Source organism: Pan troglodytes, chromosome 4, assembly GCF_028858775.2.
Source record: "Pan troglodytes isolate AG18354 chromosome 4, NHGRI_mPanTro3-v2.0_pri, whole genome shotgun sequence".
In the NCBI taxonomy this organism is placed as follows: Eukaryota; Metazoa; Chordata; class Mammalia; order Primates; family Hominidae; genus Pan; species Pan troglodytes.
This window is the reverse complement of record NC_072402.2, coordinates 65092155-65164243: the sequence shown is the minus strand read 5'-3', so window position 1 is coordinate 65164243 and position 72089 is coordinate 65092155.

Below are 72089 nucleotides of genomic sequence, written 5' to 3'. Positions count from 1 at the left end.
TCTACTTCCGATAGAGCAGTTTTGAAACAGTCTTTCTGTAGAATCTGCAAGTGTTCATTTGGAGCGCTTTGAAGCCTACGGTGGAGAAGGAAATATCTTCACTTAAAAACTGGACAGAAGCATTCCGAGCAAATTCTTTGAGATGTGCGCACTCAACTAACAGAGTTGAATCTGTGTTTTGATAGAGCAGTATTGAAACACTCGTTTTGTAGGATCTGCTTGTGGATATATGTAACACTTTGAGGAATTCGTTGGAAACGGGATTTATCATATAAAACTAGACAGAAGTATTCTGAGAAAGCTCCTTGTGATGTGGGCAATCATCTCACAGAGTTGAAGCTTTCTTTTGATAGAGCAGTTTTGAAACAAACTTTTTGTGGAATCTGCAAGTGTTCATTTGGAGCGCTTTGACGCCTACAGCGGAATAGGAAACGTCTTATGATAAAAACTAGACAGAAGCATTCTCAGAAGCTTTGTAGTGATGTGTGCATTCAACGGCCAGAGTTGAACCGTGCTTTTGATAGAGCAGTTTTGAAACACTTCTTTTGCACCGTCTACTTTTGGATATTTGGAGCTCTTGGAGGAATTCGTTGTAAATGGGAAACCTTCACATGCAAACTAAACAGAAGCGTTCTCAGGAACTGCTTTGGGATGTGTGCATTCAAATCACAGAGTTGAGCCTTCCTTTTGACAGAGTAGTTTTGAAACAGTCTTTGTAGAATCTGCAAGTGGATATTTGGAGACATTTGACGCCTGTGATGGAGATGGAAATATCTTCCCATAGGAACTAGACAGAAGCTTTCTCAGAAACTGCTTTGTGATGTGTGTATTCATATCACAGACTGGAACTCTACTTCCAATAGAGCAGTTTTGAAACAGTGTTTCTGTAGAATCTGCAAGTGTTCATTTGGAGCGCTTTGAAGCCTACGGTGGAGAAGGAAATATCTTCACTTAAAAACTGGACAGAAGCATTCCGAGCAAATTCTTTGAGATGTGCGCACTCAACTAACAGAGTTGAATCTGTGTTTTGATAGAGCAGTATTGAAACACTCGTTTTGTAGGATCTGCTTGTGGATATATGTAACACTTTCAGGAATTCATTGGAAACGGGATTTTTCATATAAATCTAGACAGAAGTTTTCTGAGAATGTTCCTTGTGATGTGGACAATCATCTAACAGAGTTGAAGTTTTCTTTTGATAGAGCAGTTTTGAAACACACTTTTCGTGGAATCTGCAAGTGTTCATTTGGAGCGCTTTGACGCCTACAGCGGAATAGGAAACATCTTATGATAAAAACTAGACAGAAGCATTCTCAGAAGCTTTGTAGTGATGTGTGCATTCAACGGCCAGAGTTGAACCGTGCTTTTGATAGAGCAGTTTTGAAACACTCCTTTTTTACCGTCTGCTTTTGGATATTTGGAGCTCTTGGAGGAATTCGTTGTAAATGGGAAATCTTCACATACAAACTAAACAGAAGCGTTCTCAGGAACTGCTTTGGGATGTGTGCATTCAAATCACAGAGTTGAGCCTTCCTTTTGACAGAGTAGTTTTGAAAGAGTCTTTTTGTAGAATCTGCAAGTGGATATTTGGAGACATTTGACGCCTGTGATGGAGATGGAAATATCTTCCCGTAGGAACTAGACAGAAGCTTTCTCAGAAACTGCTTTGTGATGTGTGTATTCACATCACAGACTGGAACTCTACTTCCGATAGAACAGTTTTGAAACAGTCTGTCTGTAGAATCTGCAAGTGTTCATTTGGAGCGCTTTGAAGCCTACGGTGGAGAAGGAAATATCTTCACTTAAAAACTGGACAGAAGCATTCCGAGCAAATTCTTTGAGATGTGCGCACTCAACTAACAGAGTTGAATCTGTGTTTTGATGGAGCAGTATTGAAACACTCGTTTTGTAGGATCTGCTTGTGGATATATGTAACACTTTGAGGAATTCGTTGGAAACGGGATTTTTCATATAAATCTAGACAGAAGTTTTCTGAGAATGTTCCTTGTGATGTGGACAATCATCTAACAGAGTTGAAGTTTTCTTTTGATAGAGCAGTTTTGAAACACACTTTTCGTGGAATCTGCAAGTGTTCATTTGTAGCGCTTTGACGCCTACAGCGGAATAGGAAACATCTTATGATAAAAACTAGACAGAAGCATTCTCAGAAGCATTGTAGTCATGTGTGCATTCAACGGCCAGAGTTGCACCGTGCTTTTGATAGAGCAGTTTTGAAACACTCCTTTTGTACCGTCTGCTTTTGGATATTTGGAGCTCTTGGAGGAATTCGTTGTAAACGGGAAATCTTCACATACAAACTAAACAGAAGCGTTCTCAGGAACTGCTTTGGGATGTGTGCATTCAACTCACAGAGTTGAGCCTTCCTATTGACAGAGTAGTTTTGAAAGAGTCTTTTTGCAGAATCTGCAAGTGGATATTTGGAGACATTTGACGCCTGTGATGGAGATGGAAATATCTTCCCATAGGAACTAGACAGAAGCTTTCTCGGAAACTGCTTTGTGATGTGTGTATTCATATCACAGACTGGAACTCTACTTCCAATAGAGCAGTTTTGAAACAGTGTTTCTGTAGAATCTGCAAGTGTTCATTTGGAGCGCTTTGAAGCCTACGGTGGAGAAGGAAATATCTTCACTTAAAAACTGGACAGAAGCATTCCGAGCAAATTCTTTGAGATGTGCGCACTCAACTAACAGAGTTGAATCTGTGTTTTGATAGAGCAGTATTGAAACACTCGTTTTGTAGGATCTGCTTGTGGATATATGTAACACTTTCAGGAATTCATTGGAAACGGGATTTTTCATATAAATCTAGACAGAAGTTTTCTGAGAATGTTCCTTGTGATGTGGACAATCATCTAACAGAGTTGAAGTTTTCTTTTGATAGAGCAGTTTTGAAACACACTTTTCGTGGAATCTGCAAGTGTTCATTTGGAGCGCTTTGACGCCTACAGCGGAATAGGAAACATCTTATGATAAAAACTAGACAGAAGCATTCTCAGAAGCTTTGTAGTGATGTGTGCATTCAACGGCCAGAGTTGAACCGTGCTTTTGATAGAGCAGTTTTGAAACACTCCTTTTTTACCGTCTGCTTTTGGATATTTGGAGCTCTTGGAGGAATTCGTTGTAAATGGGAAATCTTCACATACAAACTAAACAGAAGCGTTCTCAGGAACTGCTTTGGGATGTGTGCATTCAAATCACAGAGTTGAGCCTTCCTTTTGACAGAGTAGTTTTGAAAGAGTCTTTTTGTAGAATCTGCAAGTGGATATTTGGAGACATTTGACGCCTGTGATGGAGATGGAAATATCTTCCCGTAGGAACTAGACAGAAGCTTTCTCAGAAACTGCTTTGTGATGTGTGTATTCACATCACAGACTGGAACTCTACTTCCGATAGAACAGTTTTGAAACAGTCTGTCTGTAGAATCTGCAAGTGTTCATTTGGAGCGCTTTGAAGCCTACGGTGGAGAAGGAAATATCTTCACTTAAAAACTGGACAGAAGCATTCCGAGCAAATTCTTTGAGATGTGCGCACTCAACTAACAGAGTTGAATCTGTGTTTTGATGGAGCAGTATTGAAACACTCGTTTTGTAGGATCTGCTTGTGGATATATGTAACACTTTGAGGAATTCGTTGGAAACGGGATTTTTCATATAAATCTAGACAGAAGTTTTCTGAGAATGTTCCTTGTGATGTGGACAATCATCTAACAGAGTTGAAGTTTTCTTTTGATAGAGCAGTTTTGAAACACACTTTTCGTGGAATCTGCAAGTGTTCATTTGTAGCGCTTTGACGCCTACAGCGGAATAGGAAACATCTTATGATAAAAACTAGACAGAAGCATTCTCAGAAGCATTGTAGTCATGTGTGCATTCAACGGCCAGAGTTGCACCGTGCTTTTGATAGAGCAGTTTTGAAACACTCCTTTTGTACCGTCTGCTTTTGGATATTTGGAGCTCTTGGAGGAATTCGTTGTAAACGGGAAATCTTCACATACAAACTAAACAGAAGCGTTCTCAGGAACTGCTTTGGGATGTGTGCATTCAACTCACAGAGTTGAGCCTTCCTATTGACAGAGTAGTTTTGAAAGAGTCTTTTTGCAGAATCTGCAAGTGGATATTTGGAGACATTTGACGCCTGTGATGGAGATGGAAATATCTTCCCATAGGAACTAGACAGAAGCTTTCTCGGAAACTGCTTTGTGATGTGTGTATTCACATCACAGACTGGAACTCTACTTCCAATAGAGCAGTTTTGAAACAGTCTTTCTGTAGAATCTGCAAGTGTTCATTTGGAGCGCTTTGAAGCCTACGGTGGAGAAGGAAATATCTTCACTTAAAAACTGGACAGAAGCAATCCGAGCAAAATCTTTGAGATGTGCGCACTCAACTAACAGAGTTGAATCTGTGTTTTGATGGAGCAGTATTGAAACACTCGTTTTGTAGGATCTGCTTGTGGATATATGTAACACTTTGAGGAATTCGTTGGAAACGGGATTTTTCATATAAATCTAGACAGAAGTATTCTGAGAAAGTTCCTTGTGATGTGGGCAATCATCTCACAGAGTTGAAGCTTTCTTTTGATAGAGCAGTTGTGAAACACACTTTTTGTGGAATCTGCAATTGTTCATTTGTAGCGCTTTGACGCCTACAGCGGAATAGGAAACATCTTATGATAAAAACTAGACAGAAGCATTCTCAGAAGCTTTGTAGTGATGTGTGCATTCAACGGCCAGAGTTGAACCGTGCTTTTGATAGAGCAGTTTTGAAACACTCCTTTTGTACCGTCTGCTTTTGGATATTTGGAGCTCTTGGAGGAATTCGTTGTAAACGGGAAATCTTCACATACAAACTAAACAGAAGCGTTCTCAGGAACTGCTTTGGGATGTGTGCATTCAAATCACAGAGTTGAGCCTTCCTTTTCACAGAGTAGTTTTGAAACAGTCTTTTTGTAGAATCTGCAAGTGGATATTTGGAGACATTTGACGCCTGTGATGGAGATGGAAATATCTTCCCATAGGAACTAGACAGAAGCTTTCTCAGAAACTGCTTTGTGATGTGTGTATTCACATCACAGACTGGAACTCTACTTCTGATAGAGCAGTTTTGAAACAGTCTTTCTGTAGAATCTGCAAGTGTTCATTTGGAGCGCTTTGAAGCCTACGGTGGAGAAGGAAATATCTTCACTTAAAAACTGGACAGAAGCATTCCGAGCAAATTCTTTTAGATGTGCGCACTCAACTAACAGAGTTGAATCTGTGTTTTGATAGAGCAGTATTGAAACACTCGTTTTGTAGGATCTGCTTGTGGATATATGTAACACTTTGAGGAATTCGTTGGAAACGGGATTTTTCATATAAAACTAGACAGAAGTATTCTGAGAAAGTTCCTTGTGATGTGGGCAATCATCTCACAGAGTTGAAGCTTTCTTTTGATAGTGCAGTTTTGAAACACACTTTTTGTGGAATCTGCAAGTGTTCATTTGGAGCGCTTTGACGCCTACAGCGGAATAGGAAACATCTTATGATAAAAACCAGACAGAAGCATTCTCAGAAGCTTTGTAGTGATGTGTGCATTCAATGACCAGAGTTGAACCGTGCTTTTGATAGAGCAGTTTTGAAACACTCCTTTTTTACCGTCTGCTTTTGGATATTTGGAGCTCTTGGAGGAATTCGTTGTAAATGGGAAATCTTCACATACAAACTAAACAGAAGCGTTCTCAGGAACTGCTTTGGGATGTGTGCATTCAAATCACAGAGTTGAGCCTTCCTTTTGACAGAGTAGTTTTGAAACAGTCTTTTTGTAGAATCTGCAAGTGGATATTTGGAGACATTTGACGCCTGTGATGGAGATGGAAATATCTTCCCGTAGGAACTAGACAGAAGCTTTCTCAGAAACTGCTTTGTGATGTGTGTATTCACATCACAGACTGGAACTCTACTTCCGATAGAACAGTTTTGAAACAAAACAGTCTGTCTGTAGAATCTGCAAGTGTTCATTTGGAGCGCTTTGAAGCCTACGGTGGAGAAGGAAATATCTTCACTTAAAAACTGGACAGAAGCATTCCGAGCAAATTCTTTGAGATGTGCGCACTCAACTAACAGAGTTGAATCTGTGTTTTGATAGAGCAGTATTGAAACACTCTTTTTGTAGGATCTGCTTGTGGATATATGTAACACTTTGAGGAAATCGTTGGAAACGGGATTTTTCATATAAAACTAGACAGAAGTATTCTGAGAAAGTTCTTTGTGATGTGGGCAATCATCTCACAGAGTTGAAGCTTTCTTTTGATAGAGCAGTTTTGAAACACACTTTTTGTGGAATCTGCAAGTGTTCATTTGGAGCGCTTTGACGCCTACAGCGGAATAGGAAACATCTTATGATAAAAACTAGACAGAAGCATTCTCAGAAGCTTTGTAGTGATGTGTGCATTCAACGGCCAGAGTTGAACCGTGCTTTTGATAGAGCAGTTTTGAAACACTTCTTTTGCACCGTCTGCTTTTGGATATTTGGAGCTCTTGGAGGAATTCGTTGTAAATGGGAAAACTTCACATACAAACTAAACAGAAGCGTTCTCAGGAACTGCTTTGGGATGTGTGCATTCAAATCACAGAGTTGAGCCTTCCTTTTCACAGAGTAGTTTTGAAACAGTCTTTTTGTAGAATCTGCAAGTGGATATTTGGAGACATTTGACGCCTGTGATGGAGATGGAAATATCTTCCCATAGGAACTAGACAGAAGCTTTCTCAGAAACTGCTTTGTGATGTGTGTATTCACATCACAAGACTGGAACTCTACTTCCGATAGAGCAGTTTTGAAACAGTCTTTCTGTAGAATCTGCAAGTGTTCATTTGGAGCGCTTTGAAGCCTACGGTGGAGAAGGAAATGTCTTCACTTAAAAACTGGACAGAAGCATTCCGAGCAAATTCTTTGAGATGTGCGCACTCAACTAACAGAGTTGAATCTGTGTTTTGATGGAGCAGTATTGAAACACTCGTTTTGTAGGATCTGCTTGTGGATATATGTAACACTTTGAGGAATTCGTTGGAAACGGGATTTTTCATATAAATCTAGACAGAAGTATTCTGAGAAAGTTCCTTGTGATGTGGGCAATCATCTCACAGAGTTGAAGCTTTCTTTTGATAGAGCAGTTGTGAAACACACTTTTTGTGGAATCTGCAAGTGTTCATTTGGAGCGCTTTGACGCCTACAGCGGAATAGGAAACATCTTATGATAAAAACTAGACAGAAGCATTCTCAGAAGCTTTGTAGTGATGTGTGCATTCAAAGGCCAGAGTTGAACCGTGCTTTTGATAGAGCAGTTTTGAAACACTCCTTTTGTACCGTCTGCTTTTGGATATTTGGAGCTCTTGGAGGAATTCGTTGTAAACGGGAAATCTTCACATACAAACTAAACAGAAGCGTTCTCAGGAACTGCTTTGGGATGTGTGCATTCAAATCACAGAGTTGAGCCTTCCTTTTCACAGAGTAGTTTTGAAACAGTCTTTTTGTAGAATCTGCAAGTGGATATTTGGAGACATTTGACGCCTGTGATGGAGATGGAAATATCTTCCCGTAGGAACTAGACAGAAGCTTTCTCAGAAACTGCTTTGTGATGTGTGTATTCACATCACAGACTGGAACTCTACTTCTGATAGAGCAGTTTTGAAACAGTCTTTCTGTAGAATCTGCAAGTGTTCATTTGGAGCGCTTTGAAGCCTACGGTGGAGAAGGAAATATCTTCACTTAAAAACTGGACAGAAGCATTCCGAGCAAATTCTTTGAGATGTGCGCACTCAACTAACAGAGTTGAATCTGTGTTTTGGTAGAGCAGTATTGAAACACTCGTTTTGTAGGATCTGCTTGTGGATATATGTAACACTTTGAGGAATTCGTTGGAAACGGGATTTTTCATATAAATCTAGACAGAAGTATTCTGAGAAAGTTCCTTGTGATGTGGGCAATCATCTCACAGAGTTGAAGCTTTCTTTTGATAGAGCAGTTTTGAAACACACTTTTTGTGGAATCTGCAAGTGTTCATTTGGAGCGCTTTGACGCCTACAGCGGAATAGGAAACATCTTATGATAAAAACTAGACAGAAGCATTCTCAAAAGCTTTGTAGTGATGTGTGCATTCAACGGCCAGAGTTGAACCGTGCTTTTGATAGAGCAGTTTTGAAACACTCCTTTTGTACCGTCTGCTTTTGGATATTTGGTGCTTTTGGAGGAATTCGTTGTAAACGGGAAATCTTCACATACAAACTAAACAGAAGCGTTCTCAGGAACTGCTTTTGGATGCGTGCATTCAAATCACAGAGTTGAGCCTTCCTATTGACAGAGTAGTTTTGAAACAGTCTTTTTGTAGAATCTGCAAGTGGATATTTGGAGACATTTGACGCCTGTGATGGAGATGGAAATATCTTCCCATAGGAACTAGACAGAAGCTTTCTCAGAAACTGCTTTGTGATGTGTGTATTCACATCACAGACTGGAACTCTACTTCCGATAGAGCAGTTTTGAAACAGTGTTTCTGTAGAATCTGCAAGTGTTCATTTGGAGCGCTTTGAAGCCTACGGTGGAGAAGGAAATATCTTCACTTAAAAACTGGACAGAAGCATTCCGAGCAAATTCTTTGAGATGTGCGCACTCAACTAACAGAGTTGAATCTGTGTTTTGATAGAGCAGTATTGAAACACTCGTTTTGTAGGATCTGCTTGTGGATATATGTAACACTTTGAGGAATTCGTTGGAAACGGGATTTTTCATATAAATCTAGACAGAAGTTTTCTGAGAAAGTTCCTTGTGATGTGGACAATCATCTCACAGAGTTGAAGCTTTCTTTTGATAGAGCAGTTTTGAAACACACTTTTTGTGGAATCTGCAAGTGTTCATTTGGAGCGCTTTGACGCCTACAGTGGAATAGGAAACATCTTATGATAAAAACTAGACAGAAGCATTCTCAGAAGCTTTGCAGTGATGTGTGCATTCAACGGGCAGAGTTGAACCGTGCTTTTGATAGAGCAGTTTTGAAACACTTCTTTTGCACCGTCTACTTTTGGATATTTGGAGCTCTTGGAGGAATTCGTTGTAAACGGGAAATCTTCACATACAAACTAAACAGAAGCGTTCTCAGGAACTGCTTTGGGATGTGTGCATTCAACTCACAGAGTTGAGCCTTCCTATTGACAGAGTAGTTTTGAAACAGTCTTTTTGTAGAATCTGCAAGTGGATATTTGGAGACATTTGACGCCTGTGATGGAGATGGAAATATCTTCCCATAGGAACTAGACAGAAGCTTTCTCAGAAACTGCTTTGTGATGTGTGTATTCACATCACAGACTGGAACTCTACTTCCGATAGAGCAGTTTTGAAACAGTCTTTCTGTAGAATCTGCAAGTGTTCATTTGGAGCGCTTTGAAGCCTACGGTGGAGAAGGAAATATCTTCACTTAAAAACTGGACAGAAGCATTCCGAGCAAATTCTTTGAGATGTGCGCACTCAACTAACAGAGTTGAATCTGTGTTTTGATAGAGCAGTATTGAAACACTCGTTTTGTAGGATCTGCTTGTGGATATATGTAACACTTTCAGGAATTCGTTGGAAACGGGATTTTTCATATAAATCTAGACAGAAGTATTCTGAGAAAGTTCCTTGTGATGTGGGCAATCATCTCACAGAGTTGAAGCTTTCTTTTGATACAGCAGTTTTGAAACACACTTTTTGTGGAATCTGCAAGTGTTCATTTGGAGCGCTTTGACGCCTAGAGCGGAATAGGAAACATCTTATGATAAAAACTAGACAGAAGCATTCTCAGAAGCTTTGTAGTGATGTGTGCATTCAACGGCCAGAGTTGAACCGTGCTTTTGATAGAGCAGTTTTGAAACACTCCTTTTGTACCGTCTGCTTTTGGATATTTGGTGCTTTTGGAGGAATTCGTTGTAAACGGGAAATCTTCACATACAAACTAAACAGAAGCGTTCTCAGGAACTGCTTTTGGATGTGTGCATTCAAATCACAGAGTTGAGCCTTCCTATTGACAGAGTAGTTTTGAAACAGTCTTTTTGTAGAATCTGCAAGTGGATATTTGGAGACATTTGACGCCTCTGATGGAGATGGAAATATCTTCCCATAGGAACTAGACAGAAGCTTTCTCAGAAACTGCTTTGTGATGTGTGTATTCACATCACCGACTGGAACTCTACTTCCGATAGAGCAGTTTTGAAACAGTGTTTCTGTAGAATCTGCAAGTATTCATTTGGAGCGCTTTGAAGCCTACGGTGGAGAAGGAAATATCTTCACTTAAAAACTGGACAGAAGCATTCCGAGCAAATTCTTTGAGATGTGCGCACTCAACTAACAGAGTTGAATCTGTGTTTTGATAGAGCAGTATTGAAACACTCGTTTTGTAGGATCTGCTTGTGGATATATGTAACACTTTGAGGAATTCGTTGGAAACGGGATTTTTCATATAAATCTAGACAGAAGTTTTCTGAGAATGTTCCTTGTGATGTGGACAATCATCTAACAGAGTTGAAGTTTTCTTTTGATAGAGCAGTTTTGAAACACACTTTTCGTGGAATCTGCAAGTGTTCATTTGGAGCGCTTTGACGCCTACAGCGGAATAGGAAACATCTTATGATAAAAACTAGACAGAAGCATTCTCAGAAGCATTGTAGTGATGTGTGCATTCAACGGCCAGAGTTGAACCGTGCTTTTGATAGAGCAGTTTTGAAACACTCCTTTTGTACCGTCTGCTTTTGGATATTTGGAGCTCTTGGAGGAATTCGTTGTAAACGGGAAATCTTCACATACAAACTAAACAGAAGCGTTCTCAGGAACTGCTTTGGGATGTGTGCATTCAACTCACAGAGTTGAGCCTTCCTATTGACAGAGTAGTTTTGAAAGAGTCTTTTTGTAGAATCTGCAAGTGGATATTTGGAGACATTTGACGCCTGTGATGGAGATGGAAATATCTTCCCATAGGAACTAGACAGAAGCTTTCTCGGAAACTGCTTTGTGATGTGTGTATTCACATCACAGACTGGAACTCTACTTCCGATAGAGCATTTTTGAAACAGTCTTTCTGTAGAATCTGCAAGTGTTCATTTGGAGCGCTTTGAAGCCTACGGTGGAGAAGGAAATATCTTCACTTAAAAACTGGACAGAAGCATTCCGAGCAAATTCTTTGAGATGTGCGCACTCAACTAACAGAGTTGAATCTGTGTTTTGATAGAGCAGTATTGAAACACTCGTTTTGTAGGATCTGCTTGTGGATATATGTAACACTTTCAGGAATTCATTGGAAACGGGATTTTTCATATAAATCTAGACAGAAGTTTTCTGAGAATGTTCCTTGTGATGTGGACAATCATCTAACAGAGTTGAAGTTTTCTTTTGATAGAGCAGTTTTGAAACACACTTTTCGTGGAATCTGCAAGTGTTCATTTGGAGCGCTTTGACGCCTACAGCGGAATAGGAAACATCTTATGATAAAAACTAGACAGAAGCATTCTCAGAAGCTTTGTAGTGATGTGTGCATTCAACGGCCAGAGTTGAACCGTGCTTTTGATAGAGCAGTTTTGAAACACTCCTTTTTTACCGTCTGCTTTTGGATATTTGGAGCTCTTGGAGGAATTCGTTGTAAATGGGAAATCTTCACATACAAACTAAACAGAAGCGTTCTCAGGAACTGCTTTGGGATGTGTGCATTCAAATCACAGAGTTGAGCCTTCCTTTTGACAGAGTAGTTTTGAAAGAGTCTTTTTGTAGAATCTGCAAGTGGATATTTGGAGACATTTGACGCCTGTGATGGAGATGGAAATATCTTCCCGTAGGAACTAGACAGAAGCTTTCTCAGAAACTGCTTTGTGATGTGTGTATTCACATCACAGACTGGAACTCTACTTCCGATAGAACAGTTTTGAAACAGTCTGTCTGTAGAATCTGCAAGTGTTCATTTGGAGCGCTTTGAAGCCTACGGTGGAGAAGGAAATATCTTCACTTAAAAACTGGACAGAAGCATTCCGAGCAAATTCTTTGAGATGTGCGCACTCAACTAACAGAGTTGAATCTGTGTTTTGATGGAGCAGTATTGAAACACTCGTTTTGTAGGATCTGCTTGTGGATATATGTAACACTTTGAGGAATTCGTTGGAAACGGGATTTTTCATATAAATCTAGACAGAAGTTTTCTGAGAATGTTCCTTGTGATGTGGACAATCATCTAACAGAGTTGAAGTTTTCTTTTGATAGAGCAGTTTTGAAACACACTTTTCGTGGAATCTGCAAGTGTTCATTTGGAGCGCTTTGACGCCTACAGCGGAATAGGAAACATCTTATGATAAAAACTAGACAGAAGCATTCTCAGAAGCATTGTAGTCATGTGTGCATTCAACGGCCAGAGTTGCACCGTGCTTTTGATAGAGCAGTTTTGAAACACTCCTTTTGTACCGTCTGCTTTTGGATATTTGGAGCTCTTGGAGGAATTCGTTGTAAACGGGAAATCTTCACATACAAACTAAACAGAAGCGTTCTCAGGAACTGCTTTGGGATGTGTGCATTCAACTCACAGAGTTGAGCCTTCCTATTGACAGAGTAGTTTTGAAAGAGTCTTTTTGCAGAATCTGCAAGTGGATATTTGGAGACATTTGACGCCTGTGATGGAGATGGAAATATCTTCCCATAGGAACTAGACAGAAGCTTTCTCGGAAACTGCTTTGTGATGTGTGTATTCACATCACAGACTGGAACTCTACTTCCAATAGAGCAGTTTTGAAACAGTCTTTCTGTAGAATCTGCAAGTGTTCATTTGGAGCGCTTTGAAGCCTACGGTGGAGAAGGAAATATCTTCACTTAAAAACTGGACAGAAGCAATCCGAGCAAAATCTTTGAGATGTGCGCACTCAACTAACAGAGTTGAATCTGTGTTTTGATGGAGCAGTATTGAAACACTCGTTTTGTAGGATCTGCTTGTGGATATATGTAACACTTTGAGGAATTCGTTGGAAACGGGATTTTTCATATAAATCTAGACAGAAGTATTCTGAGAAAGTTCCTTGTGATGTGGGCAATCATCTCACAGAGTTGAAGCTTTCTTTTGATAGAGCAGTTGTGAAACACACTTTTTGTGGAATCTGCAATTGTTCATTTGTAGCGCTTTGACGCCTACAGCGGAATAGGAAACATCTTATGATAAAAACTAGACAGAAGCATTCTCAGAAGCTTTGTAGTGATGTGTGCATTCAACGGCCAGAGTTGAACCGTGCTTTTGATAGAGCAGTTTTGAAACACTCCTTTTGTACCGTCTGCTTTTGGATATTTGGAGCTCTTGGAGGAATTCGTTGTAAACGGGAAATCTTCACATACAAACTAAACAGAAGCGTTCTCAGGAACTGCTTTGGGATGTGTGCATTCAAATCACAGAGTTGAGCCTTCCTTTTCACAGAGTAGTTTTGAAACAGTCTTTTTGTAGAATCTGCAAGTGGATATTTGGAGACATTTGACGCCTGTGATGGAGATGGAAATATCTTCCCATAGGAACTAGACAGAAGCTTTCTCAGAAACTGCTTTGTGATGTGTGTATTCACATCACAGACTGGAACTCTACTTCTGATAGAGCAGTTTTGAAACAGTCTTTCTGTAGAATCTGCAAGTGTTCATTTGGAGCGCTTTGAAGCCTACGGTGGAGAAGGAAATATCTTCACTTAAAAACTGGACAGAAGCATTCCGAGCAAATTCTTTTAGATGTGCGCACTCAACTAACAGAGTTGAATCTGTGTTTTGATAGAGCAGTATTGAAACACTCGTTTTGTAGGATCTGCTTGTGGATATATGTAACACTTTGAGGAATTCGTTGGAAACGGGATTTTTCATATAAAACTAGACAGAAGTATTCTGAGAAAGTTCCTTGTGATGTGGGCAATCATCTCACAGAGTTGAAGCTTTCTTTTGATAGTGCAGTTTTGAAACACACTTTTTGTGGAATCTGCAAGTGTTCATTTGGAGCGCTTTGACGCCTACAGCGGAATAGGAAACATCTTATGATAAAAACCAGACAGAAGCATTCTCAGAAGCTTTGTAGTGATGTGTGCATTCAATGACCAGAGTTGAACCGTGCTTTTGATAGAGCAGTTTTGAAACACTCCTTTTTTACCGTCTGCTTTTGGATATTTGGAGCTCTTGGAGGAATTCGTTGTAAATGGGAAATCTTCACATACAAACTAAACAGAAGCGTTCTCAGGAACTGCTTTGGGATGTGTGCATTCAAATCACAGAGTTGAGCCTTCCTTTTGACAGAGTAGTTTTGAAACAGTCTTTTTGTAGAATCTGCAAGTGGATATTTGGAGACATTTGACGCCTGTGATGGAGATGGAAATATCTTCCCGTAGGAACTAGACAGAAGCTTTCTCAGAAACTGCTTTGTGATGTGTGTATTCACATCACAGACTGGAACTCTACTTCCGATAGAACAGTTTTGAAACAAAACAGTCTGTCTGTAGAATCTGCAAGTGTTCATTTGGAGCGCTTTGAAGCCTACGGTGGAGAAGGAAATATCTTCACTTAAAAACTGGACAGAAGCATTCCGAGCAAATTCTTTGAGATGTGCGCACTCAACTAACAGAGTTGAATCTGTGTTTTGATAGAGCAGTATTGAAACACTCTTTTTGTAGGATCTGCTTGTGGATATATGTAACACTTTGAGGAAATCGTTGGAAACGGGATTTTTCATATAAAACTAGACAGAAGTATTCTGAGAAAGTTCTTTGTGATGTGGGCAATCATCTCACAGAGTTGAAGCTTTCTTTTGATAGAGCAGTTTTGAAACACACTTTTTGTGGAATCTGCAAGTGTTCATTTGGAGCGCTTTGACGCCTACAGCGGAATAGGAAACATCTTATGATAAAAACTAGACAGAAGCATTCTCAGAAGCTTTGTAGTGATGTGTGCATTCAACGGCCAGAGTTGAACCGTGCTTTTGATAGAGCAGTTTTGAAACACTTCTTTTGCACCGTCTGCTTTTGGATATTTGGAGCTCTTGGAGGAATTCGTTGTAAATGGGAAAACTTCACATACAAACTAAACAGAAGCGTTCTCAGGAACTGCTTTGGGATGTGTGCATTCAAATCACAGAGTTGAGCCTTCCTTTTCACAGAGTAGTTTTGAAACAGTCTTTTTGTAGAATCTGCAAGTGGATATTTGGAGACATTTGACGCCTGTGATGGAGATGGAAATATCTTCCCATAGGAACTAGACAGAAGCTTTCTCAGAAACTGCTTTGTGATGTGTGTATTCACATCACAAGACTGGAACTCTACTTCCGATAGAGCAGTTTTGAAACAGTCTTTCTGTAGAATCTGCAAGTGTTCATTTGGAGCGCTTTGAAGCCTACGGTGGAGAAGGAAATGTCTTCACTTAAAAACTGGACAGAAGCATTCCGAGCAAATTCTTTGAGATGTGCGCACTCAACTAACAGAGTTGAATCTGTGTTTTGATGGAGCAGTATTGAAACACTCGTTTTGTAGGATCTGCTTGTGGATATATGTAACACTTTGAGGAATTCGTTGGAAACGGGATTTTTCATATAAATCTAGACAGAAGTATTCTGAGAAAGTTCCTTGTGATGTGGGCAATCATCTCACAGAGTTGAAGCTTTCTTTTGATAGAGCAGTTGTGAAACACACTTTTTGTGGAATCTGCAAGTGTTCATTTGGAGCGCTTTGACGCCTACAGCGGAATAGGAAACATCTTATGATAAAAACTAGACAGAAGCATTCTCAGAAGCTTTGTAGTGATGTGTGCATTCAAAGGCCAGAGTTGAACCGTGCTTTTGATAGAGCAGTTTTGAAACACTCCTTTTGTACCGTCTGCTTTTGGATATTTGGAGCTCTTGGAGGAATTCGTTGTAAACGGGAAATCTTCACATACAAACTAAACAGAAGCGTTCTCAGGAACTGCTTTGGGATGTGTGCATTCAAATCACAGAGTTGAGCCTTCCTTTTCACAGAGTAGTTTTGAAACAGTCTTTTTGTAGAATCTGCAAGTGGATATTTGGAGACATTTGACGCCTGTGATGGAGATGGAAATATCTTCCCGTAGGAACTAGACAGAAGCTTTCTCAGAAACTGCTTTGTGATGTGTGTATTCACATCACAGACTGGAACTCTACTTCTGATAGAGCAGTTTTGAAACAGTCTTTCTGTAGAATCTGCAAGTGTTCATTTGGAGCGCTTTGAAGCCTACGGTGGAGAAGGAAATATCTTCACTTAAAAACTGGACAGAAGCATTCCGAGCAAATTCTTTGAGATGTGCGCACTCAACTAACAGAGTTGAATCTGTGTTTTGGTAGAGCAGTATTGAAACACTCGTTTTGTAGGATCTGCTTGTGGATATATGTAACACTTTGAGGAATTCGTTGGAAACGGGATTTTTCATATAAATCTAGACAGAAGTATTCTGAGAAAGTTCCTTGTGATGTGGGCAATCATCTCACAGAGTTGAAGCTTTCTTTTGATAGAGCAGTTTTGAAACACACTTTTTGTGGAATCTGCAAGTGTTCATTTGGAGCGCTTTGACGCCTACAGCGGAATAGGAAACATCTTATGATAAAAACTAGACAGAAGCATTCTCAAAAGCTTTGTAGTGATGTGTGCATTCAACGGCCAGAGTTGAACCGTGCTTTTGATAGAGCAGTTTTGAAACACTCCTTTTGTACCGTCTGCTTTTGGATATTTGGTGCTTTTGGAGGAATTCGTTGTAAACGGGAAATCTTCACATACAAACTAAACAGAAGCGTTCTCAGGAACTGCTTTTGGATGCGTGCATTCAAATCACAGAGTTGAGCCTTCCTATTGACAGAGTAGTTTTGAAACAGTCTTTTTGTAGAATCTGCAAGTGGATATTTGGAGACATTTGACGCCTGTGATGGAGATGGAAATATCTTCCCATAGGAACTAGACAGAAGCTTTCTCAGAAACTGCTTTGTGATGTGTGTATTCACATCACAGACTGGAACTCTACTTCCGATAGAGCAGTTTTGAAACAGTGTTTCTGTAGAATCTGCAAGTGTTCATTTGGAGCGCTTTGAAGCCTACGGTGGAGAAGGAAATATCTTCACTTAAAAACTGGACAGAAGCATTCCGAGCAAATTCTTTGAGATGTGCGCACTCAACTAACAGAGTTGAATCTGTGTTTTGATAGAGCAGTATTGAAACACTCGTTTTGTAGGATCTGCTTGTGGATATATGTAACACTTTGAGGAATTCGTTGGAAACGGGATTTTTCATATAAATCTAGACAGAAGTTTTCTGAGAAAGTTCCTTGTGATGTGGACAATCATCTCACAGAGTTGAAGCTTTCTTTTGATAGAGCAGTTTTGAAACACACTTTTTGTGGAATCTGCAAGTGTTCATTTGGAGCGCTTTGACGCCTACAGTGGAATAGGAAACATCTTATGATAAAAACTAGACAGAAGCATTCTCAGAAGCTTTGCAGTGATGTGTGCATTCAACGGGCAGAGTTGAACCGTGCTTTTGATAGAGCAGTTTTGAAACACTTCTTTTGCACCGTCTACTTTTGGATATTTGGAGCTCTTGGAGGAATTCGTTGTAAACGGGAAATCTTCACATACAAACTAAACAGAAGCGTTCTCAGGAACTGCTTTGGGATGTGTGCATTCAACTCACAGAGTTGAGCCTTCCTATTGACAGAGTAGTTTTGAAACAGTCTTTTTGTAGAATCTGCAAGTGGATATTTGGAGACATTTGACGCCTGTGATGGAGATGGAAATATCTTCCCATAGGAACTAGACAGAAGCTTTCTCAGAAACTGCTTTGTGATGTGTGTATTCACATCACAGACTGGAACTCTACTTCCGATAGAGCAGTTTTGAAACAGTCTTTCTGTAGAATCTGCAAGTGTTCATTTGGAGCGCTTTGAAGCCTACGGTGGAGAAGGAAATATCTTCACTTAAAAACTGGACAGAAGCATTCCGAGCAAATTCTTTGAGATGTGCGCACTCAACTAACAGAGTTGAATCTGTGTTTTGATAGAGCAGTATTGAAACACTCGTTTTGTAGGATCTGCTTGTGGATATATGTAACACTTTCAGGAATTCGTTGGAAACGGGATTTTTCATATAAATCTAGACAGAAGTATTCTGAGAAAGTTCCTTGTGATGTGGGCAATCATCTCACAGAGTTGAAGCTTTCTTTTGATACAGCAGTTTTGAAACACACTTTTTGTGGAATCTGCAAGTGTTCATTTGGAGCGCTTTGACGCCTAGAGCGGAATAGGAAACATCTTATGATAAAAACTAGACAGAAGCATTCTCAGAAGCTTTGTAGTGATGTGTGCATTCAACGGCCAGAGTTGAACCGTGCTTTTGATAGAGCAGTTTTGAAACACTCCTTTTGTACCGTCTGCTTTTGGATATTTGGTGCTTTTGGAGGAATTCGTTGTAAACGGGAAATCTTCACATACAAACTAAACAGAAGCGTTCTCAGGAACTGCTTTTGGATGTGTGCATTCAAATCACAGAGTTGAGCCTTCCTATTGACAGAGTAGTTTTGAAACAGTCTTTTTGTAGAATCTGCAAGTGGATATTTGGAGACATTTGACGCCTCTGATGGAGATGGAAATATCTTCCCATAGGAACTAGACAGAAGCTTTCTCAGAAACTGCTTTGTGATGTGTGTATTCACATCACCGACTGGAACTCTACTTCCGATAGAGCAGTTTTGAAACAGTGTTTCTGTAGAATCTGCAAGTATTCATTTGGAGCGCTTTGAAGCCTACGGTGGAGAAGGAAATATCTTCACTTAAAAACTGGACAGAAGCATTCCGAGCAAATTCTTTGAGATGTGCGCACTCAACTAACAGAGTTGAATCTGTGTTTTGATAGAGCAGTATTGAAACACTCGTTTTGTAGGATCTGCTTGTGGATATATGTAACACTTTGAGGAATTCGTTGGAAACGGGATTTTTCATATAAATCTAGACAGAAGTTTTCTGAGAATGTTCCTTGTGATGTGGACAATCATCTAACAGAGTTGAAGTTTTCTTTTGATAGAGCAGTTTTGAAACACACTTTTCGTGGAATCTGCAAGTGTTCATTTGGAGCGCTTTGACGCCTACAGCGGAATAGGAAACATCTTATGATAAAAACTAGACAGAAGCATTCTCAGAAGCATTGTAGTGATGTGTGCATTCAACGGCCAGAGTTGAACCGTGCTTTTGATAGAGCAGTTTTGAAACACTCCTTTTGTACCGTCTGCTTTTGGATATTTGGAGCTCTTGGAGGAATTCGTTGTAAACGGGAAATCTTCACATACAAACTAAACAGAAGCGTTCTCAGGAACTGCTTTGGGATGTGTGCATTCAACTCACAGAGTTGAGCCTTCCTATTGACAGAGTAGTTTTGAAAGAGTCTTTTTGTAGAATCTGCAAGTGGATATTTGGAGACATTTGACGCCTGTGATGGAGATGGAAATATCTTCCCATAGGAACTAGACAGAAGCTTTCTCGGAAACTGCTTTGTGATGTGTGTATTCACATCACAGACTGGAACTCTACTTCCGATAGAGCATTTTTGAAACAGTCTTTCTGTAGAATCTGCAAGTGTTCATTTGGAGCGCTTTGAAGCCTACGGTGGAGAAGGAAATATCTTCACTTAAAAACTGGACAGAAGCATTCCGAGCAAATTCTTTGAGATGTGCGCACTCAACTAACAGAGTTGAATCTGTGTTTTGATAGAGCAGTATTGAAACACTCGTTTTGTAGGATCTGCTTGTGGATATATGTAACACTTTCAGGAATTCATTGGAAACGGGATTTTTCATATAAATCTAGACAGAAGTTTTCTGAGAATGTTCCTTGTGATGTGGACAATCATCTAACAGAGTTGAAGTTTTCTTTTGATAGAGCAGTTTTGAAACACACTTTTCGTGGAATCTGCAAGTGTTCATTTGGAGCGCTTTGACGCCTACAGCGGAATAGGAAACATCTTATGATAAAAACTAGACAGAAGCATTCTCAGAAGCTTTGTAGTGATGTGTGCATTCAACGGCCAGAGTTGAACCGTGCTTTTGATAGAGCAGTTTTGAAACACTCCTTTTTTACCGTCTGCTTTTGGATATTTGGAGCTCTTGGAGGAATTCGTTGTAAATGGGAAATCTTCACATACAAACTAAACAGAAGCGTTCTCAGGAACTGCTTTGGGATGTGTGCATTCAAATCACAGAGTTGAGCCTTCCTTTTGACAGAGTAGTTTTGAAAGAGTCTTTTTGTAGAATCTGCAAGTGGATATTTGGAGACATTTGACGCCTGTGATGGAGATGGAAATATCTTCCCGTAGGAACTAGACAGAAGCTTTCTCAGAAACTGCTTTGTGATGTGTGTATTCACATCACAGACTGGAACTCTACTTCCGATAGAACAGTTTTGAAACAGTCTGTCTGTAGAATCTGCAAGTGTTCATTTGGAGCGCTTTGAAGCCTACGGTGGAGAAGGAAATATCTTCACTTAAAAACTGGACAGAAGCATTCCGAGCAAATTCTTTGAGATGTGCGCACTCAACTAACAGAGTTGAATCTGTGTTTTGATGGAGCAGTATTGAAACACTCGTTTTGTAGGATCTGCTTGTGGATATATGTAACACTTTGAGGAATTCGTTGGAAACGGGATTTTTCATATAAATCTAGACAGAAGTTTTCTGAGAATGTTCCTTGTGATGTGGACAATCATCTAACAGAGTTGAAGTTTTCTTTTGATAGAGCAGTTTTGAAACACACTTTTCGTGGAATCTGCAAGTGTTCATTTGGAGCGCTTTGACGCCTACAGCGGAATAGGAAACATCTTATGATAAAAACTAGACAGAAGCATTCTCAGAAGCATTGTAGTCATGTGTGCATTCAACGGCCAGAGTTGCACCGTGCTTTTGATAGAGCAGTTTTGAAACACTCCTTTTGTACCGTCTGCTTTTGGATATTTGGAGCTCTTGGAGGAATTCGTTGTAAACGGGAAATCTTCACATACAAACTAAACAGAAGCGTTCTCAGGAACTGCTTTGGGATGTGTGCATTCAACTCACAGAGTTGAGCCTTCCTATTGACAGAGTAGTTTTGAAAGAGTCTTTTTGCAGAATCTGCAAGTGGATATTTGGAGACATTTGACGCCTGTGATGGAGATGGAAATATCTTCCCATAGGAACTAGACAGAAGCTTTCTCGGAAACTGCTTTGTGATGTGTGTATTCACATCACAGACTGGAACTCTACTTCCAATAGAGCAGTTTTGAAACAGTCTTTCTGTAGAATCTGCAAGTGTTCATTTGGAGCGCTTTGAAGCCTACGGTGGAGAAGGAAATATCTTCACTTAAAAACTGGACAGAAGCAATCCGAGCAAAATCTTTGAGATGTGCGCACTCAACTAACAGAGTTGAATCTGTGTTTTGATGGAGCAGTATTGAAACACTCGTTTTGTAGGATCTGCTTGTGGATATATGTAACACTTTGAGGAATTCGTTGGAAACGGGATTTTTCATATAAATCTAGACAGAAGTATTCTGAGAAAGTTCCTTGTGATGTGGGCAATCATCTCACAGAGTTGAAGCTTTCTTTTGATAGAGCAGTTGTGAAACACACTTTTTGTGGAATCTGCAATTGTTCATTTGTAGCGCTTTGACGCCTACAGCGGAATAGGAAACATCTTATGATAAAAACTAGACAGAAGCATTCTCAGAAGCTTTGTAGTGATGTGTGCATTCAACGGCCAGAGTTGAACCGTGCTTTTGATAGAGCAGTTTTGAAACACTCCTTTTGTACCGTCTGCTTTTGGATATTTGGAGCTCTTGGAGGAATTCGTTGTAAACGGGAAATCTTCACATACAAACTAAACAGAAGCGTTCTCAGGAACTGCTTTGGGATGTGTGCATTCAAATCACAGAGTTGAGCCTTCCTTTTCACAGAGTAGTTTTGAAACAGTCTTTTTGTAGAATCTGCAAGTGGATATTTGGAGACATTTGACGCCTGTGATGGAGATGGAAATATCTTCCCATAGGAACTAGACAGAAGCTTTCTCAGAAACTGCTTTGTGATGTGTGTATTCACATCACAGACTGGAACTCTACTTCTGATAGAGCAGTTTTGAAACAGTCTTTCTGTAGAATCTGCAAGTGTTCATTTGGAGCGCTTTGAAGCCTACGGTGGAGAAGGAAATATCTTCACTTAAAAACTGGACAGAAGCATTCCGAGCAAATTCTTTTAGATGTGCGCACTCAACTAACAGAGTTGAATCTGTGTTTTGATAGAGCAGTATTGAAACACTCGTTTTGTAGGATCTGCTTGTGGATATATGTAACACTTTGAGGAATTCGTTGGAAACGGGATTTTTCATATAAAACTAGACAGAAGTATTCTGAGAAAGTTCCTTGTGATGTGGGCAATCATCTCACAGAGTTGAAGCTTTCTTTTGATAGTGCAGTTTTGAAACACACTTTTTGTGGAATCTGCAAGTGTTCATTTGGAGCGCTTTGACGCCTACAGCGGAATAGGAAACATCTTATGATAAAAACCAGACAGAAGCATTCTCAGAAGCTTTGTAGTGATGTGTGCATTCAATGACCAGAGTTGAACCGTGCTTTTGATAGAGCAGTTTTGAAACACTCCTTTTTTACCGTCTGCTTTTGGATATTTGGAGCTCTTGGAGGAATTCGTTGTAAATGGGAAATCTTCACATACAAACTAAACAGAAGCGTTCTCAGGAACTGCTTTGGGATGTGTGCATTCAAATCACAGAGTTGAGCCTTCCTTTTGACAGAGTAGTTTTGAAACAGTCTTTTTGTAGAATCTGCAAGTGGATATTTGGAGACATTTGACGCCTGTGATGGAGATGGAAATATCTTCCCGTAGGAACTAGACAGAAGCTTTCTCAGAAACTGCTTTGTGATGTGTGTATTCACATCACAGACTGGAACTCTACTTCCGATAGAACAGTTTTGAAACAAAACAGTCTGTCTGTAGAATCTGCAAGTGTTCATTTGGAGCGCTTTGAAGCCTACGGTGGAGAAGGAAATATCTTCACTTAAAAACTGGACAGAAGCATTCCGAGCAAATTCTTTGAGATGTGCGCACTCAACTAACAGAGTTGAATCTGTGTTTTGATAGAGCAGTATTGAAACACTCTTTTTGTAGGATCTGCTTGTGGATATATGTAACACTTTGAGGAAATCGTTGGAAACGGGATTTTTCATATAAAACTAGACAGAAGTATTCTGAGAAAGTTCTTTGTGATGTGGGCAATCATCTCACAGAGTTGAAGCTTTCTTTTGATAGAGCAGTTTTGAAACACACTTTTTGTGGAATCTGCAAGTGTTCATTTGGAGCGCTTTGACGCCTACAGCGGAATAGGAAACATCTTATGATAAAAACTAGACAGAAGCATTCTCAGAAGCTTTGTAGTGATGTGTGCATTCAACGGCCAGAGTTGAACCGTGCTTTTGATAGAGCAGTTTTGAAACACTTCTTTTGCACCGTCTGCTTTTGGATATTTGGAGCTCTTGGAGGAATTCGTTGTAAATGGGAAAACTTCACATACAAACTAAACAGAAGCGTTCTCAGGAACTGCTTTGGGATGTGTGCATTCAAATCACAGAGTTGAGCCTTCCTATTGACAGAGTAGTTTTGAAACAGTCTTTTTGTAGAATCTGCAAGTGGATATTTGGAGACATTTGACGCCTGTGATGGAGATGGAAATATCTTCCCATAGGAACTAGACAGAAGCTTTCTCAGAAACTGCTTTGTGATGTGTGTATTCACATCACAAGACTGGAACTCTACTTCCGATAGAGCAGTTTTGAAACAGTCTTTCTGTAGAATCTGCAAGTGTTCATTTGGAGCGCTTTGAAGCCTACGGTGGAGAAGGAAATGTCTTCACTTAAAAACTGGACAGAAGCATTCCGAGCAAATTCTTTGAGATGTGCGCACTCAACTAACAGAGTTGAATCTGTGTTTTGATGGAGCAGTATTGAAACACTCGTTTTGTAGGATCTGCTTGTGGATATATGTAACACTTTGAGGAATTCGTTGGAAACGGGATTTTTCATATAAATCTAGACAGAAGTATTCTGAGAAAGTTCCTTGTGATGTGGGCAATCATCTCACAGAGTTGAAGCTTTCTTTTGATAGAGCAGTTGTGAAACACACTTTTTGTGGAATCTGCAAGTGTTCATTTGGAGCGCTTTGACGCCTACAGCGGAATAGGAAACATCTTATGATAAAAACTAGACAGAAGCATTCTCAGAAGCTTTGTAGTGATGTGTGCATTCAAAGGCCAGAGTTGAACCGTGCTTTTGATAGAGCAGTTTTGAAACACTCCTTTTGTACCGTCTGCTTTTGGATATTTGGAGCTCTTGGAGGAATTCGTTGTAAACGGGAAATCTTCACATACAAACTAAACAGAAGCGTTCTCAGGAACTGCTTTGGGATGTGTGCATTCAAATCACAGAGTTGAGCCTTCCTTTTCACAGAGTAGTTTTGAAACAGTCTTTTTGTAGAATCTGCAAGTGGATATTTGGAGACATTTGACGCCTGTGATGGAGATGGAAATATCTTCCCGTAGGAACTAGACAGAAGCTTTCTCAGAAACTGCTTTGTGATGTGTGTATTCACATCACAGACTGGAACTCTACTTCTGATAGAGCAGTTTTGAAACAGTCTTTCTGTAGAATCTGCAAGTGTTCATTTGGAGCGCTTTGAAGCCTACGGTGGAGAAGGAAATATCTTCACTTAAAAACTGGACAGAAGCATTCCGAGCAAATTCTTTGAGATGTGCGCACTCAACTAACAGAGTTGAATCTGTGTTTTGGTAGAGCAGTATTGAAACACTCGTTTTGTAGGATCTGCTTGTGGATATATGTAACACTTTGAGGAATTCGTTGGAAACGGGATTTTTCATATAAATCTAGACAGAAGTATTCTGAGAAAGTTCCTTGTGATGTGGGCAATCATCTCACAGAGTTGAAGCTTTCTTTTGATAGAGCAGTTTTGAAACACACTTTTTGTGGAATCTGCAAGTGTTCATTTGGAGCGCTTTGACGCCTAGAGCGGAATAGGAAACATCTTATGATAAAAACTAGACAGAAGCATTCTCAAAAGCTTTGTAGTGATGTGTGCATTCAACGGCCAGAGTTGAACCGTGCTTTTGATAGAGCAGTTTTGAAACACTCCTTTTGTACCGTCTGCTTTTGGATATTTGGTGCTTTTGGAGGAATTCGTTGTAAACGGGAAATCTTCACATACAAACTAAACAGAAGCGTTCTCAGGAACTGCTTTTGGATGCGTGCATTCAAATCACAGAGTTGAGCCTTCCTATTGACAGAGTAGTTTTGAAACAGTCTTTTTGTAGAATCTGCAAGTGGATATTTGGAGACATTTGACGCCTGTGATGGAGATGGAAATATCTTCCCATAGGAACTAGACAGAAGCTTTCTCAGAAACTGCTTTGTGATGTGTGTATTCACATCACAGACTGGAACTCTACTTCCGATAGAGCAGTTTTGAAACAGTGTTTCTGTAGAATCTGCAAGTGTTCATTTGGAGCGCTTTGAAGCCTACGGTGGAGAAGGAAATATCTTCACTTAAAAACTGGACAGAAGCATTCCGAGCAAATTCTTTGAGATGTGCGCACTCAACTAACAGAGTTGAATCTGTGTTTTGATAGAGCAGTATTGAAACACTCGTTTTGTAGGATCTGCTTGTGGATATATGTAACACTTTGAGGAATTCGTTGGAAACGGGATTTTTCATATAAATCTAGACAGAAGTTTTCTGAGAAAGTTCCTTGTGATGTGGACAATCATCTCACAGAGTTGAAGCTTTCTTTTGATAGAGCAGTTTTGAAACACACTTTTTGTGGAATCTGCAAGTGTTCATTTGGAGCGCTTTGACGCCTACAGTGGAATAGGAAACATCTTATGATAAAAACTAGACAGAAGCATTCTCAGAAGCTTTGCAGTGATGTGTGCATTCAACGGGCAGAGTTGAACCGTGCTTTTGATAGAGCAGTTTTGAAACACTTCTTTTGCACCGTCTACTTTTGGATATTTGGAGCTCTTGGAGGAATTCGTTGTAAACGGGAAATCTTCACATACAAACTAAACAGAAGCGTTCTCAGGAACTGCTTTGGGATGTGTGCATTCAACTCACAGAGTTGAGCCTTCCTATTGACAGAGTAGTTTTGAAACAGTCTTTTTGTAGAATCTGCAAGTGGATATTTGGAGACATTTGACGCCTGTGATGGAGATGGAAATATCTTCCCATAGGAACTAGACAGAAGCTTTCTCAGAAACTGCTTTGTGATGTGTGTATTCACATCACAGACTGGAACTCTACTTCCGATAGAGCAGTTTTGAAACAGTCTTTCTGTAGAATCTGCAAGTGTTCATTTGGAGCGCTTTGAAGCCTACGGTGGAGAAGGAAATATCTTCACTTAAAAACTGGACAGAAGCATTCCGAGCAAATTCTTTGAGATGTGCGCACTCAACTAACAGAGTTGAATCTGTGTTTTGATAGAGCAGTATTGAAACACTCGTTTTGTAGGATCTGCTTGTGGATATATGTAACACTTTCAGGAATTCGTTGGAAACGGGATTTTTCATATAAATCTAGACAGAAGTATTCTGAGAAAGTTCCTTGTGATGTGGGCAATCATCTCACAGAGTTGAAGCTTTCTTTTGATACAGCAGTTTTGAAACACACTTTTTGTGGAATCTGCAAGTGTTCATTTGGAGCGCTTTGACGCCTAGAGCGGAATAGGAAACATCTTATGATAAAAACTAGACAGAAGCATTCTCAGAAGCTTTGTAGTGATGTGTGCATTCAACGGCCAGAGTTGAACCGTGCTTTTGATAGAGCAGTTTTGAAACACTCCTTTTGTACCGTCTGCTTTTGGATATTTGGTGCTTTTGGAGGAATTCGTTGTAAACGGGAAATCTTCACATACAAACTAAACAGAAGCGTTCTCAGGAACTGCTTTTGGATGTGTGCATTCAAATCACAGAGTTGAGCCTTCCTATTGACAGAGTAGTTTTGAAACAGTCTTTTTGTAGAATCTGCAAGTGGATATTTGGAGACATTTGACGCCTCTGATGGAGATGGAAATATCTTCCCATAGGAACTAGACAGAAGCTTTCTCAGAAACTGCTTTGTGATGTGTGTATTCACATCACCGACTGGAACTCTACTTCCGATAGAGCAGTTTTGAAACAGTGTTTCTGTAGAATCTGCAAGTATTCATTTGGAGCGCTTTGAAGCCTACGGTGGAGAAGGAAATATCTTCACTTAAAAACTGGACAGAAGCATTCCGAGCAAATTCTTTGAGATGTGCGCACTCAACTAACAGAGTTGAATCTGTGTTTTGATAGAGCAGTATTGAAACACTCGTTTTGTAGGATCTGCTTGTGGATATATGTAACACTTTGAGGAATTCGTTGGAAACGGGATTTTTCATATAAATCTAGACAGAAGTTTTCTGAGAATGTTCCTTGTGATGTGGACAATCATCTAACAGAGTTGAAGTTTTCTTTTGATAGAGCAGTTTTGAAACACACTTTTCGTGGAATCTGCAAGTGTTCATTTGGAGCGCTTTGACGCCTACAGCGGAATAGGAAACATCTTATGATAAAAACTAGACAGAAGCATTCTCAGAAGCATTGTAGTGATGTGTGCATTCAACGGCCAGAGTTGAACCGTGCTTTTGATAGAGCAGTTTTGAAACACTCCTTTTGTACCGTCTGCTTTTGGATATTTGGAGCTCTTGGAGGAATTCGTTGTAAACGGGAAATCTTCACATACAAACTAAACAGAAGCGTTCTCAGGAACTGCTTTGGGATGTGTGCATTCAACTCACAGAGTTGAGCCTTCCTATTGAGAGAGTAGTTTTGAAAGAGTCTTTTTGTAGAATCTGCAAGTGGATATTTGGAGACATTTGACGCCTGTGATGGAGATGGAAATATCTTCCCATAGGAACTAGACAGAAGCTTTCTCGGAAACTGCTTTGTGATGTGTGTATTCACATCACAGACTGGAACTCTACTTCCGATAGAGCAGTTTTGAAACAGTCTTTCTGTAGAATCTGCAAGTGTTCATTTGGAGCGCTTTGAAGCCTACGGTGGAGAAGGAAATATCTTCACTTAAAAACTGGACAGAAGCATTCCGAGCAAATTCTTTGAGATGTGCGCACTCAACTAACAGAGTTGAATCTGTGTTTTGATAGAGCAGTATTGAAACACTCGTTTTGTAGGATCTGCTTGTGGATATATGTAACACTTTGAGGAATTCGTTGGAAACGGGATTTTTCATATAAATCTAGACAGAAGTATTCTGAGAAAGTTCCTTGTGATGTGGGCAATCATCTCACAGAGTTGAAGCTTTCTTTTGATACAGCAGTTTTGAAACACACTTTTTGTGGAATCTGCAAGTGTTCATTTGGAGCGCTGTGACGCCTACAGCGGAATAGGAAACATCTTATGATAAAAACTAGACAGAAGCATTCTCAGAAGCTTTGTAGTGATGTGTGCATTCAATGACCAGAGTTGAACCGTGCTTTTGATAGAGCAGTTTTGAAACACTCCTTTTTTACCGTCTGCTTTTGGATATTTGGAGCTCTTGGAGGAATTCGTTGTAAATGGGAAATCTTCACATACAAACTAAACAGAAGCGTTCTCAGGAACTGCTTTGGGATGTGTGCATTCAAATCACAGAGTTGAGCCTTCCTTTTGACAGAGTAGTTTTGAAACAGTCTTTTTGTAGAATCTGCAAGTGGATATTTGGAGACATTTGACGCCTGTGATGGAGATGGAAATATCTTCCCATAGGAACTAGACAGAAGCTTTCTCGGAAACTGCTTTGTGATGTGTGTATTCACATCACAGACTGGAACTCGACTTCCGATAGAGCAGTTTTGAAACAGTCTTTCTGTAGAATCTGCAAGTGTTCATTTGGAGCGCTTTGAAGCCTACGGTGGAGAAGGAAATATCTTCACTTAAAAACTGGACAGAAGCATTCCGAGCAAATTCTTTGAGATGTGCGCACGCAACTAACAGAGTTGAATCTGTGTTTTGATAGAGCAGTATTGAAACACTCGTTTTGTAGGATCTGCTTGTGGATATATGTAACACTTTGAGGAATTCGTTGGAAACGGGATTTTTCATATAAATATAGACAGAAGTATTCTGAGAAAGTACCTTGTGATGTGGGCAATCATCTCACAGAGTTGAAGCTTTCTTTTGATAGAGCAGTTTTGAAACACACTTTTCGTGGAATCTGCAAGTGTTCATTTGGAGCGCTTTGACGCCTACAGCGGAATAGGAAACATCTTATGATAAAAACTAGACAGAAGCATTCTCAGAAGCATTGTAGTGATGTGTGCATTCAACGGCCAGAGTTGAACCGTGCTTTTGATAGAACAGTTTTGAAACACTCCTTTTGTACCGTCTGCTTTTGGATATTTGGAGCTCTTGGAGGAATTCGTTGTAAACGGGAAATCTTCACATACAAACTAAACAGAAGCGTTCTCAGGAACTGCTTTGGGATGTGTGCATTCAACTCACAGAGTTGAGCCTTCCTATTGACAGAGTAGTTTGGAAAGAGTCTTTTTGTAGAATCTGCAAGTGGATATTTGGAGACATTTGACGCCTGTGATGGAGATGGAAATATCTTCCCATAGGAACTAGACAGAAGCTTTCTCGGAAACTGCTTTGTGATGTGTGTATTCACATCACAGACTGGAACTCTACTTCCGATAGAGCAGTTTTGAAACAGTCTTTCTGTAGAATCTGCAAGTGTTCATTTGGAGCGCTTTGAAGCCTACGGTGGAGAAGGAAATATCTTCACTTAAAAACTGGACAGAAGCATTCCGAGCAAATTCTTTGAGATGTGCGCACTCAACTAACAGAGTTGAATCTGTGTTTTGATAGAGCAGTATTGAAACACTCGTTTTGTAGGATCTGCTTGTGGATATATGTAACACTTTCAGGAATTCGTTGGAAACGGGATTTTTCATATAAATCTAGACAGAAGTATTCTGAGAAAGTTCCTTGTGATGTGGGCAATCATCTCACAGAGTTGAAGCTTTCTTTTGATACAGCAGTTTTGAAACACACTTTTTGTGGAATCTGCAATTGTTCATTTGGAGCGCTTTGACGCCTAGAGCGGAATAGGAAACATCTTATGATAAAAACTAGACAGAAGCATTCTCAGAAGCTTTGTAGTGATGTGTGCATTCAACGGCCAGAGTTGAACCGTGCTTTTGATAGAGCAGTTTTGAAACACTCCTTTTGTACCGTCTGCTTTTGGATATTTGGTGCTTTTGGAGGAATTCGTTGTAAACGGGAAATCTTCACATACAAACTAAACAGAAGCGTTCTCAGGAACTGCTTTGGGATGTGTGCATTCAAATCACAGAGTTGAGCCTTCCTATTGACAGAGTAGTTTTGAAACAGTCTTTTCGTAGAATCTGCAAGTGGATATTTGGAGACATTTGACGCCTCTGATGGAGATGGAAATATCTTCCCATAGGAACTAGACAGAAGCTTTCTCAGAAACTGCTTTGTGATGTGTGTATTCACATCACAGACTGGAACTCTACTTCCGATAGAGCAGTTTTGAAACAGTCTTTCTGTAGAATCTGCAGGTGTTCATTTGGAGCGCTTTGAAGCCTACGGTGGAGAAGGAAATATCTTCAGTTAAAAACTGGACAGAAGCAATCCGAGCAAATTCTTTGAGATGTGCGCACTCAACTAACAGAGTTGAGTCTGTGTTTTGATGGAGCAGTATTGAAACACTCGTTTTGTAGGATCTGCTTGTGGATATATGTAACACTTTGAGGAATTCGTTGGAAACGGGATTTTTCATATAAATCTAGACAGAAGTATTCTGAGAAAGTTCTTTGTGATGTGGGCAATCATCTCACAGAGTTGAAGCTTTCTTTTGATAGAGCAGTTGTGAATCACACTTTTTGTGGAATCTGCAAGTGTTCATTTGGAGCGCTTTGACGCCTACAGCGGAATAGGAAACATCTTATGATAAAAACTAGACAGAAGCATTCTCAGAAGCTTTGTAGTGATGTGTGCATTCAACGGCCAGAGTTGAACCGTGCTTTTGATAGAGCAGTTTTGAAACACTCCTTTTGTACCGTCTGCTTTTGGATATTTGGAGCTCTTGGAGGAATTCGTTGTAAACGGGAAATCTTCACATACAAACTAAACAGAAGCGTTCTCAGGAACTGCTTTGGGATGTGTGCATTCAAATCTCAGAGTTGAGCCTTCCTTTTCACAGAGTAGTTTTGAAACAGTCTTTTTGTAGAATCTGCAAGTGGATATTTGGAGACATTTGACGCCTGTGATGGAGATGGAAATATCTTCCCGTAGGAACTAGACAGAAGCTTTCTCAGAAACTGCTTTGTGATGTGTGTATTCACATCACAGACTGGAACTCTACTTCTGATAGAGCAGTTTTGAAACAGTCTTTCTGTAGAATCTGCAAGTGTTCATTTGGAGCGCTTTGAAGCCTACGGTGGAGAAGGAAATATCTTCACTTAAAAACTGGACAGAAGCATTCCGAGCAAATTCTTTGAGATGTGCGCACTCAACTAACAGAGTTGAATTTGTGTTTTGATAGAGCAGTATTGAAACACTCGTTTTGTAGGATCTGCTTGTGGATATATGTAACACTTTGAGGAATTCGTTGGAAACGGGATTTTTCATATAAATCTAGACAGAAGTATTCTGAGAAAGTTCCTTGTGATGTGGGCAATCATCTCACAGAGTTGAAGCTTTCTTTTGATACAGCAGTTTTGAAACACACTTTTTGTGGAATCTGCAATTGTTCATTTGGAGCGCTTTGACGCCTAGAGCGGAATAGGAAACATCTTATGATAAAAACTAGACAGAAGCATTCTCAGAAGCTTTGTAGTGATGTGTGCATTCAACGGCCAGAGTTGAACCGTGCTTTTGATAGAGCAGTTTTGAAACACTCCTTTTGTACCGTCTGCTTTTGGATATTTGGTGCTTTTGGAGGAATTCGTTGTAAACGGGAAATCTTCACATACAAACTAAACAGAAGCGTTCTCAGGAACTGCTTTGGGATGTGTGCATTCAAATCACAGAGTTGAGCCTTCCTATTGACAGAGTAGTTTTGAAACAGTCTTTTCGTAGAATCTGCAAGTGGATATTTGGAGACATTTGACGCCTCTGATGGAGATGGAAATATCTTCCCATAGGAACTAGACAGAAGCTTTCTCAGAAACTGCTTTGTGATGTGTGTATTCACATCACAGACTGGAACTCTACTTCCGATAGAGCAGTTTTGAAACAGTCTTTCTGTAGAATCTGCAGGTGTTCATTTGGAGCGCTTTGAAGCCTACGGTGGAGAAGGAAATATCTTCAGTTAAAAACTGGACAGAAGCAATCCGAGCAAATTCTTTGAGATGTGCGCACTCAACTAACAGAGTTGAGTCTGTGTTTTGATGGAGCAGTATTGAAACACTCGTTTTGTAGGATCTGCTTGTGGATATATGTAACACTTTGAGGAATTCGTTGGAAACGGGATTTTTCATATAAATCTAGACAGAAGTATTCTGAGAAAGTTCCTTGTGATGTGGGCAATCATCTCACAGAGTTGAAGCTTTCTTTTGATAGAGCAGTTGTGAAACACACTTTTTGTGGAATCTGCAAGTGTTCATTTGGAGCGCTTTGACGCCTACAGCGGAATAGGAAACATCTTATGATAAAAACTAGACAGAAGCATTCTCAGAAGCTTTGTAGTGATGTGTGCATTCAACGGCCAGAGTTGAACCGTGCTTTTGATAGAGCAGTTTTGAAACACTCCTTTTGTACCGTCTGCTTTTGGATATTTGGAGCTCTTGGAGGAATTCGTTGTAAACGGGAAATCTTCACATACAAACTAAACAGAAGCGTTCTCAGGAACTGCTTTGGGATGTGTGCATTCAAATCTCAGAGTTGAGCCTTCCTTTTCACAGAGTAGTTTTGAAACAGTCTTTTTGTAGAATCTGCAAGTGGATATTTGGAGACATTTGACGCCTGTGATGGAGATGGAAATATCTTCCCGTAGGAACTAGACAGAAGCTTTCTCAGAAACTGCTTTGTGATGTGTGTATTCACATCACAGACTGGAACTCTACTTCTGATAGAGCAGTTTTGAAACAGTGTTTCTGTAGAATCTGCAAGTGTTCATTTGGAGCGCTTTGAAGCCTACGGTGGAGAAGGAAATATCTTCACTTAAAAACTGGACAGAAGCATTCCGAGCAAATTCTTTGAGATGTGCGCACTCAACTAACAGAGTTGAATCTGTGTTTTGATAGAGCAGTATTGAAACACTCGTTTTGTAGGATCTGCTTGTGGATATATGTAACACTTTGAGGAATTCGTTGGAAACGGGATTTTTCATATAAAACTAGACAGAAGTATTCTGAGAAAGTTCCTTGTGATGTGGGCAATCATCTCACAGAGTTGAAGCTTTCTTTTGATAGAGCAGTTTTGAAACACACTTTTTGTGGAATCTGCAAGTGTTCATTTGGAGCGCTTTGACGCCTACAGCGGAATACGAAACATCTTATGATAAAAACTAGACAGAAGCATTCTCAGAAGCTTTGTAGTGATGTGTGCATTCAACGGCCAGAGTTGAACCGTGCTTTTGATAGAGCAGTTTTGAAACACTCCTTTTGTACCGTCTGCTTTTGGATATTTGGTGCTTTTGGAGGAATTCGTTGTAAACGGGAAATCTTCACATACAAACTAAACAGAAGCGTTCTCAGGAACTGCTTTTGGATGTGTGCATTCAAATCACAGAGTTGAGCCTTCCTTTCACAGAGTAGTTTTGAAAGAGTCTTTTTGTAGAATCTGCAAGTGGATATTTGGAGACATTTGACGCCTGTGATGGAGATGGAAATATCTTCCCATAGGAACTAGACAGAAGCTTTCTCAGAAACTGCTTTGTGATGTGTGTATTCACATCACAGACTGGAACTCTACTTCCGATAGAGCAGTTTTGAAACAGTGTTTCTGTAGAATCTGCAAGTGTTCATTTGGAGCGCTTTGAAGCCTACGGTGGAGAAGGAAATATCTTCACTTAAAAACTGGACAGAAGCATTCCGAGCAAATTCTTTGAGATGTGCGCACTCAACTAACAGAGTTGAATCTGTGTTTTGATAGAGCAGTATTGAAACACTCGTTTTGTAGGATCTGCTTGTGGATATATGTAACACTTTGAGGAATTCGTTGGAAACGGGATTTTTCATATAAATCTAGACAGAAGTTTTCTGAGAAAGTTCCTTGTGATGTGGACAATCATCTCACAGAGTTGAAGCTTTCTTTTGATAGAGCAGTTTTGAAACACACTTTTTGTGGAATCTGCAAGTGTTCATTTGGAGCGCTTTGACGCCTACAGCGGAATAGGAAACATCTTATGATAAAAACTAGACAGAAGCATTCTCAGAAGCTTTGCAGTGATGTGTGCATTCAACGGGCAGAGTTGAACCGTGCTTTTGATAGAGCAGTTTTGAAACACTTCTTTTGCACCGTCTACTTTTGGATATTTGGAGCTCTTGGAGGAATTCGTTGTAAATGGGAAACCTTCACATACAAACTAAACAGAAGCGTTCTCAGGAACTGCTTTGGGATGTGTGCATTCAAATCACAGAGTTGAGCCTTCCTATTGACAGAGTAGTTTTGAAACAGTCTTTTTGTAGAATCTGCAAGTGGATATTGGGAGACATTTGACGCCTGTGATGGAGATGGAAATATCTTCCCATAGGAACTAGACAGAAGCTTTCTCAGAAACTGCTTTGTGATGTGTGTATTCACATCACAGACTGGAACTCTACTTCCGATAGAGCAGTTTTGAAACAGTCTTTCTGTAGAATCTGCAAGTGTTCATTTGGAGCGCTTTGAAGCCTACGGTGGAGAAGGAAATATCTTCACTTAAAAACTGGACAGAAGCATTCCGAGCAAATTCTTTGAGATGTGCGCACTCAACTAACAGTGTTGAACCTGTGTTTTGATAGAGCAGTATTGAAACACTCGTTTTGTAGGATCTGCTTGTGGATATATGTAACAAATTGAGGAATTCGTAGGAAACGGGATTTTTCATATAAATCTAGACAGAAATATTCTGAGAAAGTTCCTTGTGATGTGGGCAATCATCTCACAGAGTTGAAGCTTTCTTTTGATAGAGCAGTTTTGAAACACACTTTTTGTTGAATCTGCAATTGTTCATTTGGAGCGCTTTGACGCCTACAGCGGAATAGGAAACATCTTATGATAAAAACTAGACAGAAGCATTCTCAGAAGCTTTGTAGTGATGTGTGCATTCAACGGCCAGATTTGAACCGTGCTTTTGATAGAGCAGTTTTGAAACACTCCTTTTGTACCGTCTGCTTTTGGATATTTGGTGCTTTTGGAGGAATTCGTTGTAAACGGGAAATCTTCACATACAAACTAAACAGAAGCGTTCTCAGGAACTGCTTTTGGATGTGTGCATTCAAATCACAGAGTTGAGCCTTCCTATTGACAGAGTAGTTTTGAAACAGTCTTTTTGTAGAATCTGCAAGTGGATATTTGGAGACATTTGACGCCTCTGATGGAGATGGAAATATCTTCCCATAGGAACTAGACAGAAGCTTTCTCAGAAACTGCTTTGTGATGTGTGTATTCACATCACAGACTGGAACTCGACTTCCGATAGAGCAGTTTTGAAACAGTCTTACTGTAGAATCTGCAAGTGTTCATTTGGTGCGCTTTGAAGCCTACGGTGGAGAAGGAAATATCTTCACTTAAAAACTGGACAGAAGCATTCCGAGCAAATTCTTTGAGATGTGCGCACTCAACTAACAGAGTTGAATCTGTGTTTTGATGGAGCAGTATTGAAACACTCGTTTTGTAGGATCTGCTTGTGGATATATGTAACACTTTGAGGAATTCGTTGGAAACGGGATTTTTCATATAAATCTAGACAGAAGTATTCTGAGAAAGTTCCTTGTGATGTGGGCAATCATCTCACAGAGTTGAAGCTTTCTTTTGATAGAGCAGTTGTGAAACACACTTTTTGTTGAATCTGCAAGTGTTCATTGGGAGCGCTTTGACGCCTACAGCGGAATAGGAAACATCTTATGATAAAAACTAGACAGAAGCATTCTCAGAAGCTTTGTAGTGATGTGTGCATTCAACGGCCAGAGTTGAACCGTGCTTTTGATAGAGCAGTTTTGAAACACTCCTTTTGTACCGTCTGCTTTTGGATATTTGTTGCTTTTGGAGGAATTCGTTGTAAACGGGAAATCTTCACATACAAACTAAACAGATGCGTTCTCAGGAACTGCTTTGGGATGTGTGCATTCAAATCACAGAGTTGAGCCTTCCTATTGACAGAGTAGTTTTGAAACAGTCTTTTTGTAGAATCTGCAAGTGGATATTTGGAGACATTTGACGCCTGTGATGGAGGTGGAAATATCTTCCCATAGGAACTAGACAGAAGCTTTCTCAGAAACTGCTTTGTGATGTGTGTATTCACATCACAGACTGGAACTCTACTTCCGATAGAGCAGTTTTGAAACAGTCTTTCTGTAGAATCTGCAAGTGTTCATTTGGAGCGCTTTGAAGCCTACGGTGGAGAAGGAAATATCTTCACTTAAAAACTGGACAGAAGCATTCCGAGCAAATTCTTTGAGATGTGCGCACTCAACTAACAGAGTTGAATCTGTGTTTTGATAGAGCAGTATTGAAACACTCGTTTTGTAGGATCTGCTTGTGGATATATGTAACACTTTGAGGAATTCGTTGGAAACGGGATTTTTCATATAAATATAGACAGAAGTATTCTGAGAAAGTACCTTGTGATGTGGGCAATCATCTCACAGAGTTGAAGCTTTCTTTTGATAGAGCAGTTTTGAAACACACTTTTTGTGGAATCTGCAAGTGTTCATTTGGAGCGCTTTGATGCCTACAGCGGAATAGGAAACATCTTATGATAAAAACTAGACAGAAGCATTCTCAGAAGCTTTGTAGTGATGTGTGCATTCAACGGCCAGAGTTGAACCGTGCTTTTGATAGAGCAGTTTTGAAACACTCCTTTTGTACCGTCTGCTTTTGGATATTTGGTGCTTTTGGAGGAATTCGTTGTAAACGGGAAATCTTCACATACAAACTAAACAGAAGCGTTCTCAGGAACTGCTTTTGGATGTGTGCATTCAAATCACAGAGTTGAGCCTTCCTATTGACAGAGAAGTTTTGAAACAGTCTTTTTGTAGAATCTGCAAGTGGATATTTGGAGACATTTGACGCCTGTGATGGAGATGGAAATATCTTCCCATAGGAACTAGACAGAAGCTTTCTCAGAAACTGCTTTGTGATGTGTGTATTCACATCACAGACTGGAACTCTACTTCCGATAGAGCAGTTTTGAAACAGTGTTTCTGTAGAATCTGCAAGTGTTCATTTGGAGCGCTTTGAAGCCTACGGTGGAGAAGGAAATATCTTCACTTAAAAACTGGACAGAAGCATTCCGAGCAAATTCTTTGAGATGTGCGCACTCAACTAACAGAGTTGAATCTCTGTTTTGATAGAGCAGTATTGAAACACTCGTTTTGTAGGATCTGCTTGTGGATATATGTAACAATTTGAGGAATTCGTTGGAAACGGGATTTTTCATATAAATCTAGACAGAAGTTTTCTGAGAATGTTCCTTGTGATGTGGACAATCATCTAACAGAGTTGAAGTTTTCTTTTGATAGAGCAGTTTTGAAACACACTTTTCGTGGAATCTGCAAGTGTTCATTTGGAGCGCTTTGACGCCTACAGCGGAATAGGAAACATCTTATGATAAACACTAGACAGAAGCATTCTCAGAAGCATTGTAGTGATGTGTGCATTCAACGGCCAGAGTTGAACCGTGCTTTTGATAGAACAGTTTTGAAACACTCCTTTTGTACCGTCTGCTTTTGGATATTTGGAGCTCTTGGAGGAATTCGTTGTAAACGGGAAATCTTCACATACAAACTAAACAGAAGCGTTCTCAGGAACTGCTTTGGGATGTGTGCATTCAACTCACAGAGTTGAGCCTTCCTATTGACAGAGTAGTTTGGAAAGAGTCTTTTTGTAGAATCTGCAAGTGGATATTTGGAGACATTTGACGCCTGTGATGGAGATGGAAATATCTTCCCATAGGAACTAGACAGAAGCTTTCTCGGAAACTGCTTTGTGATGTGTGTATTCACATCACAGACTGGAACTCTACTTCCGATAGAGCAGTTTTGAAACAGTCTTTCTGTAGAATCTGCAAGTGTTCATTTGGAGCGCTTTGAAGCCTACGGTGGAGAAGGAAATATCTTCACTTAAAAACTGGACAGAAGCATTCCGAGCAAATTCTTTGAGATGTGCGCACTCAACTAACAGAGTTGAATCTGTGTTTTGATAGAGCAGTATTGAAACACTCGTTTTGTAGGATCTGCTTGTGGATATATGTAACACTTTCAGGAATTCGTTGGAAACGGGATTTTTCATATAAATCTAGACAGAAGTATTCTGAGAAAGTTCCTTGTGATGTGGGCAATCATCTCACAGAGTTGAAGCTTTCTTTTGATACAGCAGTTTTGAAACACACTTTTTGTGGAATCTGCAATTGTTCATTTGGAGCGCTTTGACGCCTAGAGCGGAATAGGAAACATCTTATGATAAAAACTAGACAGAAGCATTCTCAGAAGCTTTGTAGTGATGTGTGCATTCAACGGCCAGAGTTGAACCGTGCTTTTGATAGAGCAGTTTTGAAACACTCCTTTTGTACCGTCTGCTTTTGGATATTTGGTGCTTTTGGAGGAATTCGTTGTAAACGGGAAATCTTCACATACAAACTAAACAGAAGCGTTCTCAGGAACTGCTTTGGGATGTGTGCATTCAAATCACAGAGTTGAGCCTTCCTATTGACAGAGTAGTTTTGAAACAGTCTTTTCGTAGAATCTGCAAGTGGATATTTGGAGACATTTGACGCCTCTGATGGAGATGGAAATATCTTCCCATAGGAACTAGACAGAAGCTTTCTCAGAAACTGCTTTGTGATGTGTGTATTCACATCACAGACTGGAACTCTACTTCCGATAGAGCAGTTTTGAAACAGTCTTTCTGTAGAATCTGCAGGTGTTCATTTGGAGCGCTTTGAAGCCTACGGTGGAGAAGGAAATATCTTCAGTTAAAAACTGGACAGAAGCAATCCGAGCAAATTCTTTGAGATGTGCGCACTCAACTAACAGAGTTGAGTCTGTGTTTTGATGGAGCAGTATTGAAACACTCGTTTTGTAGGATCTGCTTGTGGATATATGTAACACTTTGAGGAATTCGTTGGAAACGGGATTTTTCATATAAATCTAGACAGAAGTATTCTGAGAAAGTTCCTTGTGATGTGGGCAATCATCTCACAGAGTTGAAGCTTTCTTTTGATAGAGCAGTTGTGAAACACACTTTTTGTGGAATCTGCAAGTGTTCATTTGGAGCGCTTTGACGCCTACAGCGGAATAGGAAACATCTTATGATAAAAACTAGACAGAAGCATTCTCAGAAGCTTTGTAGTGATGTGTGCATTCAACGGCCAGAGTTGAACCGTGCTTTTGATAGAGCAGTTTTGAAACACTCCTTTTGTACCGTCTGCTTTTGGATATTTGGAGCTCTTGGAGGAATTCGTTGTAAACGGGAAATCTTCACATACAAACTAAACAGAAGCGTTCTCAGGAACTGCTTTGGGATGTGTGCATTCAAATCTCAGAGTTGAGCCTTCCTTTTCACAGAGTAGTTTTGAAACAGTCTTTTTGTAGAATCTGCAAGTGGATATTTGGAGACATTTGACGCCTGTGATGGAGATGGGAATATCTTCCCATAGGAACTAGACAGAAGCTTTCTCAGAAACTGCTTTGTGATGTGTGTATTCACATCACAGACTGGAACTCTACTTCCGATAGAGCAGTTTTGAAACAGTGTTTCTGTAGAATCTGCAAGTGTTCATTTGGAGCGCTTTGAAGCCTACGGTGGAGAAGGAAATATCTTCACTTAAAAACTGGACAGAAGCATTCCGAGCAAATTCTTTGAGATGTGCGCACTCAACTAACAGAGTTGAATCTGTGTTTTGATAGAGCAGTATTGAAACACTCGTTTTGTAGGATCTGCTTGTGGATATATGTAACAATTTGAGGAATTCGTTGGAAACGGGATTTTTCATATAAATCTAGACAGAAGTTTTCTGAGAATGTTCCTTGTGATGTGGACAATCATCTAACAGAGTTGAAGTTTTCTTTTGATAGAGCAGTTTTGAAACACACTTTTCGTGGAATCTGCAAGTGTTCATTTGGAGCGCTTTGACGCCTACAGCGGAATAGGAAACATCTTATGATAAACACTAGACAGAAGCATTCTCAGAAGCATTGTAGTGATGTGTGCATTCAACGGCCAGAGTTGAACCGTGCTTTTGATAGAACAGTTTTGAAACACTCCTTTTGTACCGTCTGCTTTTGGATATTTGGAGCTCTTGGAGGAATTCGTTGTAAACGGGAAATCTTCACATACAAACTAAACAGAAGCGTTCTCAGGAACTGCTTTGGGATGTGTGCATTCAACTCACAGAGTTGAGCCTTCCTATTGACAGAGTAGTTTGGAAAGAGTCTTTTTGTAGAATCTGCAAGTGGATATTTGGAGACATTTGACGCCTGTGATGGAGATGGAAATATCTTCCCATAGGAACTAGACAGAAGCTTTCTCGGAAACTGCTTTGTGATGTGTGTATTCACATCACAGACTGGAACTCTACTTCCGATAGAGCAGTTTTGAAACAGTCTTTCTGTAGAATCTGCAAGTGTTCATTTGGAGCGCTTTGAAGCCTACGGTGGAGAAGGAAATATCTTCACTTAAAAACTGGACAGAAGCATTCCGAGCAAATTCTTTGAGATGTGCGCACTCAACTAACAGAGTTGAATCTGTGTTTTGATAGAGCAGTATTGAAACACTCGTTTTGTAGGATCTGCTTGTGGATATATGTAACACTTTCAGGAATTCGTTGGAAACGGGATTTTTCATATAAATCTAGACAGAAGTATTCTGAGAAAGTTCCTTGTGATGTGGGCAATCATCTCACAGAGTTGAAGCTTTCTTTTGATACAGCAGTTTTGAAACACACTTTTTGTTGAATCTGCAATTGTTCATTTGGAGCGCTTTGACGCCTAGAGCGGAATAGGAAACATCTTATGATAAAAACTAGACAGAAGCATTCTCAGAAGCTTTGTAGTGATGTGTGCATTCAACGGCCAGAGTTGAACCGTGCTTTTGATAGAGCAGTTTTGAAACACTCCTTTTGTACCGTCTGCTTTTGGATATTTGGTGCTTTTGGAGGAATTCGTTGTAAACGGGAAATCTTCACATACAAACTAAACAGAAGCGTTCTCAGGAACTGCTTTGGGATGTGTGCATTCAAATCACAGAGTTGAGCCTTCCTATTGACAGAGTAGTTTTGAAACAGTCTTTTCGTAGAATCTGCAAGTGGATATTTGGAGACATTTGACGCCTCTGATGGAGATGGAAATATCTTCCCATAGGAACTAGACAGAAGCTTTCTCAGAAACTGCTTTGTGATGTGTGTATTCACATCACAGACTGGAACTCTACTTCCGATAGAGCAGTTTTGAAACAGTCTTTCTGTAGAATCTGCAGGTGTTCATTTGGAGCGCTTTGAAGCCTACGGTGGAGAAGGAAATATCTTCAGTTAAAAACTGGACAGAAGCAATCCGAGCAAATTCTTTGAGATGTGCGCACTCAACTAACAGAGTTGAGTCTGTGTTTTGATGGAGCAGTATTGAAACACTCGTTTTGTAGGATCTGCTTGTGGATATATGTAACACTTTGAGGAATTCGTTGGAAACGGGATTTTTCATATAAATCTAGACAGAAGTATTCTGAGAAAGTTCCTTGTGATGTGGGCAATCATCTCACAGAGTTGAAGCTTTCTTTTGATAGAGCAGTTGTGAAACACACTTTTTGTGGAATCTGCAAGTGTTCATTTGGAGCGCTTTGACGCCTACAGCGGAATAGGAAACATCTTATGATAAAAACTAGACAGAAGCATTCTCAGAAGCTTTGTAGTGATGTGTGCATTCAACGGCCAGAGTTGAACCGTGCTTTTGATAGAGCAGTTTTGAAACACTCCTTTTGTACCGTCTGCTTTTGGATATTTGGAGCTCTTGGAGGAATTCGTTGTAAACGGGAAATCTTCACATACAAACTAAACAGAAGCGTTCTCAGGAACTGCTTTGGGATGTGTGCATTCAAATCTCAGAGTTGAGCCTTCCTTTTCACAGAGTAGTTTTGAAACAGTCTTTTTGTAGAATCTGCAAGTGGATATTTGGAGACATTTGACGCCTGTGATGGAGATGGAAATATCTTCCCGTAGGAACTAGACAGAAGCTTTCTCAGAAACTGCTTTGTGATGTGTGTATTCACATCACAGACTGGAACTCTACTTCTGATAGAGCAGTTTTGAAACAGTCTTTCTGTAGAATCTGCAAGTGTTCATTTGGAGCGCTTTGAAGCCTACGGTGGAGAAGGAAATATCTTCACTTAAAAACTGGACAGAAGCATTCCGAGCAAATTCTTTGAGATGTGCGCACTCAACTAACAGAGTTGAATCTGTGTTTTGATAGAGCAGTATTGAAACACTCGTTTTGTAGGATCTGCTTGTGGATATATGTAACACTTTGAGGAATTCGTTGGAAACGGGATTTTTCATATAAAACTAGACAGAAGTATTCTGAGAAAGTTCCTTGTGATGTGGGCAATCATCTCAAAGAGTTGAAGCTTTCTTTTGATAGAGCAGTTTTGAAACACACTTTTTGTGGAATCTGCAAGTGTTCATTTGGAGCGCTTTGACGCCTACAGCGGAATACGAAACATCTTATGATAAAAACTAGACAGAAGCATTCTCAGAAGCTTTGTAGTGATGTGTGCATTCAACGGCCAGAGTTGAACCGTGCTTTTGATAGAGCAGTTTTGAAACACTCCTTTTGTACCGTCTGCTTTTGGATATTTGGTGCTTTTGGAGGAACTCGTTGTAAACGGGAAATCTTCACATACAAACTAAACAGAAGCGTTCTCAGGAACTGCTTTTGGATGTGTGCATTCAAATCACAGAGTTGAGCCTTCCTTTCACAGAGTAGTTTTGAAACAGTCTTTTTGTAGAATCTGCAAGTGGATATTTGGAGACATTTGACGCCTGTGATGGAGATGGAAATATCTTCCCATAGGAACTAGACAGAAGCTTTCTCAGAAACTGCTTTGTGATGTGTGTATTCACATCACAGACTGGAACTCTACTTCCGATAGAGCAGTTTTGAAACAGTGTTTCTGTAGAATCTGCAAGTGTTCATTTGGAGCGCTTTGAAGCCTACGGTGGAGAAGGAAATATCTTCACTTAAAAACTGGACAGAAGCATTCCGAGCAAATTCTTTGAGATGTGCGCACTCAACTAACAGAGTTGAATCTGTGTTTTGATAGAGCAGTATTGAAACACTCGTTTTGTAGGATCTGCTTGTGGATATATGTAACACTTTGAGGAATTCGTTGGAAACGGGATTTTTCATATAAATCTAGACAGAAGTTTTCTGAGAAAGTTCCTTGTGATGTGGACAATCATCTCACAGAGTTGAAGCTTTCTTTTGATAGAGCAGTTTTGAAACACACTTTTTGTGGAATCTGCAAGTGTTCATTTGGAGCGCTTTGACGCCTACAGCGGAATAGGAAACATCTTATGATAAAAACTAGACAGAAGCATTCTCAGAAGCTTTGCAGTGATGTGTGCATTCAACGGGCAGAGTTGAACCGTGCTTTTGATAGAGCAGTTTTGAAACACTTCTTTTGCACCGTCTACTTTTGGATATTTGGAGCTCTTGGAGGAATTCGTTGTAAATGGGAAACCTTCACATACAAACTAAACAGAAGCGTTCTCAGGAACTGCTTTGGGATGTGTGCATTCAAATCACAGAGTTGAGCCTTCCTATTGACAGAGTAGTTTTGAAACAGTCTTTTTGTAGAATCTGCAAGTGGATATTGGGAGACATTTGACGCCTGTGATGGAGATGGAAATATCTTCCCATAGGAACTAGACAGAAGCTTTCTCAGAAACTGCTTTGTGATGTGTGTATTCACATCACAGACTGGAACTCTACTTCCGATAGAGCAGTTTTGAAACAGTCTTTCTGTAGAATCTGCAAGTGTTCATTTGGAGCGCTTTGAAGCCTACGGTGGAGAAGGAAATATCTTCACTTAAAAACTGGACAGAAGCATTCCGAGCAAATTCTTTGAGATGTGCGCACTCAACTAACAGTGTTGAACCTGTGTTTTGATAGAGCAGTATTGAAACACTCGTTTTGTAGGATCTGCTTGTGGATATATGTAACAAATTGAGGAATTCGTAGGAAACGGGATTTTTCATATAAATCTAGACAGAAATATTCTGAGAAAGTTCCTTGTGATGTGGGCAATCATCTCACAGAGTTGAAGCTTTCTTTTGATAGAGCAGTTTTGAAACACACTTTTTGTTGAATCTGCAATTGTTCATTTGGAGCGCTTTGACGCCTACAGCGGAATAGGAAACATCTTATGATAAAAACTAGACAGAAGCATTCTCAGAAGCTTTGTAGTGATGTGTGCATTCAACGGCCAGATTTGAACCGTGCTTTTGATAGAGCAGTTTTGAAACACTCCTTTTGTACCGTCTGCTTTTGGATATTTGGTGCTTTTGGAGGAATTCGTTGTAAACGGGAAATCTTCACATACAAACTAAACAGAAGCGTTCTCAGGAACTGCTTTTGGATGTGTGCATTCAAATCACAGAGTTGAGCCTTCCTATTGACAGAGTAGTTTTGAAACAGTCTTTTTGTAGAATCTGCAAGTGGATATTTGGAGACATTTGACGCCTCTGATGGAGATGGAAATATCTTCCCATAGGAACTAGACAGAAGCTTTCTCAGAAACTGCTTTGTGATGTGTGTATTCACATCACAGACTGGAACTCGACTTCCGATAGAGCAGTTTTGAAACAGTCTTACTGTAGAATCTGCAAGTGTTCATTTGGTGCGCTTTGAAGCCTACGGTGGAGAAGGAAATATCTTCACTTAAAAACTGGACAGAAGCATTCCGAGCAAATTCTTTGAGATGTGCGCACTCAACTAACAGAGTTGAATCTGTGTTTTGATGGAGCAGTATTGAAACACTCGTTTTGTAGGATCTGCTTGTGGATATATGTAACACTTTGAGGAATTCGTTGGAAACGGGATTTTTCATATAAATCTAGACAGAAGTATTCTGAGAAAGTTCCTTGTGATGTGGGCAATCATCTCACAGAGTTGAAGCTTTCTTTTGATAGAGCAGTTGTGAAACACACTTTTTGTTGAATCTGCAAGTGTTCATTGGGAGCGCTTTGACGCCTACAGCGGAATAGGAAACATCTTATGATAAAAACTAGACAGAAGCATTCTCAGAAGCTTTGTAGTGATGTGTGCATTCAACGGCCAGAGTTGAACCGTGCTTTTGATAGAGCAGTTTTGAAACACTCCTTTTGTACCGTCTGCTTTTGGATATTTGTTGCTTTTGGAGGAATTCGTTGTAAACGGGAAATCTTCACATACAAACTAAACAGATGCGTTCTCAGGAACTGCTTTGGGATGTGTGCATTCAAATCACAGAGTTGAGCCTTCCTATTGACAGAGTAGTTTTGAAACAGTCTTTTTGTAGAATCTGCAAGTGGATATTTGGAGACATTTGACGCCTGTGATGGAGGTGGAAATATCTTCCCATAGGAACTAGACAGAAGCTTTCTCAGAAACTGCTTTGTGATGTGTGTATTCACATCACAGACTGGAACTCTACTTCCGATAGAGCAATTTTGAAACAGTCTTTCTGTAGAATCTGCAAGTGTTCATTTGGAGCGCTTTGAAGCCTACGGTGGAGAAGGAAATATCTTCACTTAAAAACTGGACAGAAGCATTCCGAGCAAATTCTTTGAGATGTGCGCACTCAACTAACAGAGTTGAATCTGTGTTTTGATAGAGCAGTATTGAAACACTCGTTTTGTAGGATCTGCTTGTGGATATATGTAACACTTTGAGGAATTCGTTGGAAACGGGATTTTTCATATAAATATAGACAGAAGTATTCTGAGAAAGTACCTTGTGATGTGGGCAATCATCTCACAGAGTTGAAGCTTTCTTTTGATAGAGCAGTTTTGAAACACACTTTTTGTGGAATCTGCAAGTGTTCATTTGGAGCGCTTTGATGCCTACAGCGGAATAGGAAACATCTTATGATAAAAACTAGACAGAAGCATTCTCAGAAGCTTTGTAGTGATGTGTGCATTCAACGGCCAGAGTTGAACCGTGCTTTTGATAGAGCAGTTTTGAAACACTCCTTTTGTACCGTCTGCTTTTGGATATTTGGTGCTTTTGGAGGAATTCGTTGTAAACGGGAAATCTTCACATACAAACTAAACAGAAGCGTTCTCAGGAACTGCTTTTGGATGTGTGCATTCAAATCACAGAGTTGAGCCTTCCTATTGACAGAGAAGTTTTGAAACAGTCTTTTTGTAGAATCTGCAAGTGGATATTTGGAGACATTTGACGCCTGTGATGGAGATGGAAATATCTTCCCATAGGAACTAGACAGAAGCTTTCTCAGAAACTGCTTTGTGATGTGTGTATTCACATCACAGACTGGAACTCTACTTCCGATAGAGCAGTTTTGAAACAGTGTTTCTGTAGAATCTGCAAGTGTTCATTTGGAGCGCTTTGAAGCCTACGGTGGAGAAGGAAATATCTTCACTTAAAAACTGGACAGAAGCATTCCGAGCAAATTCTTTGAGATGTGCGCACTCAACTAACAGAGTTGAATCTGTGTTTTGATAGAGCAGTATTGAAACACTCGTTTTGTAGGATCTGCTTGTGGATATATGTAACAATTTGAGGAATTCGTTGGAAACGGGATTTTTCATATAAATCTAGACAGAAGTTTTCTGAGAATGTTCCTTGTGATGTGGACAATCATCTAACAGAGTTGAAGTTTTCTTTTGATAGAGCAGTTTTGAAACACACTTTTCGTGGAATCTGCAAGTGTTCATTTGGAGCGCTTTGACGCCTAGAGCGGAATAGGAAACATCTTATGATAAAAACTAGACAGAAGCATTCTCAGAAGCTTTGTAGTGATGTGTGCATTCAACGGCCAGAGTTGAACCGTGCTTTTGATAGAGCAGTTTTGAAACACTCCTTTTGTACCGTCTGCTTTTGGATATTTGGAGCTCTTGGAGGAATTCGTTGTAAACGGGAAATCTTCACATACAAACTAAACAGAAGCGTTCTCAGGAACTGCTTTGGGATGTGTGCATTCAAATCTCAGAGTTGAGCCTTCCTTTTCACAGAGTAGTTTTGAAACAGTCTTTTTGTAGAATCTGCAAGTGGATATTTGGAGACATTTGACGCCTGTGATGGAGATGGAAATATCTTCCCGTAGGAACTAGACAGAAGCTTTCTCAGAAACTGCTTTGTGATGTGTGTATTCACATCACAGACTGGAACTCTACTTCTGATAGAGCAGTTTTGAAACAGTCTTTCTGTAGAATCTGCAAGTGTTCATTTGGAGCGCTTTGAAGCCTACGGTGGAGAAGGAAATATCTTCACTTAAAAACTGGACAGAAGCATTCCGAGCAAATTCTTTGAGATGTGCGCACTCAACTAACAGAGTTGAATCTGTGTTTTGATAGAGCAGTATTGAAACACTCGTTTTGTAGGATCTGCTTGTGGATATATGTAACACTTTGAGGAATTCGTTGGAAACGGGATTTTTCATATAAAACTAGACAGAAGTATTCTGAGAAAGTTCCTTGTGATGTGGGCAATCATCTCAAAGAGTTGAAGCTTTCTTTTGATAGAGCAGTTTTGAAACACACTTTTTGTGGAATCTGCAAGTGTTCATTTGGAGCGCTTTGACGCCTACAGCGGAATACGAAACATCTTATGATAAAAACTAGACAGAAGCATTCTCAGAAGCTTTGTAGTGATGTGTGCATTCAACGGCCAGAGTTGAACCGTGCTTTTGATAGAGCAGTTTTGAAACACTCCTTTTGTACCGTCTGCTTTTGGATATTTGGTGCTTTTGGAGGAACTCGTTGTAAACGGGAAATCTTCACATACAAACTAAACAGAAGCGTTCTCAGGAACTGCTTTTGGATGTGTGCATTCAAATCACAGAGTTGAGCCTTCCTTTCACAGAGTAGTTTTGAAACAGTCTTTTTGTAGAATCTGCAAGTGGATATTTGGAGACATTTGACGCCTGTGATGGAGATGGAAATATCTTCCCATAGGAACTAGACAGAAGCTTTCTCAGAAACTGCTTTGTGATGTGTGTATTCACATCACAGACTGGAACTCTACTTCCGATAGAGCAGTTTTGAAACAGTGTTTCTGTAGAATCTGCAAGTGTTCATTTGGAGCGCTTTGAAGCCTACGGTGGAGAAGGAAATATCTTCACTTAAAAACTGGACAGAAGCATTCCGAGCAAATTCTTTGAGATGTGCGCACTCAACTAACAGAGTTGAATCTGTGTTTTGATAGAGCAGTATTGAAACACTCGTTTTGTAGGATCTGCTTGTGGATATATGTAACACTTTGAGGAATTCGTTGGAAACGGGATTTTTCATATAAATCTAGACAGAAGTTTTCTGAGAAAGTTCCTTGTGATGTGGACAATCATCTCACAGAGTTGAAGCTTTCTTTTGATAGAGCAGTTTTGAAACACACTTTTTGTGGAATCTGCAAGTGTTCATTTGGAGCGCTTTGACGCCTACAGCGGAATAGGAAACATCTTATGATAAAAACTAGACAGAAGCATTCTCAGAAGCTTTGCAGTGATGTGTGCATTCAACGGGCAGAGTTGAACCGTGCTTTTGATAGAGCAGTTTTGAAACACTTCTTTTGCACCGTCTACTTTTGGATATTTGGAGCTCTTGGAGGAATTCGTTGTAAATGGGAAACCTTCACATACAAACTAAACAGAAGCGTTCTCAGGAACTGCTTTGGGATGTGTGCATTCAAATCACAGAGTTGAGCCTTCCTATTGACAGAGTAGTTTTGAAACAGTCTTTTTGTAGAATCTGCAAGTGGATATTGGGAGACATTTGACGCCTGTGATGGAGATGGAAATATCTTCCCATAGGAACTAGACAGAAGCTTTCTCAGAAACTGCTTTGTGATGTGTGTATTCACATCACAGACTGGAACTCTACTTCCGATAGAGCAGTTTTGAAACAGTCTTTCTGTAGAATCTGCAAGTGTTCATTTGGAGCGCTTTGAAGCCTACGGTGGAGAAGGAAATATCTTCACTTAAAAACTGGACAGAAGCATTCCGAGCAAATTCTTTGAGATGTGCGCACTCAACTAACAGTGTTGAACCTGTGTTTTGATAGAGCAGTATTGAAACACTCGTTTTGTAGGATCTGCTTGTGGATATATGTAACAAATTGAGGAATTCGTAGGAAACGGGATTTTTCATATAAATCTAGACAGAAATATTCTGAGAAAGTTCCTTGTGATGTGGGCAATCATCTCACAGAGTTGAAGCTTTCTTTTGATAGAGCAGTTTTGAAACACACTTTTTGTTGAATCTGCAATTGTTCATTTGGAGCGCTTTGACGCCTACAGCGGAATAGGAAACATCTTATGATAAAAACTAGACAGAAGCATTCTCAGAAGCTTTGTAGTGATGTGTGCATTCAACGGCCAGATTTGAACCGTGCTTTTGATAGAGCAGTTTTGAAACACTCCTTTTGTACCGTCTGCTTTTGGATATTTGGTGCTTTTGGAGGAATTCGTTGTAAACGGGAAATCTTCACATACAAACTAAACAGAAGCGTTCTCAGGAACTGCTTTTGGATGTGTGCATTCAAATCACAGAGTTGAGCCTTCCTATTGACAGAGTAGTTTTGAAACAGTCTTTTTGTAGAATCTGCAAGTGGATATTTGGAGACATTTGACGCCTCTGATGGAGATGGAAATATCTTCCCATAGGAACTAGACAGAAGCTTTCTCAGAAACTGCTTTGTGATGTGTGTATTCACATCACAGACTGGAACTCGACTTCCGATAGAGCAGTTTTGAAACAGTCTTACTGTAGAATCTGCAAGTGTTCATTTGGTGCGCTTTGAAGCCTACGGTGGAGAAGGAAATATCTTCACTTAAAAACTGGACAGAAGCATTCCGAGCAAATTCTTTGAGATGTGCGCACTCAACTAACAGAGTTGAATCTGTGTTTTGATGGAGCAGTATTGAAACACTCGTTTTGTAGGATCTGCTTGTGGATATATGTAACACTTTGAGGAATTCGTTGGAAACGGGATTTTTCATATAAATCTAGACAGAAGTATTCTGAGAAAGTTCCTTGTGATGTGGGCAATCATCTCACAGAGTTGAAGCTTTCTTTTGATAGAGCAGTTGTGAAACACACTTTTTGTTGAATCTGCAAGTGTTCATTGGGAGCGCTTTGACGCCTACAGCGGAATAGGAAACATCTTATGATAAAAACTAGACAGAAGCATTCTCAGAAGCTTTGTAGTGATGTGTGCATTCAACGGCCAGAGTTGAACCGTGCTTTTGATAGAGCAGTTTTGAAACACTCCTTTTGTACCGTCTGCTTTTGGATATTTGTTGCTTTTGGAGGAATTCGTTGTAAACGGGAAATCTTCACATACAAACTAAACAGATGCGTTCTCAGGAACTGCTTTGGGATGTGTGCATTCAAATCACAGAGTTGAGCCTTCCTATTGACAGAGTAGTTTTGAAACAGTCTTTTTGTAGAATCTGCAAGTGGATATTTGGAGACATTTGACGCCTGTGATGGAGGTGGAAATATCTTCCCATAGGAACTAGACAGAAGCTTTCTCAGAAACTGCTTTGTGATGTGTGTATTCACATCACAGACTGGAACTCTACTTCCGATAGAGCAGTTTTGAAACAGTCTTTCTGTAGAATCTGCAAGTGTTCATTTGGAGCGCTTTGAAGCCTACGGTGGAGAAGGAAATATCTTCACTTAAAAACTGGACAGAAGCATTCCGAGCAAATTCTTTGAGATGTGCGCACTCAACTAACAGAGTTGAATCTGTGTTTTGATAGAGCAGTATTGAAACACTCGTTTTGTAGGATCTGCTTGTGGATATATGTAACACTTTGAGGAATTCGTTGGAAACGGGATTTTTCATATAAATATAGACAGAAGTATTCTGAGAAAGTACCTTGTGATGTGGGCAATCATCTCACAGAGTTGAAGCTTTCTTTTGATAGAGCAGTTTTGAAACACACTTTTTGTGGAATCTGCAAGTGTTCATTTGGAGCGCTTTGATGCCTACAGCGGAATAGGAAACATCTTATGATAAAAACTAGACAGAAGCATTCTCAGAAGCTTTGTAGTGATGTGTGCATTCAACGGCCAGAGTTGAACCGTGCTTTTGATAGAGCAGTTTTGAAACACTCCTTTTGTACCGTCTGCTTTTGGATATTTGGTGCTTTTGGAGGAATTCGTTGTAAACGGGAAATCTTCACATACAAACTAAACAGAAGCGTTCTCAGGAACTGCTTTTGGATGTGTGCATTCAAATCACAGAGTTGAGCCTTCCTATTGACAGAGAAGTTTTGAAACAGTCTTTTTGTAGAATCTGCAAGTGGATATTTGGAGACATTTGACGCCTGTGATGGAGATGGAAATATCTTCCCATAGGAACTAGACAGAAGCTTTCTCAGAAACTGCTTTGTGATGTGTGTATTCACATCACAGACTGGAACTCTACTTCCAATAGAGCAGTTTTGAAACAGTGTTTCTGTAGAATCTGCAAGTGTTCATTTGGAGCGCTTTGAAGCCTACGGTGGAGAAGGAAATATCTTCACTTAAAAACTGGACAGAAGCATTCCGAGCAAATTCTTTGAGATGTGCGCACTCAACTAACAGAGTTGAATCTGTGTTTTGATAGAGCAGTATTGAAACACTCGTTTTGTAGGATCTGCTTGTGGATATATGTAACAATTTGAGGAATTCGTTGGAAACGGGATTTTTCATATAAATCTAGACAGAAGTTTTCTGAGAATGTTCCTTGTGATGTGGACAATCATCTAACAGAGTTGAAGTTTTCTTTTGATAGAGCAGTTTTGAAACACACTTTTCGTGGAATCTGCAAGTGTTCATTTGGAGCGCTTTGACGCCTACAGCGGAATAGGAAACATCTTATGATAAAAACTAGACAGAAGCATTCTCAGAAGCTTTGTAGTGATGTGTGCATTCAACGGCCAGAGTTGAACCGTGCTTTTGATAGAGCAGTTTTGAAACACTCCTTTTGTACCGTCTGCTTTTGGATATTTGGAGCTCTTGGAGGAATTCGTTGTAAACGGGAAATCTTCACATACAAACTAAACAGAAGCGTTCTCAGGAACTGCTTTGGGATGTGTGCATTCAAATCTCAGAGTTGAGCCTTCCTTTTCACAGAGTAGTTTTGAAACAGTCTTTTTGTAGAATCTGCAAGTGGATATTTGGAGACATTTGACGCCTGTGATGGAGATGGAAATATCTTCCCGTAGGAACTAGACAGAAGCTTTCTCAGAAACTGCTTTGTGATGTGTGTATTCACATCACAGACTGGAACTCTACTTCTGATAGAGCAGTTTTGAAACAGTCTTTCTGTAGAATCTGCAAGTGTTCATTTGGAGCGCTTTGAAGCCTACGGTGGAGAAGGAAATATCTTCACTTAAAAACTGGACAGAAGCATTCCGAGCAAATTCTTTGAGATGTGCGCACTCAACTAACAGAGTTGAATCTGTGTTTTGATAGAGCAGTATTGAAACACTCGTTTTGTAGGATCTGCTTGTGGATATATGTAACACTTTGAGGAATTCGTTGGAAACGGGATTTTTCATATAAAACTAGACAGAAGTATTCTGAGAAAGTTCCTTGTGATGTGGGCAATCATCTCAAAGAGTTGAAGCTTTCTTTTGATAGAGCAGTTTTGAAACACACTTTTTGTGGAATCTGCAAGTGTTCATTTGGAGCGCTTTGACGCCTACAGCGGAATACGAAACATCTTATGATAAAAACTAGACAGAAGCATTCTCAGAAGCTTTGTAGTGATGTGTGCATTCAACGGCCAGAGTTGAACCGTGCTTTTGATAGAGCAGTTTTGAAACACTCCTTTTGTACCGTCTGCTTTTGGATATTTGGTGCTTTTGGAGGAACTCGTTGTAAACGGGAAATCTTCACATACAAACTAAACAGAAGCGTTCTCAGGAACTGCTTTTGGATGTGTGCATTCAAATCACAGAGTTGAGCCTTCCTTTCACAGAGTAGTTTTGAAACAGTCTTTTTGTAGAATCTGCAAGTGGATATTTGGAGACATTTGACGCCTGTGATGGAGATGGAAATATCTTCCCATAGGAACTAGACAGAAGCTTTCTCAGAAACTGCTTTGTGATGTGTGTATTCACATCACAGACTGGAACTCTACTTCCGATAGAGCAGTTTTGAAACAGTGTTTCTGTAGAATCTGCAAGTGTTCATTTGGAGCGCTTTGAAGCCTACGGTGGAGAAGGAAATATCTTCACTTAAAAACTGGACAGAAGCATTCCGAGCAAATTCTTTGAGATGTGCGCACTCAACTAACAGAGTTGAATCTGTGTTTTGATAGAGCAGTATTGAAACACTCGTTTTGTAGGATCTGCTTGTGGATATATGTAACACTTTGAGGAATTCGTTGGAAACGGGATTTTTCATATAAATCTAGACAGAAGTTTTCTGAGAAAGTTCCTTGTGATGTGGACAATCATCTCACAGAGTTGAAGCTTTCTTTTGATAGAGCAGTTTTGAAACACACTTTTTGTGGAATCTGCAAGTGTTCATTTGGAGCGCTTTGACGCCTACAGCGGAATAGGAAACATCTTATGATAAAAACTAGACAGAAGCATTCTCAGAAGCTTTGCAGTGATGTGTGCATTCAACGGGCAGAGTTGAACCGTGCTTTTGATAGAGCAGTTTTGAAACACTTCTTTTGCACCGTCTACTTTTGGATATTTGGAGCTCTTGGAGGAATTCGTTGTAAATGGGAAACCTTCACATACAAACTAAACAGAAGCGTTCTCAGGAACTGCTTTGGGATGTGTGCATTCAAATCACAGAGTTGAGCCTTCCTATTGACAGAGTAGTTTTGAAACAGTCTTTTTGTAGAATCTGCAAGTGGATATTGGGAGACATTTGACGCCTGTGATGGAGATGGAAATATCTTCCCATAGGAACTAGACAGAAGCTTTCTCAGAAACTGCTTTGTGATGTGTGTATTCACATCACAGACTGGAACTCTACTTCCGATAGAGCAGTTTTGAAACAGTCTTTCTGTAGAATCTGCAAGTGTTCATTTGGAGCGCTTTGAAGCCTACGGTGGAGAAGGAAATATCTTCACTTAAAAACTGGACAGAAGCATTCCGAGCAAATTCTTTGAGATGTGCGCACTCAACTAACAGTGTTGAACCTGTGTTTTGATAGAGCAGTATTGAAACACTCGTTTTGTAGGATCTGCTTGTGGATATATGTAACAAATTGAGGAATTCGTAGGAAACGGGATTTTTCATATAAATCTAGACAGAAATATTCTGAGAAAGTTCCTTGTGATGTGGGCAATCATCTCACAGAGTTGAAGCTTTCTTTTGATAGAGCAGTTTTGAAACACACTTTTTGTTGAATCTGCAATTGTTCATTTGGAGCGCTTTGACGCCTACAGCGGAATAGGAAACATCTTATGATAAAAACTAGACAGAAGCATTCTCAGAAGCTTTGTAGTGATGTGTGCATTCAACGGCCAGATTTGAACCGTGCTTTTGATAGAGCAGTTTTGAAACACTCCTTTTGTACCGTCTGCTTTTGGATATTTGGTGCTTTTGGAGGAATTCGTTGTAAACGGGAAATCTTCACATACAAACTAAACAGAAGCGTTCTCAGGAACTGCTTTTGGATGTGTGCATTCAAATCACAGAGTTGAGCCTTCCTATTGACAGAGTAGTTTTGAAACAGTCTTTTTGTAGAATCTGCAAGTGGATATTTGGAGACATTTGACGCCTCTGATGGAGATGGAAATATCTTCCCATAGGAACTAGACAGAAGCTTTCTCAGAAACTGCTTTGTGATGTGTGTATTCACATCACAGACTGGAACTCGACTTCCGATAGAGCAGTTTTGAAACAGTCTTACTGTAGAATCTGCAAGTGTTCATTTGGTGCGCTTTGAAGCCTACGGTGGAGAAGGAAATATCTTCACTTAAAAACTGGACAGAAGCATTCCGAGCAAATTCTTTGAGATGTGCGCACTCAACTAACAGAGTTGAATCTGTGTTTTGATGGAGCAGTATTGAAACACTCGTTTTGTAGGATCTGCTTGTGGATATATGTAACACTTTGAGGAATTCGTTGGAAACGGGATTTTTCATATAAATCTAGACAGAAGTATTCTGAGAAAGTTCCTTGTGATGTGGGCAATCATCTCACAGAGTTGAAGCTTTCTTTTGATAGAGCAGTTGTGAAACACACTTTTTGTTGAATCTGCAAGTGTTCATTGGGAGCGCTTTGACGCCTACAGCGGAATAGGAAACATCTTATGATAAAAACTAGACAGAAGCATTCTCAGAAGCTTTGTAGTGATGTGTGCATTCAACGGCCAGAGTTGAACCGTGCTTTTGATAGAGCAGTTTTGAAACACTCCTTTTGTACCGTCTGCTTTTGGATATTTGTTGCTTTTGGAGGAATTCGTTGTAAACGGGAAATCTTCACATACAAACTAAACAGATGCGTTCTCAGGAACTGCTTTGGGATGTGTGCATTCAAATCACAGAGTTGAGCCTTCCTATTGACAGAGTAGTTTTGAAACAGTCTTTTTGTAGAATCTGCAAGTGGATATTTGGAGACATTTGACGCCTGTGATGGAGGTGGAAATATCTTCCCATAGGAACTAGACAGAAGCTTTCTCAGAAACTGCTTTGTGATGTGTGTATTCACATCACAGACTGGAACTCTACTTCCGATAGAGCAGTTTTGAAACAGTCTTTCTGTAGAATCTGCAAGTGTTCATTTGGAGCGCTTTGAAGCCTACGGTGGAGAAGGAAATATCTTCACTTAAAAACTGGACAGAAGCATTCCGAGCAAATTCTTTGAGATGTGCGCACTCAACTAACAGAGTTGAATCTGTGTTTTGATAGAGCAGTATTGAAACACTCGTTTTGTAGGATCTGCTTGTGGATATATGTAACACTTTGAGGAATTCGTTGGAAACGGGATTTTTCATATAAATATAGACAGAAGTATTCTGAGAAAGTACCTTGTGATGTGGGCAATCATCTCACAGAGTTGAAGCTTTCTTTTGATAGAGCAGTTTTGAAACACACTTTTTGTGGAATCTGCAAGTGTTCATTTGGAGCGCTTTGATGCCTACAGCGGAATAGGAAACATCTTATGATAAAAACTAGACAGAAGCATTCTCAGAAGCTTTGTAGTGATGTGTGCATTCAACGGCCAGAGTTGAACCGTGCTTTTGATAGAGCAGTTTTGAAACACTCCTTTTGTACCGTCTGCTTTTGGATATTTGGTGCTTTTGGAGGAATTCGTTGTAAACGGGAAATCTTCACATACAAACTAAACAGAAGCGTTCTCAGGAACTGCTTTTGGATGTGTGCATTCAAATCACAGAGTTGAGCCTTCCTATTGACAGAGAAGTTTTGAAACAGTCTTTTTGTAGAATCTGCAAGTGGATATTTGGAGACATTTGACGCCTGTGATGGAGATGGAAATATCTTCCCATAGGAACTAGACAGAAGCTTTCTCAGAAACTGCTTTGTGATGTGTGTATTCACATCACAGACTGGAACTCTACTTCCGATAGAGCAGTTTTGAAACAGTGTTTCTGTAGAATCTGCAAGTGTTCATTTGGAGCGCTTTGAAGCCTACGGTGGAGAAGGAAATATCTTCACTTAAAAACTGGACAGAAGCATTCCGAGCAAATTCTTTGAGATGTGCGCACTCAACTAACAGAGTTGAATCTGTGTTTTGATAGAGCAGTATTGAAACACTCGTTTTGTAGGATCTGCTTGTGGATATATGTAACAATTTGAGGAATTCGTTGGAAACGGGATTTTTCATATAAATCTAGACAGAAGTTTTCTGAGAATGTTCCTTGTGATGTGGACAATCATCTAACAGAGTTGAAGTTTTCTTTTGATAGAGCAGTTTTGAAACACACTTTTCGTGGAATCTGCAAGTGTTCATTTGGAGCGCTTTGACGCCTACAGCGGAATAGGAAACATCTTATGATAAACACTAGACAGAAGCATTCTCAGAAGCATTGTAGTGATGTGTGCATTCAACGGCCAGAGTTGAACCGTGCTTTTGATAGAACAGTTTTGAAACACTCCTTTTGTACCGTCTGCTTTTGGATATTTGGAGCTCTTGGAGGAATTCGTTGTAAACGGGAAATCTTCACATACAAACTAAACAGAAGCGTTCTCAGGAACTGCTTTGGGATGTGTGCATTCAACTCACAGAGTTGAGCCTTCCTATTGACAGAGTAGTTTGGAAAGAGTCTTTTTGTAGAATCTGCAAGTGGATATTTGGAGACATTTGACGCCTGTGATGGAGATGGAAATATCTTCCCATAGGAACTAGACAGAAGCTTTCTCGGAAACTGCTTTGTGATGTGTGTATTCACATCACAGACTGGAACTCTACTTCCGATAGAGCAGTTTTGAAACAGTCTTTCTGTAGAATCTGCAAGTGTTCATTTGGAGCGCTTTGAAGCCTACGGTGGAGAAGGAAATATCTTCACTTAAAAACTGGACAGAAGCATTCCGAGCAAATTCTTTGAGATGTGCGCACTCAACTAACAGAGTTGAATCTGTGTTTTGATAGAGCAGTATTGAAACACTCGTTTTGTAGGATCTGCTTGTGGATATATGTAACACTTTCAGGAATTCGTTGGAAACGGGATTTTTCATATAAATCTAGACAGAAGTATTCTGAGAAAGTTCCTTGTGATGTGGACAATCATCTCACAGAGTTGAAGCTTTCTTTTGATACAGCAGTTTTGAAACACACTTTTTGTTGACTCTGCAATTGTTCATTTGGAGCGCTTTGACGCCTAGAGCGGAATAGGAAACATCTTATGATAAAAACTAGACAGAAGCATTCTCAGAAGCTTTGTAGTGATGTGTGCATTCAACGGCCAGAGTTGAACCGTGCTTTTGATAGAGCAGTTTTGAAACACTCCTTTTGTACCGTCTGCTTTTGGATATTTGGTGCTTTTGGAGGAATTCGTTGTAAACGGGAAATCTTCACATACAAACTAAACAGAAGCGTTCTCAGGAACTGCTTTGGGATGTGTGCATTCAAATCACAGAGTTGAGCCTTCCTATTGACAGAGTAGTTTTGAAACAGTCTTTTCGTAGAATCTGCAAGTGGATATTTGGAGACATTTGACGCCTCTGATGGAGATGGAAATATCTTCCCATAGGAACTAGACAGAAGCTTTCTCAGAAACTGCTTTGTGATGTGTGTATTCACATCACAGACTGGAACTCTACTTCCGATAGAGCAGTTTTGAAACAGTCTTTCTGTAGAATCTGCAGGTGTTCATTTGGAGCGCTTTGAAGCCTACGGTGGAGAAGGAAATATCTTCAGTTAAAAACTGGACAGAAGCAATCCGAGCAAATTCTTTGAGATGTGCGCACTCAACTAACAGAGTTGAGTCTGTGTTTTGATGGAGCAGTATTGAAACACTCGTTTTGTAGGATCTGCTTGTGGATATATGTAACACTTTGAGGAATTCGTTGGAAACGGGATTTTTCATATAAATCTAGACAGAAGTATTCTGAGAAAGTTCCTTGTGATGTGGGCAATCATCTCACAGAGTTGAAGCTTTCTTTTGATAGAGCAGTTGTGAAACACACTTTTTGTGGAATCTGCAAGTGTTCATTTGGAGCGCTTTGACGCCTACAGCGGAATAGGAAACATCTTATGATAAAAACTAGACAGAAGCATTCTCAGAAGCTTTGTAGTGATGTGTGCATTCAACGGCCAGAGTTGAACCGTGCTTTTGATAGAGCAGTTTTGAAACACTCCTTTTGTACCGTCTGCTTTTGGATATTTGGAGCTCTTGGAGGAATTCGTTGTAAACGGGAAATCTTCACATACAAACTAAACAGAAGCGTTCTCAGGAACTGCTTTGGGATGTGTGCATTCAAATCTCAGAGTTGAGCCTTCCTTTTCACAGAGTAGTTTTGAAACAGTCTTTTTGTAGAATCTGCAAGTGGATATTTGGAGACATTTGACGCCTGTGATGGAGATGGAAATATCTTCCCATAGGAACTAGACAGAAGCTTTCTCAGAAACTGCTTTGTGATGTGTGTATTCACATCACAGACTGGAACTCTACTTCCGATAGAGCAGTTTTGAAACAGTGTTTCTGTAGAATCTGCAAGTGTTCATTTGGAGCGCTTTGAAGCCTACGGTGGAGAAGGAAATATCTTCACTTAAAAACTGGACAGAAGCATTCCGAGCAAATTCTTTGAGATGTGCGCACTCAACTAACAGAGTTGAATCTGTGTTTTGATAGAGCAGTATTGAAACACTCGTTTTGTAGGATCTGCTTGTGGATATATGTAACAATTTGAGGAATTCGTTGGAAACGGGATTTTTCATATAAATCTAGACAGAAGTTTTCTGAGAATGTTCCTTGTGATGTGGACAATCATCTAACAGAGTTGAAGTTTTCTTTTGATAGAGCAGTTTTGAAACACACTTTTCGTGGAATCTGCAAGTGTTCATTTGGAGCGCTTTGACGCCTACAGCGGAATAGGAAACATCTTATGATAAACACTAGACAGAAGCATTCTCAGAAGCATTGTAGTGATGTGTGCATTCAACGGCCAGAGTTGAACCGTGCTTTTGATAGAACAGTTTTGAAACACTCCTTTTGTACCGTCTGCTTTTGGATATTTGGAGCTCTTGGAGGAATTCGTTGTAAACGGGAAATCTTCACATACAAACTAAACAGAAGCGTTCTCAGGAACTGCTTTGGGATGTGTGCATTCAACTCACAGAGTTGAGCCTTCCTATTGACAGAGTAGTTTGGAAAGAGTCTTTTTGTAGAATCTGCAAGTGGATATTTGGAGACATTTGACGCCTGTGATGGAGATGGAAATATCTTCCCATAGGAACTAGACAGAAGCTTTCTCGGAAACTGCTTTGTGATGTGTGTATTCACATCACAGACTGGAACTCTACTTCCGATAGAGCAGTTTTGAAACAGTCTTTCTGTAGAATCTGCAAGTGTTCATTTGGAGCGCTTTGAAGCCTACGGTGGAGAAGGAAATATCTTCACTTAAAAACTGGACAGAAGCATTCCGAGCAAATTCTTTGAGATGTGCGCACTCAACTAACAGAGTTGAATCTGTGTTTTGATAGAGCAGTATTGAAACACTCGTTTTGTAGGATCTGCTTGTGGATATATGTAACACTTTCAGGAATTCGTTGGAAACGGGATTTTTCATATAAATCTAGACAGAAGTATTCTGAGAAAGTTCCTTGTGATGTGGGCAATCATCTCACAGAGTTGAAGCTTTCTTTTGATACAGCAGTTTTGAAACACACTTTTTGTTGAATCTGCAATTGTTCATTTGGAGCGCTTTGACGCCTAGAGCGGAATAGGAAACATCTTATGATAAAAACTAGACAGAAGCATTCTCAGAAGCTTTGTAGTGATGTGTGCATTCAACGGCCAGAGTTGAACCGTGCTTTTGATAGAGCAGTTTTGAAACACTCCTTTTGTACCGTCTGCTTTTGGATATTTGGTGCTTTTGGAGGAATTCGTTGTAAACGGGAAATCTTCACATACAAACTAAACAGAAGCGTTCTCAGGAACTGCTTTGGGATGTGTGCATTCAAATCACAGAGTTGAGCCTTCCTATTGACAGAGTAGTTTTGAAACAGTCTTTTCGTAGAATCTGCAAGTGGATATTTGGAGACATTTGACGCCTCTGATGGAGATGGAAATATCTTCCCATAGGAACTAGACAGAAGCTTTCTCAGAAACTGCTTTGTGATGTGTGTATTCACATCACAGACTGGAACTCTACTTCCGATAGAGCAGTTTTGAAACAGTCTTTCTGTAGAATCTGCAGGTGTTCATTTGGAGCGCTTTGAAGCCTACGGTGGAGAAGGAAATATCTTCAGTTAAAAACTGGACAGAAGCAATCCGAGCAAATTCTTTGAGATGTGCGCACTCAACTAACAGAGTTGAGTCTGTGTTTTGATGGAGCAGTATTGAAACACTCGTTTTGTAGGATCTGCTTGTGGATATATGTAACACTTTGAGGAATTCGTTGGAAACGGGATTTTTCATATAAATCTAGACAGAAGTATTCTGAGAAAGTTCCTTGTGATGTGGGCAATCATCTCACAGAGTTGAAGCTTTCTTTTGATAGAGCAGTTGTGAAACACACTTTTTGTGGAATCTGCAAGTGTTCATTTGGAGCGCTTTGACGCCTACAGCGGAATAGGAAACATCTTATGATAAAAACTAGACAGAAGCATTCTCAGAAGCTTTGTAGTGATGTGTGCATTCAACGGCCAGAGTTGAACCGTGCTTTTGATAGAGCAGTTTTGAAACACTCCTTTTGTACCGTCTGCTTTTGGATATTTGGAGCTCTTGGAGGAATTCGTTGTAAACGGGAAATCTTCACATACAAACTAAACAGAAGCGTTCTCAGGAACTGCTTTGGGATGTGTGCATTCAAATCTCAGAGTTGAGCCTTCCTTTTCACAGAGTAGTTTTGAAACAGTCTTTTTGTAGAATCTGCAAGTGGATATTTGGAGACATTTGACGCCTGTGATGGAGATGGAAATATCTTCCCGTAGGAACTAGACAGAAGCTTTCTCAGAAACTGCTTTGTGATGTGTGTATTCACATCACAGACTGGAACTCTACTTCTGATAGAGCAGTTTTGAAACAGTCTTTCTGTAGAATCTGCAAGTGTTCATTTGGAGCGCTTTGAAGCCTACGGTGGAGAAGGAAATATCTTCACTTAAAAACTGGACAGAAGCATTCCGAGCAAATTCTTTGAGATGTGCGCACTCAACTAACAGAGTTGAATCTGTGTTTTGATAGAGCAGTATTGAAACACTCGTTTTGTAGGATCTGGTTGTGGATATATGTAACACTTTGAGGAATTCGTTGGAAACGGGATTTTTCATATAAAACTAGACAGAAGTATTCTGAGAAAGTTCCTTGTGATGTGGGCAATCATCTCAAAGAGTTGAAGCTTTCTTTTGATAGAGCAGTTTTGAAACACACTTTTTGTGGAATCTGCAAGTGTTCATTTGGAGCGCTTTGACGCCTACAGCGGAATACGAAACATCTTATGATAAAAACTAGACAGAAGCATTCTCAGAAGCTTTGTAGTGATGTGTGCATTCAACGGCCAGAGTTGAACCGTGCTTTTGATAGAGCAGTTTTGAAACACTCCTTTTGTACCGTCTGCTTTTGGATATTTGGTGCTTTTGGAGGAACTCGTTGTAAACGGGAAATCTTCACATACAAACTAAACAGAAGCGTTCTCAGGAACTGCTTTTGGATGTGTGCATTCAAATCACAGAGTTGAGCCTTCCTTTCACAGAGTAGTTTTGAAACAGTCTTTTTGTAGAATCTGCAAGTGGATATTTGGAGACATTTGACGCCTGTGATGGAGATGGAAATATCTTCCCATAGGAACTAGACAGAAGCTTTCTCAGAAACTGCTTTGTGATGTGTGTATTCACATCACAGACTGGAACTCTACTTCCGATAGAGCAGTTTTGAAACAGTCTTTCTGTAGAATCTGCAAGTGTTCATTTGGAGCGCTTTGAAGCCTACGGTGGAGAAGGAAATATCTTCACTTAAAAACTGGACAGAAGCATTCCGAGCAAATTCTTTGAGATGTGCGCACTCAACTAACAGTGTTGAACCTGTGTTTTGATAGAGCAGTATTGAAACACTCGTTTTGTAGGATCTGCTTGTGGATATATGTAACAAATTGAGGAATTCGTAGGAAACGGGATTTTTCATATAAATCTAGACAGAAATATTCTGAGAAAGTTCCTTGTGATGTGGGCAATCATCTCACAGAGTTGAAGCTTTCTTTTGATAGAGCAGTTTTGAAACACACTTTTTGTTGAATCTGCAATTGTTCATTTGGAGCGCTTTGACGCCTACAGCGGAATAGGAAACATCTTATGATAAAAACTAGACAGAAGCATTCTCAGAAGCTTTGTAGTGATGTGTGCATTCAACGGCCAGATTTGAACCGTGCTTTTGATAGAGCAGTTTTGAAACACTCCTTTTGTACCGTCTGCTTTTGGATATTTGGTGCTTTTGGAGGAATTCGTTGTAAACGGGAAATCTTCACATACAAACTAAACAGAAGCGTTCTCAGGAACTGCTTTTGGATGTGTGCATTCAAATCACAGAGTTGAGCCTTCCTATTGACAGAGTAGTTTTGAAACAGTCTTTTTGTAGAATCTGCAAGTGGATATTTGGAGACATTTGACGCCTCTGATGGAGATGGAAATATCTTCCCATAGGAACTAGACAGAAGCTTTCTCAGAAACTGCTTTGTGATGTGTGTATTCACATCACAGACTGGAACTCGACTTCCGATAGAGCAGTTTTGAAACAGTCTTACTGTAGAATCTGCAAGTGTTCATTTGGTGCGCTTTGAAGCCTACGGTGGAGAAGGAAATATCTTCACTTAAAAACTGGACAGAAGCATTCCGAGCAAATTCTTTGAGATGTGCGCACTCAACTAACAGAGTTGAATCTGTGTTTTGATGGAGCAGTATTGAAACACTCGTTTTGTAGGATCTGCTTGTGGATATATGTAACACTTTGAGGAATTCGTTGGAAACGGGATTTTTCATATAAATCTAGACAGAAGTATTCTGAGAAAGTTCCTTGTGATGTGGGCAATCATCTCACAGAGTTGAAGCTTTCTTTTGATAGAGCAGTTGTGAAACACACTTTTTGTTGAATCTGCAAGTGTTCATTGGGAGCGCTTTGACGCCTACAGCGGAATAGGAAACATCTTATGATAAAAACTAGACAGAAGCATTCTCAGAAGCTTTGTAGTGATGTGTGCATTCAACGGCCAGAGTTGAACCGTGCTTTTGATAGAGCAGTTTTGAAACACTCCTTTTGTACCGTCTGCTTTTGGATATTTGTTGCTTTTGGAGGAATTCGTTGTAAACGGGAAATCTTCACATACAAACTAAACAGATGCGTTCTCAGGAACTGCTTTGGGATGTGTGCATTCAAATCACAGAGTTGAGCCTTCCTATTGACAGAGTAGTTTTGAAACAGTCTTTTTGTAGAATCTGCAAGTGGATATTTGGAGACATTTGACGCCTGTGATGGAGGTGGAAATATCTTCCCATAGGAACTAGACAGAAGCTTTCTCAGAAACTGCTTTGTGATGTGTGTATTCACATCACAGACTGGAACTCTACTTCTGATAGAGCAGTTTTGAAACAGTCTTTCTGTAGAATCTGCAAGTGTTCATTTGGAGCGCTTTGAAGCCTACGGTGGAGAAGGAAATATCTTCACTTAAAAACTGGACAGAAGCATTCCGAGCAAATTCTTTGAGATGTGCGCACTCAACTAACAGAGTTGAATCTGTGTTTTGATAGAGCAGTATTGAAACACTCGTTTTGTAGGATCTGCTTGTGGATATAGGTAACACTTTGAGGAATTCGTTGGAAACGGGATTTTTCATATAAATATAGACAGAAGTATTCTGAGAAAGTACCTTGTGATGTGGGCAATCATCTCACAGAGTTGAAGCTTTCTTTTGATAGAGCAGTTTTGAAACACACTTTTTGTGGAATCTGCAAGTGTTCATTTGGAGCGCTTTGATGCCTACAGCGGAATAGGAAACATCTTATGATAAAAACTAGACAGAAGCATTCTCAGAAGCTTTGTAGTGATGTGTGCATTCAACGGCCAGAGTTGAACCGTGCTTTTGAGAGAGCAGTTTTGAAACACTCCTTTTGTACCGTCTGCTTTTGGATATTTGGTGCTTTTGGAGGAATTCGTTGTAAACGGGAAATCTTCACATACAAACTAAACAGAAGCGTTCTCAGGAACTGCTTTTGGATGTGTGCATTCAAATCACAGAGTTGAGCCTTCCTATTGACAGAGAAGTTTTGAAACAGTCTTTTTGTAGAATCTGCAAGTGGATATTTGGAGACATTTGACGCCTGTGATGGAGATGGAAATATCTTCCCATAGGAACTAGACAGAAGCTTTCTCAGAAACTGCTTTGTGATGTGTGTATTCACATCACAGACTGGAACTCTACTTCCGATAGAGCAGTTTTGAAACAGTGTTTCTGTAGAATCTGCAAGTGTTCATTTGGAGCGCTTTGAAGCCTACGGTGGAGAAGGAAATATCTTCACTTAAAAACTGGACAGAAGCATTCCGAGCAAATTCTTTGAGATGTGCGCACTCAACTAACAGAGTTGAATCTGTGTTTTGATAGAGCAGTATTGAAACACTCGTTTTGTAGGATCTGCTTGTGGATATATGTAACAATTTGAGGAATTCGTTGGAAACGGGTTTTTTCATATAAATCTAGACAGAAGTTTTCTGAGAATGTTCCTTGTGATGTGGACAATCATCTAACAGAGTTGAAGTTTTCTTTTGATAGAGCAGTTTTGAAACACACTTTTCGTGGAATCTGCAAGTGTTCATTTGGAGCGCTTTGACGCCTACAGCGGAATAGGAAACATCTTATGATTAGCACTAGACAGAAGCATTCTCAGAAGCATTGTAGTGATGTGTGCATTCAACGGCCAGAGTTGAACCGTGCTTTTGATAGAACAGTTTTGAAACACTCCTTTTGTACCGTCTGCTTTTGGATATTTGGAGCTCTTGGAGGAATTCGTTGTAAACGGGAAATCTTCACATACAAACTAAACAGAAGCGTTCTCAGGAACTGCTTTGGGATGTGTGCATTCAACTCACAGAGTTGAGCCTTCCTATTGACAGAGTAGTTTGGAAAGAGTCTTTTTGTAGAATCTGCAAGTGGATATTTGGAGACATTTGACGCCTGTGATGGAGATGGAAATATCTTCCCATAGGAACTAGACAGAAGCTTTCTCGGAAACTGCTTTGTGATGTGTGTATTCACATCACAGACTGGAACTCTACTTCCGATAGAGCAGTTTTGAAACAGTCTTTCTGTAGAATCTGCAAGTGTTCATTTGGAGCGCTTTGAAGCCTACGGTGGAGAAGGAAATATCTTCACTTAAAAACTGGACAGAAGCATTCCGAGCAAATTCTTTGAGATGTGCGCACTCAACTAACAGAGTTGAATCTGTGTTTTGATAGAGCAGTATTGAAACACTCGTTTTGTAGGATCTGCTTGTGGATATATGTAACACTTTGAGGAATTCGTTGGAAACGGGATTTTTCATATAAATCTAGACAGAAGTATTCTGAGAAAGTTCCTTGTGATGTGGGCAATCATCTCACAGAGTTGAAGCTTTCTTTTGATACAGAAGTTTTGAAACACACTTTTTGTGGAATCTGCAAGTGTTCATTTGGAGCGCTTTGACGCCTACAGCGGAATAGGAAACATCTTATGATAAAAACTAGACAGAAGCATTCTCAGAAGCTTTGTAGTGATGTGTGCATTCAATGACCAGAGTTGAACCGTGCTTTTGATAGAGCAGTTTTGAAACACTCCTTTTGTACCGTCTGCTTTTGGATATTTGGAGCTCTTGGAGGAATTCGTTGTAAACGGGAAATCTTCACATACAAACTAAACAGAAGCGTTCTCAGGAACTGCTTTGGGATGTGTGCATTCAACTCACAGAGTTGAGCCTTCCTATTGACAGAGTAGTTTGGAAAGAGTCTTTTTGTAGAATCTGCAAGTGGATATTTGGAGACATTTGACGCCTGTGATGGAGATGGAAATATCTTCCCATAGGAACTAGACAGAAGCTTTCTCGGAAACTGCTTTGTGATGTGTGTATTCACATCACAGACTGGAACTCTACTTCCGATAGAGCAGTTTTGAAACAGTCTTTCTGTAGAATCTGCAAGTGTTCATTTGGAGCGCTTTGAAGCCTACGGTGGAGAAGGAAATATCTTCACTTAAAAACTGGACAGAAGCATTCCGAGCAAATTCTTTGAGATGTGCGCACTCAACTAACAGAGTTGAATCTGTGTTTTGATAGAGCAGTATTGAAACACTCGTTTTGTAGGATCTGCTTGTGGATATATGTAACACTTTCAGGAATTCGTTGGAAACGGGATTTTTCATATAAATCTAGACAGAAGTATTCTGAGAAAGTTCCTTGTGATGTGGGCAATCATCTCACAGAGTTGAAGCTTTCTTTTGATACAGCAGTTTTGAAACACACTTTTTGTTGAATCTGCAATTGTTCATTTGGAGCGCTTTGACGCCTAGAGCGGAATAGGAAACATCTTATGATAAAAACTAGACAGAAGCATTCTCAGAAGCTTTGTAGTGATGTGTGCATTCAACGGCCAGAGTTGAACCGTGCTTTTGATAGAGCAGTTTTGAAACACTCCTTTTGTACCGTCTGCTTTTGGATATTTGGTGCTTTTGGAGGAATTCGTTGTAAACGGGAAATCTTCACATACAAACTAAACAGAAGCGTTCTCAGGAACTGCTTTGGGATGTGTGCATTCAAATCACAGAGTTGAGCCTTCCTATTGACAGAGTAGTTTTGAAACAGTCTTTTCGTAGAATCTGCAAGTGGATATTTGGAGACATTTGACGCCTCTGATGGAGATGGAAATATCTTCCCATAGGAACTAGACAGAAGCTTTCTCAGAAACTGCTTTGTGATGTGTGTATTCACATCACAGACTGGAACTCTACTTCCGATAGAGCAGTTTTGAAACAGTCTTTCTGTAGAATCTGCAGGTGTTCATTTGGAGCGCTTTGAAGCCTACGGTGGAGAAGGAAATATCTTCAGTTAAAAACTGGACAGAAGCAATCCGAGCAAATTCTTTGAGATGTGCGCACTCAACTAACAGAGTTGAGTCTGTGTTTTGATGGAGCAGTATTGAAACACTCGTTTTGTAGGATCTGCTTGTGGATATATGTAACACTTTGAGGAATTCGTTGGAAACGGGATTTTTCATATAAATCTAGACAGAAGTATTCTGAGAAAGTTCCTTGTGATGTGGGCAATCATCTCACAGAGTTGAAGCTTTCTTTTGATAGAGCAGTTGTGAAACACACTTTTTGTGGAATCTGCAAGTGTTCATTTGGAGCGCTTTGACGCCTACAGCGGAATAGGAAACATCTTATGATAAAAACTAGACAGAAGCATTCTCAGAAGCTTTGTAGTGATGTGTGCATTCAACGGCCAGAGTTGAACCGTGCTTTTGATAGAGCAGTTTTGAAACACTCCTTTTGTACCGTCTGCTTTTGGATATTTGGAGCTCTTGGAGGAATTCGTTGTAAACGGGAAATCTTCACATACAAACTAAACAGAAGCGTTCTCAGGAACTGCTTTGGGATGTGTGCATTCAAATCTCAGAGTTGAGCCTTCCTTTTCACAGAGTAGTTTTGAAACAGTCTTTTTGTAGAATCTGCAAGTGGATATTTGGAGACATTTGACGCCTGTGATGGAGATGGAAATATCTTCCCGTAGGAACTAGACAGAAGCTTTCTCAGAAACTGCTTTGTGATGTGTGTATTCACATCACAGACTGGAACTCTACTTCTGATAGAGCAGTTTTGAAACAGTCTTTCTGTAGAATCTGCAAGTGTTCATTTGGAGCGCTTTGAAGCCTACGGTGGAGAAGGAAATATCTTCACTTAAAAACTGGACAGAAGCATTCCGAGCAAATTCTTTGAGATGTGCGCACTCAACTAACAGAGTTGAATCTGTGTTTTGATAGAGCAGTATTGAAACACTCGTTTTGTAGGATCTGCTTGTGGATATATGTAACACTTTGAGGAATTCGTTGGAAACGGGATTTTTCATATAAAACTAGACAGAAGTATTCTGAGAAAGTTCCTTGTGATGTGGGCAATCATCTCAAAGAGTTGAAGCTTTCTTTTGATAGAGCAGTTTTGAAACACACTTTTTGTGGAATCTGCAAGTGTTCATTTGGAGCGCTTTGACGCCTACAGCGGAATACGAAACATCTTATGATAAAAACTAGACAGAAGCATTCTCAGAAGCTTTGTAGTGATGTGTGCATTCAACGGCCAGAGTTGAACCGTGCTTTTGATAGAGCAGTTTTGAAACACTCCTTTTGTACCGTCTGCTTTTGGATATTTGGTGCTTTTGGAGGAACTCGTTGTAAACGGGAAATCTTCACATACAAACTAAACAGAAGCGTTCTCAGGAACTGCTTTTGGATGTGTGCATTCAAATCACAGAGTTGAGCCTTCCTTTCACAGAGTAGTTTTGAAACAGTCTTTTTGTAGAATCTGCAAGTGGATATTTGGAGACATTTGACGCCTGTGATGGAGATGGAAATATCTTCCCATAGGAACTAGACAGAAGCTTTCTCAGAAACTGCTTTGTGATGTGTGTATTCACATCACAGACTGGAACTCTACTTCCGATAGAGCAGTTTTGAAACAGTGTTTCTGTAGAATCTGCAAGTGTTCATTTGGAGCGCTTTGAAGCCTACGGTGGAGAAGGAAATATCTTCACTTAAAAACTGGACAGAAGCATTCCGAGCAAATTCTTTGAGATGTGCGCACTCAACTAACAGAGTTGAATCTGTGTTTTGATAGAGCAGTATTGAAACACTCGTTTTGTAGGATCTGCTTGTGGATATATGTAACACTTTGAGGAATTCGTTGGAAACGGGATTTTTCATATAAATCTAGACAGAAGTTTTCTGAGAAAGTTCCTTGTGATGTGGACAATCATCTCACAGAGTTGAAGCTTTCTTTTGATAGAGCAGTTTTGAAACACACTTTTTGTGGAATCTGCAAGTGTTCATTTGGAGCGCTTTGACGCCTACAGCGGAATAGGAAACATCTTATGATAAAAACTAGACAGAAGCATTCTCAGAAGCTTTGCAGTGATGTGTGCATTCAACGGGCAGAGTTGAACCGTGCTTTTGATAGAGCAGTTTTGAAACACTTCTTTTGCACCGTCTACTTTTGGATATTTGGAGCTCTTGGAGGAATTCGTTGTAAATGGGAAACCTTCACATACAAACTAAACAGAAGCGTTCTCAGGAACTGCTTTGGGATGTGTGCATTCAAATCACAGAGTTGAGCCTTCCTATTGACAGAGTAGTTTTGAAACAGTCTTTTTGTAGAATCTGCAAGTGGATATTGGGAGACATTTGACGCCTGTGATGGAGATGGAAATATCTTCCCATAGGAACTAGACAGAAGCTTTCTCAGAAACTGCTTTGTGATGTGTGTATTCACATCACAGACTGGAACTCTACTTCCGATAGAGCAGTTTTGAAACAGTCTTTCTGTAGAATCTGCAAGTGTTCATTTGGAGCGCTTTGAAGCCTACGGTGGAGAAGGAAATATCTTCACTTAAAAACTGGACAGAAGCATTCCGAGCAAATTCTTTGAGATGTGCGCACTCAACTAACAGTGTTGAACCTGTGTTTTGATAGAGCAGTATTGAAACACTCGTTTTGTAGGATCTGCTTGTGGATATATGTAACAAATTGAGGAATTCGTAGGAAACGGGATTTTTCATATAAATCTAGACAGAAATATTCTGAGAAAGTTCCTTGTGATGTGGGCAATCATCTCACAGAGTTGAAGCTTTCTTTTGATAGAGCAGTTTTGAAACACACTTTTTGTTGAATCTGCAATTGTTCATTTGGAGCGCTTTGACGCCTACAGCGGAATAGGAAACATCTTATGATAAAAACTAGACAGAAGCATTCTCAGAAGCTTTGTAGTGATGTGTGCATTCAACGGCCAGATTTGAACCGTGCTTTTGATAGAGCAGTTTTGAAACACTCCTTTTGTACCGTCTGCTTTTGGATATTTGGTGCTTTTGGAGGAATTCGTTGTAAACGGGAAATCTTCACATACAAACTAAACAGAAGCGTTCTCAGGAACTGCTTTTGGATGTGTGCATTCAAATCACAGAGTTGAGCCTTCCTATTGACAGAGTAGTTTTGAAACAGTCTTTTTGTAGAATCTGCAAGTGGATATTTGGAGACATTTGACGCCTCTGATGGAGATGGAAATATCTTCCCATAGGAACTAGACAGAAGCTTTCTCAGAAACTGCTTTGTGATGTGTGTATTCACATCACAGACTGGAACTCGACTTCCGATAGAGCAGTTTTGAAACAGTCTTACTGTAGAATCTGCAAGTGTTCATTTGGTGCGCTTTGAAGCCTACGGTGGAGAAGGAAATATCTTCACTTAAAAACTGGACAGAAGCATTCCGAGCAAATTCTTTGAGATGTGCGCACTCAACTAACAGAGTTGAATCTGTGTTTTGATGGAGCAGTATTGAAACACTCGTTTTGTAGGATCTGCTTGTGGATATATGTAACACTTTGAGGAATTCGTTGGAAACGGGATTTTTCATATAAATCTAGACAGAAGTATTCTGAGAAAGTTCCTTGTGATGTGGGCAATCATCTCACAGAGTTGAAGCTTTCTTTTGATAGAGCAGTTGTGAAACACACTTTTTGTTGAATCTGCAAGTGTTCATTGGGAGCGCTTTGACGCCTACAGCGGAATAGGAAACATCTTATGATAAAAACTAGACAGAAGCATTCTCAGAAGCTTTGTAGTGATGTGTGCATTCAACGGCCAGAGTTGAACCGTGCTTTTGATAGAGCAGTTTTGAAACACTCCTTTTGTACCGTCTGCTTTTGGATATTTGTTGCTTTTGGAGGAATTCGTTGTA